Below are 71,200 nucleotides of genomic sequence, written 5' to 3'. Positions count from 1 at the left end.
TAGACCCTATCCCGTGGATAGGACCTAACTTGAATTTGTGGGAAAACCCTTTTAAGCACAGAAAACAGGAGCTGTAACTTTTTCCTTGTATTAATAGATGTCTCTTAACACTATATATATATATATATATATATATATATATATACATATATACATATATACATATATACATATATACATATATACATATATACATATATACATATATACATATATACATATATACATATATACATATATACATACATACATACATACATACATACATACATACGCCTGGGAGTTATACATTTATTAGTGAAAATTTCGTACTCCTCCTGGGTTAAAAATACTCCTCAAAAATTGTGAGAGGAGTATTATTACCCTTCTGGAAAAATGTTAGTGCGACCTCTGGGTATAGCCCATCTCACCTAGCCCCCGCAGCCATCTCTGCCCCCCCACTCACCTAGCCCCCGCAGCCATCTCTGCCCCCCCCTCACCTAGCCCCCGCAGCCATCTCTGCCCCCCCTCACCTAGCCAACATATATGCAGAATCCCATAAAATATTGGTGACGCAGGCAATTTTGGTGTTATATGTGGGATAGCAGAAATACTCACCTGTCCCAATCAAAGAATGCACTGACTGTATGCTGAGCGTGGTATCGCCAGAAGCTCCTTAAGAAAATTTGCATAAGTGTTATAAAATGTTTATCTAACAATCTGGAAGGGACAAAAGTTTTTAATAAAACAAGGATTGGGGTACACTTGAAGGAAACTGCCACCGATCAACCTTAGTTGGTAGATCCATGATGGTAGGTTTCCTTTAAAGGACAGCTAACACCAGAATGAAGGATTGTAAGCCAAGTACACCGACATACTGGTGTGTGCCCCCTCGTGCAGGATTTGCTCTTTTAGCTTCTTACTCCCTGCTTTTTTTTAAGGCATTTAAAATTATGCAAATGAGCCTCTGAGTGGCTCCTAGCTCCATAGGTGCTAATGGAGACTGGAGCCCCTGAGGCTCATCTGCATAATGTTTAAAGACTAAGAGCATAAGAAGCTTAAAGAACAGCAGATCCTGCCAGAGGGGGCACACCCCATCATGTTAGTGTGATTGGTTTACAACCTTTATCCTGGTGATAAATGTCCTTTATGGGATGCTTCTACTAGAAAAAAAAGCCATAACCGGATTACACCAATAGAGGGGTCTAAGTGCTGTAAATGCCTACTTTGCCATCAAGTCTAAATACAGCCATGGATACACTAAAACACCCCTTTCATTTTTCCCATCCTACAATCTACTTCTATGTTTTCTCTCCTTTAGATTCTATTCTGCATGGGATCCTGGAGGCAGCGCGTGACCGCAAAGGGAGAAAAAGTAGAAAAGAAGATCACAGCTACACGGACTGCAGTACAAAAAGTCCTTAAAGAGGACAATCACCATGGTAAACTTGTTTTATTGAACTTCCCACCATGTGGAGGCTTGCTTCATGGCACTTTTGCCTGCAGCAAGGGCGTGGTCATGCATTTATGCTAATCTTCTCTTACACTGTGCCATCAGCGGCAGACAGTGTCATTGAAGATACTGAAGCTGTGGTGTATGCAGAGTGTGATCTCGCTGTGCTACAGCCAACACGACCACACTGCCTCCTACATGACTGGAAGTTTAGTAAAGCATATTTAACATGGTGATAAGCCCTCTTTGAGGCCAAGGGTATAAGAAAGCACATAGCCCTTTTAGAGGCCACTAGAAGACTGCAGCAGGCCCGGAGCTTGTCCTGCTTTTGAGGGAATGTTCTATTGTGCCACATAAAAGTTGAATAAATTTATAGTAAAAATGTCCTTTTATTTTTTTTTCTCACTTCAGTTTTTGAACATTGTATTCCTCTCTGTACAGCCTAGAATAGTGACAGCTCCGCTCTATCCCTCTCTGTACAGCCTAGAATAGTGACAGCTCCGCTCTATTCCTCTCTGTACAGCCTAGAATAGTGACAGCTCCGCTCTATTCCTCTCTGTACAGCCTAGAATAGTGACAGCTCCGCTCTATCCCTCTCTGTACAGCCTAGAATAGTGACAGCTCCGCTCTATCCCTTTCTGTACAGCCTAGAATAGTGACAGCTCCGCTCTATCCCTCTCTGTACAGCCTAGAATAGTGACAGCTCCGCTCTATCCCTCTCTGTACAGCCTAGAATAGTGACAGCTCCGCTCTATCCCTCTCTGTACAGCCTAGAATACTGACAGCTCCGCTCTATCCCTCTCTGTACAGCCTAGAATAGTGACAGCTCCGCTCTATCCCTCTCTGTCCTGTACATTCAGCTCTGGTCTAGTCTTTTCTATAGTGAACAGACTGCCATACTGACTCATTTCTCTTCAATATACATCAGACTATAATAGTGATTTCAGGGAGCCTATTGTAGCCGGCTCTGTACTGAACAGACTAGGACTAGGTTATGAACTTACTTCTCAGAACTCCATTTTAGTCTTAATCTTAGAAAAACAGAGTAAGTTCCCAAGCAGATGAATGTATGTTATTCCGGGCAATCATACAGCCGCGCACAGGAGAGAGGAGGAGTGAGCGCTGCTCTCCTGGGCCATCATACAGCCGCGCACAGGAGAGAGGAGGAGTGAGCGCTGCTCTCCTGGGCCATCACACAGCCGCGCACAGGAGAGAGGAGGAGTGAGCGCTGCTCTCCTGGGCCATCATACAGCCGGGCACAGGAGAGAGGAGGAGTGAGCGCTGCTCTCCTGGGCCATCATACAACCGCGCACAGGAGAGAGGAGGAGTGAGCGCTGCTCTCCTGGGCCATCATACAACCGCGCACAGGAGAGAAGAGGAGTGAGCGCTGCTCTCCTGGGCCATCACACAGCCGCGCACAGGAGAGAGGAGGAGTGAGCGCTGCTCTCCTGGGCCATCATACAGCCGCGCACAGGAGAGAGGAGGAGTGAGCGCTGCTCTCCCGGGCCATCATACAGCTGCGCACAGGAGAGAGGAGGAGTGAGCGCTGCTCTCCTGGGCCATCACACAGCCGCGCACAGGAGAGAGGAGGAGTGAGCGCTGCTCTCCTGGGCCATCATACAACCGCGCACAGGAGAGAGGAGGAGTGAGCGCTGCTCTCCTGGGCCATCATACAGCTGCGCACAGGAGAAAGGAGGAGTGAGCGCTGCTCTCCCGGGCCATCATACAGCCGGGCACAGGAGAGAGGAGGAGTGAGCGCTGCTCTCCTGGGCCATCATACAGCCGGGCACAGGAGAGAGGAGGAGTGAGCGCTGCTCTCCCGGAGAAGCGAGCGGCTGTTGCTGTAGCAAAGCAAAATACAGGACATTTCTTTTGTTTTTCAGCTCACAGTGCCGTGAGACAACGTATTCTCACTGAAATCAAGACCGGGCGCCATTCGTGTGCATGGGGCCTAAGGCCTTGTGTACAGGAATGTGTGCGGGCTGGGGCGGGAGGTCCATCCATTCAGTATTAGGAGTGGGGCACAGGAGCATAGTGCATGACATCTAATCCAAAAATAGGAAATAGACCTTTCTAAATGAGGTGTCTATATCCCATCACTCAGAACGACCTTTCCTACATGGGACCTTCTGACTGTATAGTAGATAGAAAAGGTCCTTCTGGGTCATGGGAAATAGTCATTTCTATATGAGGCGGCTAATCCCCATTACTCAGAAGGACCTTCTCCTGCATAACCCAATCTCCCCCTATAGTAGATAGAAAAGGTCCTTCTGGATCATGGGAAATGGTCATTTCTATATGAGGTGTCTAAACCCCATTACTCAGAAGGACCTTCTCCTACATAACCCAATCTCCCCATATAGTAGATAGAAAAGGTCCTTCTGGGTCATGGGAAATAGTCATTTCTATATGAGGCGGCTAATCCCCATTACTCAGAAGGACCTTCTCCTACATAACCCAATCTCCCCCTATAGTAGATAGAAAAGGTCCTTCTGGGTCATGGGAAAAAGTCATTTCTATATAAGCGGCTAAACCCCATTACTCAGAAGGACCTTCTCCTACATAACCCAATCTCCCCATATAGTAGATAGAAAAGGTCCTTCTGGGTCATGGGAAATAGTCATTTCTATATGAGGCGGCTAAACCCCATTACTCAGAAGGACCTTCTCCTGCATAACCCAATCTCCTCCTATAGTAGATAGAAAAGGTCCTTCTGGATCATGGGAAATAGTCATTTCTATATGAGGCGGCTAATCCCCATTACTCAGAAGGACCTTCTCCTACATAACCCAATCTCCCCATATAGTAGATAGAAAAGGTCCTTCTGGGTCATGGGAAATAGTCATTTCTGTATGAGGCGGCTAAACCCCATTACTCAGAAGGACCTTCTCCTACATAACCCAATCTCCCCATATAGTAGATAGAAAAGGTCCTTCTGGGTCATGGGAAATAGTCATTTCTATATGAGGCGGCTAATCCCCATTACTCAGAAGGACCTTCTCCTACATAACCCAATCTCCCCCTATAGTAGATAGAAAAGGTCCTTCTGGGTCATGGGAAAAAGTCATTTCTATATAAGCGGCTAAACCCCATTACTCAGAAGGACCTTCTCCTACATAACCCAATCTCCCCCTATAGTAGATAGAAAAGGTCCTTCTGGGTCATGGGAAATAGTCATTTCTATATGAGGCGGCTAAACCCCATTACTCAGAAGGACCTTCTCCTACATAACCCAATCTCCCCATATAGTAGATAGAAAAGGTCCTTCTGGATCATGGGAAATGGTCATTTCTATATGAGGTGTCTAAACCCCATTACTCAGAAGGACCTTCTCCTACATAACCCAATCTCCCCATATAGTAGATAGAAAAGGTCCTTCTGGGTCATGGGAAATAGTCATTTCTATATGAGGCGGCTAATCCCCATTACTCAGAAGGACCTTCTCCTACATAACCCAATCTCCCCCTATAGTAGATAGAAAAGGTCCTTCTGGGTCATGGGAAATAGTCATTTCTATATGAGGCGGCTAATCCCCATTACTCAGAAGGACCTTCTCCTACATAACCCAATCTCCCCATATAGTAGATAGAAAAGGTCCTTCTGGACAATGGGAAATAGTCATTTCTATATGAGGCGGCTAATCCCCATTACTCAGAAGGACCTTCTCCTACATAACCCAATCTCCCCATATAGTAGATAGAAAAGGTCCTTCTGGGTCATGGGAAATAGTCCTTTCTATATGAGGATCCTATAACTCAGAAGGACCTTCTCCTACATAACCCAATCTCCCCATATAGTAGATAGAAAAGGTCCTTCTGGACAATGGGAAATAGTCATTTCTATATGAGGCGGCTAAACCCCATTACTCAGAAGGACCTTCTCCTACATAACCCAATCTCCCCATATAGTAGATAGAAAAGGTCCTTCTGGGTCATGGGAAATAGTCATTTCTATATGAGGCGGCTAAACCCCATTACTCAGAAAGAACCTTCTCCTACATAACCCAATCTCCCCCTATAGTAGATAGAAAAGGTCCTTCTGGATCATGGGAAATAGTCATTTCTATATGAGGCGGCTAATCCCCATTACTCAGAAGGACCTTCTCCTACATAACCCAATCTCCCCATATAGTAGATAGAAAAGGTCCTTCTGGGTCATGGGAAATAGTCATTTCTATATGAGGCGGCTAATCCCCATTACTCAGAAGGACCTTCTCCTACATAACCCAATCTCCCCATATAGTAGATAGAAAAGGTCCTTCTGGGTCATGGGAAATAGTCCTTTCTATATGAGGATCCTATAACTCAGAAGGACCTTCTCCTACATAACCCAATCTCCCCATATAGTAGATAGAAAAGGTCCTTCTGGACAATGGGAAATAGTCATTTCTATATGAGGCGGCTAAACCCCATTACTCAGAAGGACCTTCTCCTACATAACCCAATCTCCCCATATAGTAGATAGAAAAGGTCCTTCTGGGTCATGGGAAATAGTCATTTCTATATGAGGCGGCTAAACCCCATTACTCAGAAAGAACCTTCTCCTACATAACCCAATCTCCCCCTATAGTAGATAGAAAAGGTCCTTCTGGGTCATGGGAAATAGTCATTTCTATATGAGGCGGCTAAACCCCATTACTCAGAAGGACCTTCTCCTACATAACCCAATCTCCCCATATAGTAGATAGAAAAGGTCCTTCTGGGTCATGGGAAATAGTCATTTCTATATGAGGCGGCTAATCCCCATTACTCAGAAGGACCTTCTCCTACATAACCCAATCTCCCCCTATAGTAGATAGAAAAGGTCCTTCTGGGTCATGGGAAAAAGTCATTTCTATATAAGCGGCTAAACCCCATTACTCAGAAGGACCTTCTCCTACATAACCCAATCTCCCCCTATAGTAGATAGAAAAGGTCCTTCTGGGTCATGGGAAATAGTCATTTCTATATGAGGCGGCTAAACCCCATTACTCAGAAGGACCTTCTCCTACATAACCCAATCTCCCCATATAGTAGATAGAAAAGGTCCTTCTGGATCATGGGAAATGGTCATTTCTATATGAGGTGTCTAAACCCCATTACTCAGAAGGACCTTCTCCTACATAACCCAATCTCCCCATATAGTAGATAGAAAAGGTCCTTCTGGGTCATGGGAAATAGTCATTTCTATATGAGGCGGCTAATCCCCATTACTCAGAAGGACCTTCTCCTACATAACCCAATCTCCCCCTATAGTAGATAGAAAAGGTCCTTCTGGGTCATGGGAAATAGTCATTTCTATATGAGGCGGCTAATCCCCATTACTCAGAAGGACCTTCTCCTACATAACCCAATCTCCCCATATAGTAGATAGAAAAGGTCCTTCTGGACAATGGGAAATAGTCATTTCTATATGAGGCGGCTAATCCCCATTACTCAGAAGGACCTTCTCCTACATAACCCAATCTCCCCATATAGTAGATAGAAAAGGTCCTTCTGGGTCATGGGAAATAGTCCTTTCTATATGAGGATCCTATAACTCAGAAGGACCTTCTCCTACATAACCCAATCTCCCCATATAGTAGATAGAAAAGGTCCTTCTGGACAATGGGAAATAGTCATTTCTATATGAGGCGGCTAAACCCCATTACTCAGAAGGACCTTCTCCTACATAACCCAATCTCCCCATATAGTAGATAGAAAAGGTCCTTCTGGGTCATGGGAAATAGTCATTTCTATATGAGGCGGCTAAACCCCATTACTCAGAAAGAACCTTCTCCTACATAACCCAATCTCCCCCTATAGTAGATAGAAAAGGTCCTTCTGGGTCATGGGAAATAGTCATTTCTATATGAGGCGGCTAAACCCCATTACTCAGAAGGACCTTCTCCTACATAACCCAATCTCCCCATATAGTAGATAGAAAAGGTCCTTCTGGATCATGGGAAATGGTCATTTCTATATGAGGTGTCTAAACCCCATTACTCAGAAGGACCTTCTCCTACATAACCCAATCTCCCCATATAGTAGATAGAAAAGGTCCTTCTGGGTCATGGGAAATAGTCATTTCTATATGAGGCGGCTAATCCCCATTACTCAGAAGGACCTTCTCCTACATAACCCAATCTCCCCCTATAGTAGATAGAAAAGGTCCTTCTGGGTCATGGGAAATAGTCATTTCTATATGAGGCGGCTAATCCCCATTACTCAGAAGGACCTTCTCCTACATAACCCAATCTCCCCATATAGTAGATAGAAAAGGTCCTTCTGGACAATGGGAAATAGTCATTTCTATATGAGGCGGCTAATCCCCATTACTCAGAAGGACCTTCTCCTACATAACCCAATCTCCCCATATAGTAGATAGAAAAGGTCCTTCTGGGTCATGGGAAATAGTCCTTTCTATATGAGGATCCTATAACTCAGAAGGACCTTCTCCTACATAACCCAATCTCCCCATATAGTAGATAGAAAAGGTCCTTCTGGACAATGGGAAATAGTCATTTCTATATGAGGCGGCTAAACCCCATTACTCAGAAGGACCTTCTCCTACATAACCCAATCTCCCCATATAGTAGATAGAAAAGGTCCTTCTGGGTCATGGGAAATAGTCATTTCTATATGAGGCGGCTAAACCCCATTACTCAGAAAGAACCTTCTCCTACATAACCCAATCTCCCCCTATAGTAGATAGAAAAGGTCCTTCTGGGTCATGGGAAATAGTCATTTCTATATGAGGCGGCTAAACCCCATTACTCAGAAGGACCTTCTCCTACATAACCCAATCTCCCCATATAGTAGATAGAAAAGGTCCTTCTGGGTCATGGGAAATAGTCATTTCTATATGAGGCGGCTAATCCCCATTACTCAGAAGGACCTTCTCCTACATAACCCAATCTCCCCCTATAGTAGATAGAAAAGGTCCTTCTGGGTCATGGGAAAAAGTCATTTCTATATAAGCGGCTAAACCCCATTACTCAGAAGGACCTTCTCCTACATAACCCAATCTCCCCCTATAGTAGATAGAAAAGGTCCTTCTGGGTCATGGGAAATAGTCATTTCTATATGAGGCGGCTAAACCCCATTACTCAGAAGGACCTTCTCCTACATAACCCAATCTCCCCATATAGTAGATAGAAAAGGTCCTTCTGGATCATGGGAAATGGTCATTTCTATATGAGGTGTCTAAACCCCATTACTCAGAAGGACCTTCTCCTACATAACCCAATCTCCCCATATAGTAGATAGAAAAGGTCCTTCTGGGTCATGGGAAATAGTCATTTCTATATGAGGCGGCTAATCCCCATTACTCAGAAGGACCTTCTCCTACATAACCCAATCTCCCCCTATAGTAGATAGAAAAGGTCCTTCTGGGTCATGGGAAATAGTCATTTCTATATGAGGCGGCTAATCCCCATTACTCAGAAGGACCTTCTCCTACATAACCCAATCTCCCCATATAGTAGATAGAAAAGGTCCTTCTGGACAATGGGAAATAGTCATTTCTATATGAGGCGGCTAATCCCCATTACTCAGAAGGACCTTCTCCTACATAACCCAATCTCCCCATATAGTAGATAGAAAAGGTCCTTCTGGGTCATGGGAAATAGTCCTTTCTATATGAGGATCCTATAACTCAGAAGGACCTTCTCCTACATAACCCAATCTCCCCATATAGTAGATAGAAAAGGTCCTTCTGGACAATGGGAAATAGTCATTTCTATATGAGGCGGCTAAACCCCATTACTCAGAAGGACCTTCTCCTACATAACCCAATCTCCCCATATAGTAGATAGAAAAGGTCCTTCTGGGTCATGGGAAATAGTCATTTCTATATGAGGCGGCTAAACCCCATTACTCAGAAAGAACCTTCTCCTACATAACCCAATCTCCCCCTATAGTAGATAGAAAAGGTCCTTCTGGGTCATGGGAAATAGTCATTTCTATATGAGGCGGCTAAACCCCATTACTCAGAAGGACCTTCTCCTACATAACCCAATCTCCCCATATAGTAGATAGAAAAGGTCCTTCTGGGTCATGGGAAATAGTCATTTCTATATGAGGCGTCTAATCCCCATTACTCAGAAGGACCTTCTCCTACATAACCCAATCTCCCCCTATAGTAGATAGGAAAGGTCCTTCTGGACAATGGGAAATAGTCATTTCTATAAGAGGCGGCTAAACCCCATTATTCAGAAGGACCTTCTCCTACATAACCCAATCTCCCCCTATAGTAGATAGAAAAGGTCCTTCTGGACAATGGGAAATGGTACAGTTTGGTACTTAAGTCAAAGTTAAAAATTATACAAAATATAAAATAAGTGTGTATTTAGTGTGAAGAAGCCAAAAACTTTCATAGATCAAGTCCAAACCAATAAGAGAATAAAGAGTCCCTCCAGGTCATGGGAAATAGACAGTTCATACAGAGCAGACTAATTCCCATGACTGGGGAGGACCAGGTCCCTCTGAGTTATAGGAAATAGCCTCCTGCATGTGAGAAGGCTAAATCCTATAACTATCCAGCACCTCACCACTAGGGGGCGAATAGGTCCTTCCCAGTCATGGGAAATAGACAGCTCATACAGAGCCAGCTAAATCCCATGACTGGGGAGGACGGGTACCTCTGAGTCATGGGATTTAGTCACAACCAATATAACACACTGCGCGTGTATTCCTATAGACAAGTTCCGCCTTCTTCTCCCAACATCCACCACACATTCTACAAACTCCGCCGAACTGCCCCTCCCACTTATGAAACTTGTCACGTGATCGCAGACGCCAACCTATCACCTATTGGCTCGGCGTGGTTACGTCAGTTCCGCTGATTCGCTTCCTGCAGCTGAGGTGAAAGGTCGGGGGTGTCACAGTGTCCTCTTCTTACACACGTGGGTTGTGGCTGCCGCATCATGTTCTCCTCACTGTCCCGCTCCCTTCTCACAGCCGCAGCCAGAGTAGTGGTAGCCCGGCCACTGCCATTGCTTAGTAGTCAGGGTCCTGCCCGAGCCCTCACTAGATCACTATGGCTGCACGGCGGGGCCAGCATTACCCTCAGGCCAACCTTCCTGAACCCGTACAGGGGCTTCCCAGCGGTGTCGTGCGGTTGCGGGGGGCTGCACACTGAAGGTGAGAGTCTGAATATATTCATAGATCTACAGGTCACATGTACTGCTCCTCGTAATAGAGACTACATGAGTGTATAACAACATCCTCCGTGTGGATATCACTAGGGTGATCCTATGGATGTTCCTAGTGTGTTCCTATAGATGTCAGCATTAGATAAGGACTGCTGTAATGGTACAATATTTACTAGACTTTACTATAATGTGTCATGGCTACGGAGACAATTCTCCTTACACCCCAGCAAGGCTTCTAGTATGACATTCCAGTGTGACCTCTTGTAAATTTACATCACAGGATTATGCTGAAGTCTTAGTCAATGTGAAGTTCACACTGCATTTTCTTTACAGGTGACAAAGCATTTGCAGAGTTTCTGAATGATGAAATCAAGGAAGAGAAGAAAATTCAGAAACACAAGAACCTCCCCAAGATGTCTGGTGGTTGGGAATTAGAAGTGAACGGCACAGAAGCCAAACTGACTAGAAAGGTTTCCGGAGAGAAGTGAGTGTTTACTTGCCTTATGTAACTGTCTAGTGTTACAACTGAGATTTTAGTAGGGAATACCACTGATGTTTTCCTAGTGGTGAGTTCTCTCTGGAGTCAGAAGTAATGTATCTGAAGGGGGAAGATGAGAAGGTTGCTGTGGAGCTGGAGGCTTTAGGTGCTTGGCTAATGTCCCCTAAAACTTCTGAAGGCGCAGTTGGGGGCATTTTTGGCCATACCCTGTATGTAACATAGCAGTTAGTTTGGGGTAGGTAAATCATGATGAAATCCAAACACTTGTGGCCACCATTAGTCGCCCTGTTACGCATAAGCATTTAGTGCTTCCACTGTGCTAGTGTTTTCCCGTGAGAAGTCAATGACATCAACTATGTTGTTTTAAATGGAGGGTTTGAGAATCTGTAGGCCAACTATTTTATCTACTTGCCCAACACTTGTAGAAACCCATGTAACTGGATTACAATTGAAAATAAAATGTGTTGGGACCTATACGTGGAAATCACAGCAGACATAATATCAAATAGTATTTTCTGCAATGTTGCATGAACTTCGCTTGGCAATATGGACTTATTCACAAAACTGTTATATGGCTGAATTTTAAAGTGCATTGTGATATGTCTACATTATGTGGACCCCTCTGGTCATAGATTGTTTTGTACAACTGGTGGGGATCTGTTACTGAATGTAACAGAAGTACATAAAAATGGCTAAAAAAATTACACCTTTTTTGAGAGCAAAGCTTGAGGCGTTCTTCACAACGGAAGGTACTGACCTTGGGTTGAAGGTCTTTAGAATGCTATTAGTGATGCTAACACTAGGGGCAGATCATTGACAGTATTCACCATAGTAACTTCTCTAGAATTGACAGGAGAAATCTGTATTCTTAATGGACCTTTTGTATTTCATTTGGTATTTATAACTCTAAGTCATTGATACCATTTTATGTTTCACAAGGATTACAGTTACATTCAATACAAACAACAGCATTCCACCATCCTTCGATGAGGAACCACAAGAGGGACAGAAGGAAGGCGACGAGGAGGTAGAATACAATTCTGTTATTGGTAACTGTTATCATGGCAACTCTTATCATTTTAAGTATATGTAATGGATATTTTCTGTCCGTAACTCAATGATGGACATGTTTGTTGCTGCTTTTAAAATTCTCTTTTATGCTAAGTTTAGTAAAGACAGACAAGCTTGTTTTTAGTAATGTTTGTACTTGTACTTTTTTTTTTTCCCTCCTGCAGCCAGAACTTGTGTCCACTCCTAACTTTGTTGTAGAAATCACAAAACTTGAAGGCAATCAGACCTTGGTGATGGATTGTCATTATCCTGAAGATGAGGTAATAGAACATTTCTGCATTTTATATAAAAAATTCTAGGGGAAAGCTGTTAATTAAATATCCTATGCCTATATAAGGGAGGCATTAATACCACTAACTGGACACCCCAAACTGTGTGTATTTATGTAACGCACACTTCTCCACTCTAGGTACAGTATCAGCAAACATGTAAAGCTGCTACACACTGTACATATATGCATGCTGCATCTTTCAGGGGTCAAAAGAAAGGGAGGCTTTTATACCGCTAACTGTACATATTTATAATCTATCCCCTATCCTCCTATATCCACAGGATAGGGTGCATCAATCTGGTCAGTGAGGTTCAGTCTGCTGGAACCCCAACTGATAATGAGAACATGACCCCCAGCAATCTAGAGCACTGGGGACTGCATTCTTGCTAATGGATGGAGCTGCAGTTCATGCATGTGTCCAGCCACTCAATTCAATAGTATGGGGGGGGGACATAAATTGTGGAGCACAGTGCTCAGCTATCTCCAGCAATCCCATTCACTTTCTAAGTTAGTGCCAGCGTTACCTGAGCGCTGTGCTCAGCAATTTGCGATAATTCAATTTTATTAAATGTAGTGGCAGGACACCTTCGCCTCCCTTTCCCTAGAACTGATCTAAAACATAATACACAGTAAAAATCACACACATTGGGTATCGCCACGTTCCAAAGTGCCCGATATATCAAAATATAAAAACGGTAATTGCCGATGGTGACCTCCAAAAAGGGAAATGGCGCCAAGATGTCCGAAATCGACACTTACACATGACATAAAAAATGTAACAAAAGTGATCAAAATGTCGCACAGTCCTCAAAATGGTAGCAATGAATACCCCAAAGTATGAAAAAGTTATTAGCGTCATAAGATGGTAAAAAAAATTTCTTTTTCAAACACATTCATAACATTTTTGGAAATGTATTAAAACGCAATTAAAACTATAAATTTGGTATGACCACGATCGTACCGAACCAAAGAATAAAGTAGAGCTGTTATTTGGAGCTCAGAGTGAAAGTCGTAAAAACTGAGCCCACAAGAACGTGATGCACATTTTTTTTTCTGCTTCCTAGTACACCGCACAGAATAATAAATAACATCACGGGAAAGTAAAATTTGTTACGCACAAAATAAGCCCTCACACAGCTCTGTACACGTAAAAATGAAAAAGTTGTGGATTTTTGAAGGTGGAGAGCGAGAAATGAGTGAAAAAACCCTGCGTCCTTAAGGGGTTAACATTGCATTTCCATTGTGTTTAGTAATTGCAAACACAATGGGGCAGATTTATCAAGCAGTCTGAAAGCCAGAATATTTCCAGTTGCCCATGGCAACCAATCACAGCTCAGCTTTCATTTCACCAGTGCTCATGAATATTTTAAAGGGGAGCTGTGATTGGTTGCCATGGGCAATTGGAAATATTCTGACTTTCAGACTGCTTGATAAATCTGCCCCAATGTGTGAACACTGCCTTAGTGATGCAGCCAATTACTTGCCTAGTGAGTCAAGTGCTAAATGGAACTGACATGGGATATTGTTGATGCATGTTGATATTTTTTGTTTAATTTTTAAATTTGTTTACATTTTGGTTTTTGTTTTTCACATTAAAGGTTGGACATGGTGAAGAAGAGGAAGAAAGTGACATCTTTACCATTCGGGAAGTGAGCTTTCAGCCTACTGGTGATACAGACTGGAAAGAGAGCAGCTACACTCTGAACACAGATTCTCTTGACTGGGTCAGTACAGATACATCTTAAGGCAGTGGTGGCTAACCTATGGCACAGGTGCCAGAGGTGGCACTCAGAGCCCTTTCTGTAGCACTGTCAATTTAAAATAGCTCTGTGCACAACAACTCCTAGACTGTCTGGGACTGTAGGAAGATACCCGAGTTCTCTCTGGCGATGGCTTGGGTGCCCACAGAAAGGGCTCTATTTTAAATTGACAGTGCTGGGGAAGTGTGGACAGATCTGGATTATCATTATAGCTCCTGCTCTGACAATTCTTCCTGTTTATGGGACCCTGGAGGGAAGCTACAATGATCATCCAAATTTCTTCTATTTTCTGTTCTATTGGTGTCCTCAGGGTGCTGATATGAATGAAAGCTGTGACAGAGAAGGGAGTAAAAATCTCAAATTAAATTTCTGTGTTGGTACTTTGCGATAAATAAGTGAGTCTTGGTTGTAGTTTGGGCACTCTGTCTCTAAAAGGTTTGCTATCACTGTCTTAAGGGATCATTTTTATAGCTTCCATCATGCATTGTAGTTGCAATACAGTTTATCCTCCATGGCGGGGTTGCGTCTTTATCTTATGCCCTGGAGGAATCCTTCGTATGCAGGATCTGCTCTTCTTGTAGCCTCTTATGCCCATGTTTTTACAAAAGGATTTTAAAATTATGCAAATGAGCCTGGGAGTATGGGCTCCATAGCTGTTAATGTAGCCTAGAGCTCCTTGGGCTCACTTGCATATTTTTAAGCTTTTTTTTTTTTTTTTTTTTTTGAAGGGCATTAACTAAATGAGAAGTTCCTGTCAGGGGGCGTGTAAGTTTGCTTGGTTTACAATGCTTGAGCCTGGTAGATTTCCTTTAATCAATCTGATTTACAATAGAATAATGTGGATCCTACCAGCTCTTCGATCTGCTGCATGATGTAGAAGTTTTATGGCAGAGGGAGGGGATGCTATGAGTAACTGGAGAGAAGTCTCCTCACAGCAGCTTTCAGACAAAAGCAGACCCTGGAAATTGAAGATTACAAGTCATACTGACCAGAAACTTCATAATAAAAAAAAAAGTCCATTATGTGATTGCACATTTAAAAATTAAAGGAAAGTGCTATGGAAAATAATGGAACTATATAAAAAGCATGATAAACTAGTGACACTCACTCTCTGGGAAATGTTAATCCATGCTGTAGCTTCACAGGATGTTAGTCTTCCTTTGCCTGCTGTAATTTCACACAGAGGCAGCACAGTGTAATAGCCTTTGTAGACGTTACCAGAGCCCCTGCGTGTTGAAGCTTCCGGGGACTTACTGGCTAATTAGCATACATTTTTAAAGTAGATTTTAGAATGAAGGAGGGCATGGATAGCAAATGTAAGAAAATTACCACATGTGAGCTTCCTGGATAAATTAATAATTTATAATGATTTATAATGCTTGATTTTGATGATAGATTTATCGTACTTTCATTTGATTTATCTGAACATATCTTGACTAAAAAATTTGGGGCTTGCTAATTTCTATATATTTTTTTCCCCCAGGCTTTGTATGATCATCTGATGGATTTCCTTGCTGATCGTGGAATAGACAACACTTTTGCCGATGAGCTGGTAGAACTCAGCACTGCTTTGGAACATCAAGAATATATCCGTTTCCTTGAAAATCTCAATAAATTTGTTAAATGTTAGGATTTTCATTATTTTTATTACATGCAAACTAGTATAATCTCTATGCCATCCACTTAATAATAGCACTTAATTTTGTGTTTATGTGGATGTGATAAAAACCTGTATTGTGGCTTAAATATGGCTACATTCCCATTCATCTGAGGGAGGGAAGTAACTATTTGAATGCAGTTTTGTAAACCTTATTTAATTTTTGTAAATGGGCTATAGATGGGCCACTAGGACAAGGAGGGCAAGTATGAGCATTTTAGAATCATAAAGTATTGAAAGCAAGTAATATTTCTAAAATGCCTGAAAAGAAACATACCGATATATCCTTTCAGCTATGTCTCATTGTTTTCTACAAACTCCATTAAAAAAATGTATCATATTCCGTTTACTGTGTGATTTCTTCTAACTGCTTATTTTTGAAGGCTATAACCCTGCCCCTCGAACCCTCCCCCCCCCAAAAAAAAACGTCAGTGAAGAGACCTTTGCAGAGTCAGGCTCCAGTCTTATGGTAGTTTCATAAAGGCGTGTGTAAGGTGCTTCTGTTGGGTTTAGATTTGACAAAAGAAAAAAAAAAAAAACATTAAACTTTAACGTTGCTTTGAAAACATAACACCTGGTTTCCCAGCCTAAGTGGATGTGTTTTTACATTTTTTTTTCCACAGCTCAGTGAAAAAAAATAAGCCAATGTGAAGACCCCCATTGAAAACAATGGCTTTGTGAGGCATGTGCATGTATGTCTATGTATCTATATAAAATATGGTGGGCCAACAAATGATGGATAGCTGAATTACAGAATGCACCTCCAATGTGGATACTGGATGTATATAAGGAAGCATACAGTGCACAACCGTACACAACACATTTTATACGTTCCCTTGGACTCTTCTAGGGGGCATACGGAACAGAAATGCAGACAATAGCACATATTTTTATACAGATTTCTTACGGTACATTGGGCAATACAGTTGTGTAAATGGATGGCAATATTGCCCATTGAAATCAATAGGCCTGTATATATGGCCAGTTTCAGTTTGTGTGAATGCAGCCTATGGGTGAGCAAACATCAGCACGCTGGAGAGCTCACCTCTCCCCAAGGAGCAGGGCTAGCACCATAACACATCTCGGACATGTCCTGTGACCAGATGCCTTAGTCATCAATGGGCTTGAACCGAAAGCACCATGTTCCCAATTGTAGCAATAGGATGCCATCCCCACAATTTCTGGCCTACCCAAAAGGCGTCTATCCTACTATAAGTTTTTGGTGAGCTGGCGAGAAATAGGAGTAATCCCTATCTGATGGATGGAGAACTCGCCAAACATCTGTCAAGGGCAGAGCATGGAGGCGCATTAAGCTCACAGAGGTGGTAATATTGCCTGAGGAGGTATTCTGTGGATTCATTGTGAATTGGAGATCTCCCCCTATAATAATTGCACAATCCGCAAACTGGTGGCACTCAGAGCCCTTTCTGTGGGCACTCAGGCCATCACCAGAGATGACTCCAGGTATATACTTGCAGTCCCAGACAGCCCAGGACTTGCTGTGCACAGAGCTATATTAAAGTGACAGCTCAACCTGGGACTGTTTTCTGCTTTATTGGTGTCCTCAGGGTGATGGTATCAATGAAAACTGTGACAGAGAAGGGAGTATAAATCATAAATTAAATTTCTGTGTTGGCACTTTGCGATAAATAAGCGGGTCTTTGTTGTAGTTTGGGCACTCGGCCTCTAAAAGGTTTGCCATCACTGATGTAGTGTAATGGCGATATTGCATGTGTGGCTCGTACCCTGTTTTGAAGTGTGTTTCCTGAAGGAGAAGAATATGTACCTTCTGTTTATGCATCCCATAGGTCTGTGGTGGCACAGCACACCAGACAGGACTCAGAGTCTTCCTGCAGTTAAAAGCAACTTAAAAGATGCTGTTTTAAGTTGTATTTTAAAGCAATACTTACTTTGCTACATGGGACTGTAGGAAGAGGGAGAATGAGTAGATAGGGGCACTGGAAAGAAGCCAAAATGATGCAAATTTTTCATCTTTCTACTGTGTTGCTGTCCTCAGGAGACCAATATGATTGAAAGTTGTTGAAGAACAGGGAGCAATAAGTTACTGCTTTAATTTTTGGTTGGCACCATGCGATAAATCAGGGGGGTTTTGGGTTGCAGTTTGGGCACTTGGCCGCTAAAAGGTTCGCCATCAGTGCCATAGGTGATCTGTAATCTTTTATGTGGAGCGTTAAAGCCCCTTACAGTAAGGGATCCTAATTTAAGGGTTGTCATGACACTGGGCCCTGAGGAGCGGTAGATAGTACTGGGGATCCTAAGAGAACAAGGCAGGACAACAGACGGACACAAAACGAAAAACTATGAAGGGAAAGATGGAAGGGGAACGGCTACAAGTAAGAAAAGAAGGGTAGAGAGTAGTTCACTAAGATAAAGCAGTAGTTACACCTGAGCTACCGCTCAGAACAGTGGAGTATATAATTTTAACGCTACAAACAGACCAGCTGAGCGCAGAACCCCTGCTGAACATTCAACTGCCCCTGGGGCCCCGGAGCTGCCTGACCCAAACATAAGTAACTAAGATTAGGTAAATATTCTCTTAACCCGAAATCCCATTATTACAGGGAACAATCATAACATGTACAGGCGGTCCCCTACTTAAGGACACCCGACTTACAGACAACCCATAGTTACAGACGGACCCCTCTGCCCACTGTGACCTCTGGTGAAGCTCTCTGGATGCTTTACTATAGTCCCAGACTGCAATGATCAGCTGTAAGATGTCTGTAATGAAGCTTTATTGATAATTCTTGGTCCAATTACACCAAAAATTTTGAAACTCCAATTCTCACTGGGGCAAAAGAAAAAAAATTGTCTAGAACTTCCATTATAAAATATACAGTTTCGACTTACATACAAATTCAACTTAAGAACAAACCTCCAGACCCTATCTTGTATGTAACCCGGGGACTGCCTGTATTATATTGTTAAACTGACTTACAACGTCCATTAACAAAGTGATGGCGCTCAGACGACTAGCTTGTTAAGAAATAGGAAAGGCAGACAGGTTCTCACCCTGGGTGCTGTAGATCAGGAGCTGCACGCTGCAGGCGCTTGGGCCCATGCCTGGTCAGGGTCACGATGGTTGACGGAGTGTCTTCATTGTCTGCAAGGGGGACACCTTTGAGGCCTTGGGATGGCCTTCTGGCAGCCTCTGCTAGGAAAGCCGGCCATTCTGGTAGGGTAACTAGAGGGAGACTCAAGGATTCCATAAAAGCAGGTAGGGCACCGGAGCGTCCAGTAGAGGGCGCAACACTTCAGCAGGGTCAGTTTGGAGAGGTCTGGAAGGTGTTGCACCTGGTAGCCTTTAAAGCTTACTTCTCCCATATCTCTAGCGCGGTTTATGATTGCCTCTTTAAGCTGGAACCAATGTACTCTATATATTGGGGGTCATTTACTTAGGGTCCCCGACGCGTTACCCGAATATTTCCGATTTGCGCCGATTTTCCTTGCAATGCCCCGGGATTTTAGCGCACGCGACCGGATTGTGGCGCATCGGCACCGGCATGCACGCAACGGAAATGGGGGGGCGTGGCCTAACGAAAACCCGATGGATTCGGAAAAACCGCTGCATTTTTTAAAAAAAAGTGTCGCAGAACTTGCACTTACCTTCACCAGGAATAGGCCAGTGAACTTCAAGGCAATCCAGCGGGCCTTGGGGAACTTCAGCGCAGCAGCGCCACCTGGTGGACGTCGGAGGAACTACTTTAGTGAATCCCGTCTGGACCCGAATCCACCGCAGAGAACACGCCGCTGGATCGCGAATGGACCGGGTAAGTAAATCTGCCCCATTATGTCCCTTGACCTATTCGGGTCTGGAGGTTTAGAGCCTAGGGACCGGTGGGTCAAGTTCAAGAGGGGTATTAGCAGGAACATCCAGAACCATATTGCAGAGCTCCTGCAGTGTCAACTGAATGGCAGGGTTCTCCATGGATTCGGGGGTGCACCGGACCCTAATGTTGTTCCTCCTGCCCCTGTTTTCGAAATCGTCCAGATGGTCAGATTGGGCTCGAGAGGACTGAGAGGCCAATTGTGTGGAATGAATTGCTAGCTGTTCATGGACAATAGGTTGAGAAGTCTCTACTGTTGACACTCTTCCCTCTATTTGATGTACTTTGCCTCTGAGTGCAGACATTTCAGACCGATATGGAGATTTAGGACTCCATGTCTTCCCTGGTGGGGATGGTTCCAAGGAAGGTTTAGCACAATACATGTGTCTGGCGCAGTGCGTCTTCATTATACTCAGCCTGCATTGCCGTATCAGATATGGGGTGCAGCCTATGTGATGAAGGGCAAGGCCGGTCCTGCTGTGGGTGCCCAGGAGTGTTCTGCTGTACTTCCCACGCTGATGCATAAGGGTTCAACCCCTGGGGAGTTGGGGACCAGAGCGCCTGAGACAACTCATCCACTGGGGGAGATGTAAAGCCCTGAGAAGAGCTCTAGTGGGGGGGGGTGCAGCCAGTGAATGGCTAGGGGAACCCCGAGATTTTGTTGCCTGTGATGGATCTGGACCTGGCACACCCCAGGTAGGTGATGTGTGAGAGGTGGAAGTGGATGGCTGGAGATCCTCCATCTGGGGTGTCACAGCGTTCCTTACTGGCCATGGCTGTGGGTTACCTGCCAACCTGCTCTGTGAAGTTCTGTACACTTTTAGAATTGTATGTAATTTCTCACCTGACGAAGGCTCCGGCCCCGTAGTGTTTTCTATTAAAATATTTTATGAATACAAGAGTCCATCTACTCACTGAGTGTAGCGGCACCCACAAGAACGCGACAGTACCTCGAGTACCTTGTGGAACTTCACTACACCACCAAGTCCGTCACCGCTAGATGCTCGGACCAGGAGTCCCGTCGGCAGCAGCTCCTCTCCTTTAATTCACTTATGACATGCTCCATTCTCTACTGGATAAGGTGAGAGTCACTCTTTTATATATATCTCACTCCCAGTAGAATACACTTGAATGTCTCACGCTTTTATCTCCTTTCTCCTTCTGGCATTGTTGTCCACACCAACGCATCCAACGTTAGCTTTTTGTCTACGAGGAGCGGGTGTGGGGAGTATCAGTGGCCCTAGCTCCTTTCCTCTTTGCACCCGTGCAGCTGTGGCTTTCAGGTGAGATTAGGGTTAGGGTATTAGGGTATTTTTGGGCTAGTTCTCCTTGTCCAGCGTGGGAGCTCACGCTTCCATGGCCAAACCACGCCCCCTGACTTAAAGAAACTAGATGCAGGACAGACAGATATAAAAACTAATTTATGCTGATCACTATCCATTTGTTAAATATTAAAAACGTGGTATGATACAAGAGTTTAAAAAAATCTTGGTGGTCACAGATCTGGTTGTTGTATGTATGTGGTATTAGGTATAGGATGGGGTGACTAGCATTCTTATTGTATGTAAGTTTTATATTTTACAATTTTTAATGTATTGATATTTTATTGTATTTTATGTATTTGTTTGTGTCTGTCTAACCCGCTTGTGACATGTTCTTTTCCGCTTTTTTGGGACAATAAATAATTTATTATTATTTTATTAGAGGTATAGAATGTATAGTCCTTAGAACAATTAAAGGCATTTGCTTACAAACAAGCATTGCATATTACCCAGAGGAATAACAAAGGACAAGGGATTTAGTCATTTGACCATTGGTGGACTTTCTCTGTGTATATTGTCTTCTTAAATGGATTTGCTTTAATTGATTTAATGAAGTGTTATTTTATGCTTTCTATATTTTGGTGTTTACTTTCCTTTGTGGCACAAATAGAGAAGAGTGTAATAATGAAATATCCCATCCCTTCCCTCCCCTCCATCTATCTAATAAAACTGCAGCACAGCACATGGGACAGATTGAAGACTTGCATAGGCACAGTGTACTCTCTCTCATTTCTTGCTGCCATGAGGTAAGGGGAGACTGTGTATTTGTTTATATAGAAGTACAGGCGGTCACCTACTTTAACAGGGTTTTCCCACGTACTAAAGTTAGGCCTTATCCATGGGCCTAACTTTAGTTCATGGGAAAACCCCTTTAAGGTTGCCCGACTTACAGACAACCCCTAGTTAAAGACGGACCCCTCTGACCTTTGCTGATCAACAGTGGCCCTCCTGTCAGACGATTGCCTGATGATTGATAGATTTGAAAGACACATCCCAATTCTACAATCTCACCGAAGATTCCTATAGGTAGCCATTCAGAGTCAAGATTTCATTCTCCATTTACATGTCTTCCATTTGGCCTCAGTTCAGTGCCCAGAGTTTTTACCAAAGTTGCTGTAAGCAACCCTCAGACTCCAGGGAGTGAATGTGATTCCCTATCTAGACGATTGGTTATTGATTGCCAAAACAAAAGAACTAATGAAGAGGAATCTAGCGATCACTCTGACTACATTAAGAGACCAAGAGAAGTCTTCTCTCATACCAAGCAGAAATTCCTGGGGTTCATTATAAATTCCAGTGCCATGACGCTTTCTCTATCCTCCCACAGAATTACCAAACTGAAGAAAACGGTCAAACAACTGTTTCTTCGACCAAGAACAACGATCAGGGGACCTACGTTGGTTCGAAGTTTACTTACCTCAGCAATAGAAGCGGTACCTTGTGCAAAAGCAAGTATGAGGAAGTTAGTCTTTTATCCTGTGCCAATGGTGCATATGCCTATGGTCCCTGGACAATCCGATAGTTGTTCCTGTTCTGTCTTACAAGATCTCATTAGGTGGGTCAAGAACCCTACGAAAGAAAAATCCCTTTGTTGTGTTCCCCCGTTAATCATCATGACGGATACCTCTAACAGGGGCTGGGGTGCACACATAGAGGATCTATGGGTACAGAAGGAATGGTCCCACTGGGATAAAAGTCTACCGGCGAATCTCAAAGAATTTAAGGCAGTGCACCTGGCTCTCCGTTACATCCAAAATCATCTGCAGAACCAAGAAGTTTGATTCTAGTCAAACAACCTAGCAGTGGTTTATTATCTGAACAATCAGGGAGGCGATAGCTCTCCAGGAAATTTGCACTAATGATCTGTTGCAGTTCATCTAAAGAGCAACCAGAATCTGAAGGCAGAACAGCTAAGCCATAATCCTATCCACTCCTCAGAATGCACCTCTGAACAAGAAGTTGTTCAACCTTATATTCCAAAAGATGGGATGTCCTCAAATGGACTTGATGGCAACTTCTAGCCCTGTCGCAAGGCAAATTCTCTCAAAGAGGGATTAAGCGCTGATACAGCGCGAAACAGACCGTCGCCCGTGGTCAGCTCCCTGTTGTCTTGCTCCCTCCCGCAACAATGTTTTTTAAAGTGCCGGAATAAAGAATTGTATTTTATCTGGTGAGTGCCAGCTCTATTTTTTCTTTCTATTTTTTACTAAATTCTCTAAAAGACCCTCATTCTGCAAAACAATTGTCGTCACCCAAACCTGGAACATCTGCATCCAACAGCTTGGAAGCTGAAAGGAGAGAACTGAGAAGATTCAGTTTTTTTCAAAGAGGTGATAGGTTTTCTAGATGCCAACAGGGTTTTCTAAAACTTTAAAAGTTTGCAATCGAATTTGGAAGAGTTTTGAACAGTGATGTCACAAATGTCCCAAGTTCAGCTTCGGTTATTTTTCAGTTCTTGCAAGTTGGCCTAAAACTCAATACTTTAAAAGTCCAATTCACCACTGTCAATGCCACCTTGGGAGGAATTTTTTCAAATGACTTGCTGGTGCATAGATTCTTTAGAGGCCTCAAGAAATTGACGTAGAAAAGTAGAAAAGCACTAAATATTTCTTCTAATCTTAACAACTCCAGCTGAAGGTGATCAAGAGGACCTAAATACTCTAGATGTTGAGAACAATTTTGTGTTGTCAAAAGTGGAAAATTTCCGTCAGACAGAGGCCCTGTTTGTGCACTATAGGGGTGTTAACAAGAGGGGAAAAGCAGTAAGTAAACCAACCTTAGCCAGATGGATTAAGAGCGTTATTGCTATGTGGCATCAATAAGAAGGCCTTTCATAACCTCTCAACATCAAGGCTCATTCTACCAGATCAACAGCTACTTTCTGGGCAGAAGGAGCCCAATGAAATTTGTAAGGCTGTTTTATGGTCCACTCCATCAACCTTTATTAATCATTACAGACTAGATGTAGGCTCCAGAGTAGCTCCAAAGCAGAACAACTCTCCCCCTCCCAAGAATAAAAATGTTTGCTACTTAAAAACAATTATGCTCATTGGCCATGAGGGATCTTATAGACAGCCTTCCAATCACTATTGCTAATCATTGTTGTCTTCTGCTCAATAGGAGAAAGGTAGACTGAACACATTCAGTGCTGCCTTGGGACTACAGGAGCTTATCTATAGGGTTAGGATAGTGTTGTTTCCCCATATTAGGCACAATGTGTAACTGTGACCCCCTCCTATTAGAGAAAATTGTAGTTTCATGAGAGATTGGAGAAAAGTTGTTCATGATTTACCATATACAGTATGGTTAGTCTGTTGACCCACAGCACTTCCTATAAGTGAAATATAAGGTGGGAGAGGGCTCTTATGTATATAGCCGAGTCCAAATTCATAAGGAACATCTCAGCTTTGTATTAGAGGTTGACCTCTAAAAGCAAAGCTTCAAGGAGGGGTATATACTACAGGAGCCCCTCCCTGGTACACATCTGTACATTTTCATGGTTACATAGCTATAGGGTTGTATGTAGCATTTAGGATCCTGTGGTTAGAGAAAGCTGAAAATCTGGATACATTTTTAGCAGTCTCTTCAGGTTCTAGTTTCTCTTTCTTAGGACTTGTTTCTAGCTTTCCTCAATCTGTGATCAGTAAGCAGGGACAGAGTGTGACCCTTCCTATAAGGTGTCCATAGAGGTGAGCCATCTGTTATCAATGTAGAATTATATGTAAATAATCTGAACTCTTCCAGTATGGACATGCAGTGGCCGCTGTCCGGACTGTAAAGTGGAATGTATTTAGGAGGCTACAATCCTGCTAAAGAAGGAAATATCCGTAGCAGGATTGCAGTGCATGCCGGACCGCTCAACAGGACACAAGTGGTATGCAGTGTTCACAAGACAACTAACAAAGCTCCTTTCACGCCGCTGATATTAACCCCTTATCACCGACACTAGTTTTCAGCTCAATGACCAGACTTGATTTTTGAAATCTGCCCTGTCTCACAATAATTGGTTATAACTTCGGAACGCTTTAACATATCCCGGTGATTTTGAGAATGTTTTCTCGTGATACATTGTACTTCATGTTAGTTATAAAATTTAAGTGATAAGTTTTGCGATTCGTTCTGAAAAAAGTGAAAATTTGGCAAAAGTTTGTAAAAATTCTTGATTTTCCAAGTTTGAAATGTTCTGCTTTCCAGACAGGAAGTAAAACTACCCAAAAATCTTGATAACATTTACGGAATGTCTGCTTTAAGTTGGAATGATATTTTATGCGTCCTCTCACTTTTCTAGTATGTTATGAGATGCAGAACTTTAGGTGCGATTTTTCTCATTTTCATGAAAATTGGCAAAACTCACATTTTGAGGGAAAACTCAGCTTCCAAGTGACTTTGAAAGGCCTAAATAATAGTAACACCCCATAAATTACCCAACTATAGAAACTTCACCCCTCAATGTATGTAAAACAACTTCTATTAAGTCCATTAACCCCTTTAAGTGTTTCACATGGGTTAAAACAATAGGGACCTGCGATTTAGAAACTATGGAATGAAATACATTCATTTAGGCCAAACTGACAGTTTCAGAATAAATTAAATGATGAAACGCACTGCAACGTTTGATGCCCAATTCCTCCCGAGTGTACTGATACCCCATATGTGGTGGTAAACTTCTGTACGGGCGCACGGCCAAGTATAGAATGAATGGAGGCGCCATTCACAGCAGATTTGTATTGTCACATTGTACTACCTATACATTTGTATTTTTTTTGGTAATGCAAACATATGAGGGCTTATTATGTACGGGATGAGATACAATGTATAGATAATTCATTTTGGGAGTCTATAGCTTATTCATGAGATTTTATTAACTATGGGGGGCACAAACAAAATCATCAATTTTTATTTTGGATTTTTAGCATTTTTCCCCCCCCCCCGCTCAATGTAAAATAAAAATAATATTTTATCTTTATTCTCTGGTTCACTACGATTGCGATGATACCTCATTTATATAGTTTTTCTTATCTTTGCTCAATTTTCCTGAGCAAAACCAATATTGGAGAATATTGCATTGTTTTTACTATTGACAACTCTTTAGAGCCATAACTTCTGTATTTTTCTGTTGTCAGACCTGGTTGCGGGCTTATTTTTTGCAAAAAGAGTTGTTCTATTCAGTTGTATCATATTAGGGAACGTAGCTTTTTTGATCACTTTTTAGAAAAAATTTTTGTGATGTGTTTGATGAAAAAATTGTTTTTCGTAGTTTTTTTCTTTGTTGTTTACCGAGCGGGTTCAATATTGATTTAGATTTATTGTACAGATTAATACGGACGCGGTGATACCAAATATGTACATTTTTCGTGTGTTTTATATACTGTAGTTGCATTATATGTGTAACTGGGGAGATTATGGGACTTTATTTAATTATTATTATAAAATGATTTAAATTTTTTTTTTTTTTTTTTTTAACTTTCACATATTTTCCACCTTTTGGCTTGAACAAGCGATCATCCGATCACTTATTCAAGCCTCTACACTGCAATACACTTGTATTGCAGTGTATAGTGTAAGTAACTGAGCATGCTGTGCATGCTCAGTTACATACAGCCGGGTCCTGCCAGGAAGGCAGAACCCAGCGAAAAGAGGAGCCGCAAGCCTCGGGTCACTCGCCGGACCCGGGGGCAGCAGCAGGAGGGATTGGATCCCCCGGTAAGCTCACCAGGGGGGTCCGATCCATGTGGGACACACTTGCACGTAAGGGGTTAAACACCCGGGATCTGAGTTTTTCTGATCCCGGGTGTTAGTGCTGGGTCTGGGCTGTGATATCACAGCCCAACACCGGCACTATACTGACCTGATGTCCCGAAATCTTTTTCTGACGCGGCGCCGTAGAAGGGCGTCGCGTCAGAAGAAGTACCCTTAATGACCGACGTAGATTCCCAATAGGGCGGTCATTAAGGGGTTAAGCAGGGTAAAAAGGGCTTTGTTATTGGCTTTCCCTCTACCATGTGTTATTACCCCAGACACATCTGTCTCCAGGTTAGGGGGTGCAGCTCCCCAGGTAAGTGCCCCAAGCCCTCCATACAGGCAGTGTATTCCCATAATGTGTGTCATGGCTGCCAGCACTGCTGATCGTTGCCATCGGCAGGATTCGGACTGTCACACAGACAGGGTGATCCTTTAACTGTGACAGGGGTTTGATATCATCATTCCCCTGTCCCAGTGCACCCCCCCCCCAAACACCACGCTCATACTGAGCTCTGTGACTTGATCTTATGAAGTCACTTTAATTCCCCAAAAGTGGTTTGATGCATGCAGAGAATATGCAGAATCCCCTCTGCATGTCTGTATACAATAATAAGAGATGTCACAATAGGATCATTGTTATATTTGATCTGTATAAAAATCAGTCCCTAAAAACACAAAACTTACAAACACACAAATGGGAGGGATATTTTCGCTTGTTGGCATTGCCAGCACAGTCTGGTCTGGGGTTTAATGGTATCAGCCACAAGGGAGATGGGGGAACCTGAGCAGACAAAGAAAAAGGCTGAGTAGTTCTTGTTTACTGCATGATGCAATATTGCTTTTACTGCCACAATTTACCATTTCAGCACAGAAGATACTGACTGAGAATATTTTCTTGTATTAAGTGTCTTAGCATTGTATACGGATATGAGCCAAATATTAAATATTTGTATTGCTGAAAATTTCAACCTCCTTGGCTAAAAATAGTCTAAGAGGAGTTATTATTCCCTTCTGGAAAAACTGTTAGTACGACCTCTGGGCGCAATAATATGATACCGGCTCATCTATTACAATGTGCCACTGGTACATTGTAACAAATGTCTATTAATTATACCTCGAGTATTACAAAGACACTTGTAAGGTGTCAAATACCGTATATACTCGAGTACAAGCCAAGTTTTTCAGCACAAAAAAAATGTGCTGAAAAACACAAACTCACCTTTCCGGCGGCCCCCTCTGGTCTTCTGTAGGGGCTGGCAGGCTACTGGACGGGGCACAAGGGGCTGTGACCACTGCATTTCCCACCCTCGGCTTATTCTCAAGTCAATAGGTTTTACCAGGTTTTTGTGGTAAAATTAGGGGTCTCGGCTTATACTCTGATCAGCTTGTACTCGAGTATATACGGTAACTATCCCTTGTAAATTAAATCCAAGGATGTTACACCAGTCATAGGTGATTGTAATAATGCTAAACATCCTTGCATGTTCGATCAATATATGTAAACCTGCACATATAGATACAATATTCCCTACTTAAAACAATGGAGGATGGGTAAAAGTCAACAACTTATCAGAAGTGTTACCATCAGAAAGTGGGACTAGAACATGAATGAACAAGCAAGAGGCATACCTCCTATAGTAATGGTCACTAAGACAAAAGACAAGAAAAGTTACTTTATTTATAAATATACAAAAAAAAAAAAAAACACATACAAAGAGTGAGACTCAGAATAAACTACTTTCAAATTATTATTGCCACAGCATCACACACCTAGATGGAAAAAAAAATAATAATGATTACTTGTAGTAAAATTGGTTATATTGACAACTTATGCTTGCTGTTCAATATCTAACCACAAGGGAAGAAAAACATTTTTTAAAAGTTGTTGATCTATCATGGGCAAGGCTATAATTTCTACACTGTTTGTTAGCAATAAATGTACACAAGAAAGGAGTGCACATTTTTAATTACATGCAGCGTATGCTTAAATGTTTTACAACCAATATGCAGAAGTGTCATCAGGAAAGTCATTTTTTAGGTGGTGACAGGCATTTTTTATAATTCGCATGGTATAGGCTATTAGAACCTGTCAGCATGCTGAACCACTAACATTACCTGGCTCCCTTCCAGTAGCATGTGGTGAGCCTCAGTCTCCTCTTCCACTCATCCAGCTCCCACCTGGTCATGTGTATTGAGCAGGCAGGGAGAGGGATGTGTGGAGTAGTTGAATGCATGAGGAGACAGGGGATTCTGTAGCTGCCCCACTCTCCCTCTTCCCCTCCACCAGGTGGCAGAAAGGTAGGTAGGTGGGTAATGTAAAATAAAGTCTTATAAAATACTGAAATACTTCATAACACTGACAATGGTCATTGCATCCCATCACCAGCTAAAAATTACATTCTAGGTGACAGATTTGCTTTAAAGTGTGGATTATATAACATGATATAAAATTATAAAAAAAAACTTTATAATCCTAGTGATACTTACAGAACAGCTCATGAACATACTGGACATTCCTTCTGACCCCAAGCCAACAGAAAACACTGGTAGTTCATTGCAGCAGCTGGCATGTGCTGATATGTTTGCTTCCAGTAATGCCTGTAACTTCTCCATGTTCATGCCGTGAGACTGCAGTCATAGTAAAAAGTCAGAAGATAAAAGCAGTTAAGGAATCCACCCCCCACCCAAGGCAACTCTGGCATAACCACTGATGTCAGTTATAACTGTTATAGTTGCCCATAGCAACCAAACTTTTATTTTCCACTCACTAGAAATAGACAATTCTGATACATCCCCCATTCTTTGTAGCATAAACTTTCTTTGTACATAAAGTTTAAATATAGACTTGCCTTACAATTGATGTAAACTCCACACTGACATAAGACAAAGCAGCTTGTTACTGTTAGATAATTCCTGCAAAATGGATAATTGTTAAACTATGAACTTTGGGAATGCTACAACATGTATACCTGTAAAGGCTTACCTATTACAGACCGGGCACACAACTTCATTTCCATTTAACCCAACGACAGAATCCAGGCAGTCATTTTCAAACTGAATGATACTTTCAATTTCTTGAACCATTGCTTGCTCTGTAAGGAGAAAAAAATAAATAAATAAATCTGTAGACTCCAGTCCTGCACCAGAAGAGGTCTTCAGTAGACTACATGGCGTTAAACCCACCCAAGTTTATGGAGGCTTTAAATCTGGGGATCCAGAACAGTAGAAGCTCCTTATAACCACTTCTGTCTTGTCTACCATGTACTGTAAACAGATTCACTTCAGAGAGCACCAGTTGATTGTGTGAAGAGGAAGCCAAGTCTTGATAAACCAAGATCACTGCTTCCTGTGATGGGTACCTCACAGGGTGGGCACCAAAGCCATAGCTACTTGATCTACTTATGGCACCCACATTTTCTGTGCAGTATATCCACAGGATACCTTTAGTATAATACAGTGGTTCTCAACCTTTCTAATGCTGTGACCCTGCAATACAGTTCCTCATGCTGTGGTGACCCCAAACCATGCAACTCGCAGTAAAAACACAGTAAAATTGCGGCTCCGATTGCTTTAGGCGCCCCCCGGTTTTTGTTGTTCGACCCCCACTGGGGTCCCGACCCACAGGTTGAGAACCACTGGTATAATACAAGGCAGTCCCTAGGTTACACACAAGATAGGTTCCATAGGTTTGACTTGAATTTGTATGCAAGTCAAAACTGTATATTTTAGAATTGTAGACCCAGACAAATTTTTTAATGCCCCTGTGACAATTTTATTTTTTTTTTTTTTTGCTGTAATGGGACCACGGATTATCAATAAAGCTTCATTACAGACACTTTACAGCTGATTGCAGCCTGAGACTGGTGAAGGTCTCTGGATGCTTCACTTTAGAGGTCACAGTGGGCAGAGGGGTATGTCTGTATATGGTTATTCAAATTTCATACAAAAAAAACCCTATGTGGAATTCTCAAATTTTGCCATTAATACTAATTTAGCCCTAAAGTGTACATACTAAAACCCTGAGAAAAATCTCCTAGAATTGCTCTGCAAAAATATTCCACAGAGCAAAAAAAAAAAAAAAAAAAAAAAGCTTGGGCACACTGCAAGGCACAAAAGGGAAGCAGCACCAATTCTCATTCCGAAAGCCGATTGATAGTTTTTTGGTGCCATAATACATTTGCAGAGCCCGTGAGGTAAGAGGCTAGTAGGAACTCCCAAATAAGGGCCTTATTTATAAAATCACAAACCTTTAATTGATTTATCAAGGGGAACCATGAGCATTTCAAGCAGTGTTATTAGGCCATGGTCACACGTACCGCTAGGCGTCCGTCATAACGCGACGCTAGCGCACAGGGGGAGGTCCTCGGCCCGAACGCACATGCGTTTCTAGGGGAACGCATGCGATTGTTAAGCCGATCACACGCGGTTCTCTGGAAAGGCATGTGCGTTCGGGCCGAGAACCTTCACCCTGTGCGCTAGTGTCGCGTTATGAACGGACGCCTAGCGGTATGTGTGACCATGGCCTTAGGCAGGAAGATTTTGCTGGACTACATTTCAGGTCTAAAGTTGCATTTGCAGACACCCAGAGAGACAATGTGTGTGTGTGTGTGTGTGTGTGTGTGTGTGTGTGTGTGTGTGTGTGTGTGTGTGTGTGTGTGTGTGTGTGTGTGTGTGTGTGTGTGTGTGTGTGTGTGTGTGTGTGTGTGTGTGTGTGTGTGTTATTGGCAGAGTTGAAAATGCAATTTTTTGACATTTTGAAAAATAAACAATTCTATAGTTGTAAAATCCAAGCCCACAAGAATACTGTGCAAAATGTAATTCACTGAATTATTCCCCCCCCCCCACCCCCCCTTGTCGTTCCAGTACATGCAGATTAAATACTGTCACTATGAAGTGCAATTTGTTACGCAGAAAATAAGCCCTCACAGAGCCCACTACATGGAGAAATAAAAAGCTATGGATCTTTGAAGGCGGGGAGTGACAAAAATGAATAAATGAAAAAGGGTCTTGTAGGAAGGGGTTAAAATGCTGGGGGAGGTGGACAGCCTATGAGCCTTTATTAGTCTCCTCCAAACTCATCCAGCTCCCTCCCTACTCTGTCATATCCATTGAGCAGTCAGGGGAGGAAGGGGGTGCTGTGGAGGATGGGAAGAATGCATGAGGAGATCATGCTATACAACCCAGTCCCCTTCTCCAGGACTCAACACATGCTGCAGACAGGCAGCCAGGTAATTAAAAAAAAACTATTTCACAACTACTGAAATGATTCAGATTGGTGAAAAATGCATTATTAAAAATCAGCAAAGCACAAGCCATTGGAACAGTCACCAGCTAAAATTAACATTCCTGGTTACAGGTTCTCTAACAGCTTTGAATTGTAGGAGCCTGGAATAAACAAATCTCAAGGATTCAAAAAATTAGGAGGGTGTTTAAAATATAATCGGGTACTCACCTCAGACGCTCCTGATCCATGTCCGCTTGTTTACAAGGGCACAAAGCTGGGCTCAGGGAGCTTCCGGCCACCTCGCCCAGAAGCTTCCCAAGCACAGCTTCCGTTGTAAATAAAGGGCACGGATTAGACGGACTGTGGTGAAGAACATTAGGAGCATAGTACACGTTTATTTATTTTTTTATTATTTTTATTTAAAAAGCCCCTGCCCCAGTCTGACTCCTAATTCTTTGCACCTCTCGGGACAACTCCTTTAAGGGATTTGACACTCAAAACACTCAAGGGAACAAACCAGAAGAAGAAACTAGGAATTCATATTTACCTTCTAAGAGAAGCTCTTGCTTGATATCTTCTAGAGTAACCAGCTCTTCAGTGTCCTGTAGAACCCCAAAAGCCTAAAAGAAGCAGTAACTTATGGTTACATAGGAGTTCAAGTTAATTAGATGTGTAAAAGCTAGAGAATCTCCTCTAGTAAAAGTTCCTTGGTATTCCACTGTTTTGCATTTTAACCAGCACTCACTGTCATTAGATGGCAGTCAATGCAAGCACCAAGTCTGCATCTGAGCGTTGCTAATGGATTGGCTACTAATAAGAAAGTTTAGCACCTTAACATGTGACTTAACAAACGTGAAATGTACAGATAAGGATGTATGGCGAAGGATCACTGGTTGAGCCTGCTCCATAGACAGCAGGTGTTAGCTGCATTATGCCAGCACCAACTGCCAATTTTACCGCATTACATTGCAGAGTTTTTTAGTTTATTTTTAAATTTCCATCTTCAAAAATCTATAACTTTCCTTTTCCATGTACAGAGCTGTGTGAGAGATCATTTTCTGGGTAACAAATTTTACTTTTAATTAAATAATGCCGTCTACTGGGGAAAAAACAAAACAAAACCACACACTTGCGTCACTTTCGTATGGGCTCGTGGTGATACCAAATTTATATAGGCTCCATTGTGCTTTAGTACATCTGCAAGACACTTTTTTTCCCCTCTATGAGATGCCATTTTCATTGCTACGATTCATTGAGGACTGTGCAACCTTTTCACTTTATTAAACAATTTTGGTGAAGTAAAATGGTGTAAAAAGTGGAGTTTCAGGCATTTGGGGGCTATTTTCCATTATGGGGTTCATCGCCAGTTTGATTTTGATAGATTGTGCATTTTGGGACATAGCGATACCTAACAAATTTGTGATTTTTACTGTTTATATCAGATCTAGTATAAAGGGGGGGGGGAGAATAGATTAGAATTTAGTTTTTTTTTTTTTTTTTTAATAAATATTTTTTAGACCCTCTAGGGTACTTTAACCCTAGATCAGTGGTGGCAAACCTTGGAGACGGTGCCCAAACTACAAGCAAAATCCACTTTTTTGCCATGAAGTGCCAATATGGCTTTTTAGGCAGCAACTTCTTGCTACCAGTTCTTCCAATCGTATCAGCCCCCTGAGGCCACCAATACAGTTGAAATAAGGAGGACAAATTCAGACTATCATTGTAGCTTCTCTCCAGGCTCTCTGTAGAGGATGAATGGTGGTTCCAGCAGGAAAATCTCCAAAGATATTGCAGTTCTGTCAACACCTAACATTTCCCGCAGTTCCTAACAGCCAATGAAGAGTCACTTTAAAATAGCGCTGAGAGAAGCATCTCTTGAGTTGTCTGGGACTGCAGGAAGATTTGGTCATACTTTGAACTTTGCCCTGGGGCAATGGTCTGAGTGCCCACAGAAAAGGCTGTGAGTGCCACTTCTGGCACCCGTGCCATAGGTTCGCCACCACTGCCCTCGATGGTCTGATTGTTCCCACCATATACTGCAATACTACTGTATTGCAGTATATGGCATTTCTACATAGCATTCATTACAATAGGCACATTGTAATGAATCTGCTGAAGCCATACAGCCTTGGTTCTTATGAAGATCGCCACATCAATTACCCATTGTGCCGCCATCTTTACTGCTGCCGGGAATCAAAGGGTTAATATTCGTAATCAGCGCTAGCTAGCAATATGCAGAAAAATAACAAAAAAGTCCAAGAAATGGTGTAAACACCATCTAAAGAAGACGTCGGCACTACCAGACTCACATTGGAGGATCACGGACAGCCTTGAAGGGTTGTGGCATTCAGGTCGGGTACACTCTTAGTACATGGGTGGTGCTCAACCAATGATTAAAGTGTTCACTTGAGTTAAAAAAACAAAGGATCTTGGCACTCACCCAAATAAGAGAATCTTCTTTTATTCAAAGCAGTGCATAGGACAGGGAGGTGCTACACGCTGCATACTCTGGCAATGGACCATTTCGCGCACTCCTGCGCTTCGTCTGGCCGTGTGGGAAACGTGAGCGGGTATGAGCGTATATACACCCCCCGCTGACATAACCCGTCATGGAGTGTCATGTGATAGGGGAAACAAGGAGGCTACTCCACGCCAGATAATTCGGCCGAAGATTTCCTGGTAGGCGGAATAACGCGGCTACTGGGGCGTGGAGTAGCCGCGACTAGTAGCCTCAAAAAAAATTTGCATATAGATGTAATAAAGTTTTGTTAAAGACACCCGGGACGTGAGGATTAGCCCCAAAAAGGGCTATCCTCACGTCCCACCCATCTACCTACCACCCCTTCTACCTTTATAGGTAGAATCGGGGTGGTAGGTTCCCTTTAAGTACACAGAACGAAATATGATACGCTGCCACTAGGAAGTACAATTGATGGGCAGAAAAAAAATATCCCTCATACAGCTTTGTACATGGGAAAATTAAGAAGTTACATAGAAGAGTTTCCCTACTAATAACTGACCACAAACAGGTGATCTGCAGAGTTACGGACCCCCATTACCTGCGAGATAGAATCCTTCTGCCAGAGGGACGGTAGGCTGCTGCTTTGTAGCTGCATGGCTTTCCATTCCTCCTCCATAACCTCTTGTACAAGGAACGAGCCTCCGGCACCGGCATTGACCCGCTCTCCAACCTGGCGGAACTTATCCAGGAGCCGGGAGCGGTTACTCTTCAGCCTCTCCACACATCTCTAGAAGGAGCAGGCATGTGGTAAGAGCCCGTGCACAGCCGCTGTAGCCGTCCTCGGCCATAGCACCCTTACCTTCCTATAGGTCTCTTTCCATGGAGGAGTCGTCCCCTTGTACATGGCACGGTGCCGCATAGCCGCCTCCATTCTTTCTCTTCCCTGCACGGGCAGCAGCAGTTCAGTGACGTGCCCAGGAGCGATATTTAAATACCCGCCCCATGTGATGACAGCGCCGCTCATCGCGCAATGCATGCCGGGACTTGTAGTTCTGAGCGATAGCTAGCTTCCTATTGGAAAAAGAAAAGCTGTACAATATTGGTGTTTATTACTAATGCTAAGTCTTACAATGTACTTGTAATACTGTACATACCTTATAGGGAAACCTGTTTAGTCACTATGAGAAATACCTCATCTGTCCTCCCAGGGGAGGCTGTTCTGATGTATGGAGATACAAAGGGCTAACATATTCATCTCTATTATAAGGGATGAATAATAAGGGTGCGTTCACATGAGGCGTTTGCAAATGCAATCACCTATTGAAGTAGGATTGCCTTTGCATCACGTTTAGTAAACTACAGTGAACGTGGATATTTATACTATCCGTTATTTTAGTCATTGTCTATTACGCCTCTATTTTTTAAGTGTGCATTTTCACACGTTGCATTTTGACTGCATCACAAACTGCAACAGGAGGAGCTTTTCCAGAATGCAAATGTGTTTTCACTTTTTTGCAAATTTTTTTTCAGTAATTGTGCCAAAATTTGTGAATTTTGCCCTCGTTTTGGACATTTTGCCACAATGTTTTACGCTTGTGCACCTGATTCATTTTAAACATCTAAATATGGTCGTCTGAAAAAGTCCCAATTTTTTGTGCAAATAAACTACAGTCCAGAGCAGGCTTAGACAAGGTGTTGCTTAAAGAGGACCTGTCACACATAAAAAAAGGCACTAGGAGCTGCTTACTATATGAACGCCGGACTACGCTCAAAGCGGTCCGGCGTATTTATGAGGGGGATTAGGAGGTGGTGACTGCCGCCTGAAGCCTGTCAGTCACCACCAGCCTATGGAGTGGGAGGGGCGGCCCGGGGAAGAAGCAGCGCCTCGGACCACCCCGTCATGAACTCACAGCAGTCCTACTGTACTGCGCAGCAGGGTTCAGATAAAGCTAGCCGTTTATCACTACTAAAAATGGGGTAGCGCTAGGAGTTGCTTACTTTAGTAAGTAACTCCTATTGCCTTTCTCATGTATAACAGGTCCTCTTTAACTCACACCTGACCGTCCACTGAAGAAAGACCTCAGCGAGCGATGGTCCTGATTCTGCAGTGATGTCTTTTGAGGTTGCTGCGGCTTTCTTCTGCTCCTGCTCTTATTCCGGGAGCAGGGCCAGGTCCCCGGTTAGCAGCGATAGCTGGAGACCCTAGGGTGAAGGGTTTTGTTACTGCTTTCTCCTTCTCCACTCCTCACTACATCGTGCTATAGTAGTACAATGCAGAGAGGTGGAGAGGCGGCTCTACACACGTGACTGCCGGGTCTGTAGGGGTTAATCAGAGCTGCTGGGTCTGATCATTCCGAGTCCAGCTCTGATCAAACATCTACACCTACAAGGGGTTGTTTCCTCCTGTAATTGTTTTTTTTTTTTAGATGTTAACAAATCCGCTGTATGACCATTGTGTTAACTCCTTAGCGCTCCACCTCAAAGATCATGTCATGACATATGTAAGTCAGGACAGAACCCGTGCTCTCCAACGCCACCATTCTGCATTTGGTGGTGTTGGAGAGATACGTGTGATCTGTCTTGTAGGTACTATTGTATAAACACCATTACATCGCCCCCCCCCCCCCCCATCGTCCGTTTTAACTTGCGTTATTCCCAGCACCATCCATTTTTCCTTGCGTTATGCCCACCATTGCCCCTTTTCCCTTCCACCCAACCGCATTTGTAAGTGTGTTGTGATAGTAGAAAGAGGAGTTGTGCACATGGTGTGTGGAGGAGGTAGTAGTCCACACTGTGCAGGATCTAGTAGTGCATGAGTGTTTGGAGGAGGTAGTGGTGCACGCAATTTGAAAACTTGCTAATAAAACAATAAACCTTCTAAAATTCGAAAAAAAATGAGCAAACATTAAAAATTAAAGGAATAGAAAGAAGACAAATGGCAGATGTTTTCTACAAAAATAAATTTGTGCTATGAATTTTTGTAAAAAAAAAAAAGAACATTTTTATTTTTTTCACATTTTTCTTAAATTGTTAAATTACCCCCAAAAAACCTGACCAATCAGCAAAATTATCCTACTAATATAAACTACAATGTGTCACGAGAAAACACTCTCAAAATCAGTTTGATACGTTAAAGTGTTAAAAAGTTTTTACAACACAAAGACACTGGTCACGGGCTGAGCCTTGATGTACAAACTGGCTGCGTCCTTAACCAACTTAATGACCGCCCTGGCGACTTTCTACTGCCATCATTAAGAGTACTTCTTCTGACGCGACAGCTTTCTACAGCAGCAGGACATTGGGTACCGCAAGTGCCGGTGTCGGGCTGTGACATCAGAAAAACTAACGGCACGTCTGTGGTGTGAAAGTGTGTACCCCATGGCTTGGACCCCCCAGAGAGTTTACCGGGGGATCCGATCCATCCTGTAGCAGCCCCAGAGTGCGGGGTATGCCCCGAAGCTACCAGCTCCTCTTCATGCTGGGTTCTGCCTCCTGGCAGGACAAAGCTGTAAGCAGGGCCAGATTATAAGGGGGGGCACAGGGCGCGAGCCCCGGGGCCTCCACCAAATGTGGTGCTTTCGGGCGGTCACATGTCCGCCTAAATCGCCAACAGTCACAGCAGCTCAACGTCTCGGCGCCGCCTGTAGCATGGTGCCGCCATCTTTGTTGACATCAGATATCCATGCTGGCACCGCGAGGGACGGCACGTATTTGGGGAATGCTGGAAGGTGAGTACAATGTTATTATTGTCCTATGACTGTGTATATTTAATATGGGGGGTGTATGTTTAGATAGAAGAGGTAGGGGGAGCAGCACAATGACAAACTAATTGAAATTCGTGGTGGGTGCAGGCCTCACAAGGATCCGACTCCAAATCCCAGCAATAACCGAAATTCAAGAAAGGGAAGCAGCACTCCGTGAAATATTCAATGTTTTATTTCGCCAGTGGGCAGATGCAACGTTTCAGCTGTCTCTATGCAGCCATTTCTATTGCATCTGCCCACTAGAGAAATAAAACATTGAATATTTCACGGAGTGCTGCTTCCCTGTCTTGAATTTGGGGGGTGTATGTAGTTATTATAGGGAGTCTGTATATTGTTATTATAGGGGGTGTATATTGTTATTATAGGGGGACTGTATATTGTTATTATAAGGGGTGTATATTGTTATTATAGGGGGACTATATGTAGTTATTATAGGGGGTGTATATTGTTATAGGGGGACTGTATGTAGTTATAGGGGGCTGTATATAGTTATAGGGCTGTATATAGTTATTATAGGGGGCTGTATACAGTTACTATAGGGAGACTGTATACAGTTATTATAAGGCAGTGGTGGCGAACCTATGGCACGGGTGCCAGAGGTGGCACTCTGAACCCTTTTTGCGGGCAATCAGGCCATTGTCCAAGGACAGAGTTCACCAAACACTGAATCTTCATGCAGTACCAGGCAACTTAAGAGATTCTGTCCTCAGCGCTATTTTAAAGTGACACTTTATTGGCTGTTTGGAACTGCGTGGAAAGTAAGAAGGTGTTGACAGAAGTGCATTATCTTTGTGGGTCATCTTGCTGGACTCACCATTTCATCCTGTACAGAGAGACCCTGGAAAGAAGCTACAATTATAGTTTGAATTTGCCTTCCTTCTGTCAACTATATTGGTGGCCTCAGACTGCCGATACAATTGAAAGATGTGGAAGAACAGGTAGCAGTAAGTTACTGTATAAAATTCCATGCTGGCACTTCACGGTAAATAAGTGGATTTTGGATGTAGTTTGGGCACTCTGTCTGTAAAAGGTTCGCCATCACTGTTATAGGGGGACTGTATATAGTTATTATAGGGGGCCTGTGTATAGTTATTGTAGGGGGAAGCATATAGTAATTGTAGGGGGCTGTATATAGGTAATGTTGGGGGGCTATACATAGTGATTACTGGGAGGCTGCATATAGTGATTACTGGGGAGCTGTATATAGTGGTTGCTTGGGGAGCTTAAATCGGCCCTGGCTGTAAGTAACTGAGTAACTATTTTTTTTTATATATATATATCTTTTAAATTATCGACACAAACGGATGCTAGTATATGTAAATCCGTTTGGAACTTTTTAGCTTATTTATGAATTCATGAAATTTTCACTGTTTGTTCCCCAGAGATATCCTTCCCTGTATTTATTTATTTTGTTAGAATACTGTCCCCATTTATTTGGACCTGAAGAAGGGAGCGGTACACCCCGAAACGAGTTGTCCACCCTGTATTGTCCTCTGAAATAAGTGAGAAGTGCAATCAGAATCCTGTCTATTTTTTCCGTATACTGATCTACCTAAAAGAAGGGGGAACGTGGTTTGCCCACGAAAACTCACAAATTTCATTTTCACATTGCCTTCAGGCACTATCCAAGATGGCAATGGCGCCACAACCTCCTCCAACGTTCCTATGTAACCGGAGCGCCTTTTAGCTCTGAAGACTAATTCAATATCCACACCCCATTCTCTGTAGTTGAGTCAGACAAATGCCAGACATTTTGCAAACAGAAAACATCTTTTTATTATGGCCCTTGGCAATATGTACACTTAAACCCCTATAGGACGCAGCCATTTTATAGCTTAAGGCTCAGCCCCATTTTTTGTATTCTGACTTGCGTCACTTTATATGGTTATAACGTTTGAACACTGTTACTTATCAAAATAATTCTGAGATTGTTTTTATCCTCACATGTTGTACTTCATTTTAGTGGTAAATTTTGGCTGAGGAGTTTACAAAAAAAAAAAAGAAGTTATGAAATTTTTTTAAAAATTTAACATTTTCTAAATTCGAAATCATCGTGTTTTCAGGCAGATAGTTTTACCAACTAAATAAGTTGCTGAATAACATTTCCTATATGTCTACTTTACATTTTCATAATTTTTGAAATGTCTGGATAATTTATTTTGATGTTGTGTGGCTTACAAATCGAATAACGCTTTTCCATATTTTCAGAATTTACTATTTTGGGGATACAGTTTTGAATTAAATTTTAAATATTTAGCATTAAAACCACCCAAATCTGAACCCCTCAAACTATCAGAAACAGCTTTTAGGAAGATCGTTAACCCCTTGAGATCTTCATAGTAATTGAATCAAAATGGAGGTGAAATTTAGAATGGTCAAATTTTGTCGGTTATAAGTTTATTTAGCCCTAATATGTACACATTTCCAAAAGATAAAACTCACCATACAATTTGTTCTGCAATTTCTCCCGAGTACAGAGACCCCCCACATGTGACCGTTACTTGATTTATGGGCGCACAGCGAGGCGCAGAAGGAAAGGAGCGCCCCGCAGCTGCCAGGATTTCAGTTTTCTGATGGGCCCCTTTTGTAGGCTATAAAATTTTAGCTTTTTTCGTTATTTGAAAAAAAGTTTTGACAATATAAATATATTTTTAAACGTAAAAATTCTAATCACCTCCCTCTTTCCCAAGAACTGCTATAAAAACGTAATAAACAGTAAAAATCCCAAACGTTGGGTATCAACGCGTCTCAAAATGCCCGCTCTATTAAAATATAAAATACTGAAATGTCTGAAATGCTACTTATACACCATTTTACAAAACATAAAAAATATAACAAAAAGTGATCAAAAGGTTGCAGTCCTCAAAATGATAGCAATGAAAACGTCAGCTCATTTCGCGAAAGAAAAAAAAAGACAGGTCACACAGCTCCATACACCAAAATATGAAAGTTATTAGCGGCAGAAGATGGCAAAAATGTATTTATTTTTAGTACATATTCATTTCATTTGTGAAAATGGATTCAAACACAATAAAACCAGTATAAATGTGGTATCACCGTGATCACGCGAACCAAACCAAAGAATAATGCAGAACCAAAGAATAATGCAGAGGTGTTATTTGGAGCGCAGTCAGTTAGAAAAATGTATGTGTTTTTGAAAATGCATGCGTTTTTGACCAGTTTTACCAATTATCTTTTTTAAAATGAGTCAAAAACTGAGGAGTTTTCAAAAAACGCATGTGTTTTTCAAAAACAGATACATTTTTTTTAATGGACTGCTTAAAAACAGTCCAAAACGCCACATGTGCTGCAGGCCAAAGTCTTAAAAACTGGGCCTACAAGAAATTGACACAAATGCAGGTTTTTTTTGCAAATTTCCCCACATTTGATTTTTTTTTTCCAGCTTCCCCTTACAGGGCATGGAATAATAAATAACGTTACTGAGAAGTAAAATAACTTATGCAGAAAATAAGCCCTCACACAGCTCTGTGCATGGAAAAATTAAAAAGCTATGGATTTTTGAAGGTGGAGAGCAAGAAATAATAATAAAAAAAATCCTGCGTCCTTTAAGGAATTAAACTTCCCCTTTCATGTACTGTAATATTGTAAATGAAGCCTGGGTTGTAAAGTACAGCAAGTTCTCACTGGGCGGGAAGAGCTGTGGCGCCTCTCTCTGCTCTGAGGAGAGAGCACTGGTGACTGCTGAGCGCGGCAAACGTTTAGGCGCGGGATTTAGATCTACAGGTCACTAACGAATCGTTTGCCCTCTGTATGAAAAACTAAAAAATAACCGACTCGTTATCGGACTGTGGCGAATATTACACAGGCACGGTACGCTACACGAGGTACACCCCCACACACTTTTGAGCAATGCTAAGGACTGGAGGGGAAGGTGCAGCCATACATTGCCCTCCTCTCCAATTACACTGTGCTTCAGCGACACAACAGGACGTGGTCGTTGAAAATTGACATCACAGCCGTGGGCGGGCAGCCGGTGCCTGAACATGGCGGCGGTAGAGAACCCAGATGGGTGGCAAACCGCCTTGAGTGAACACCCGCTCTTCCCGCAGCTGAGGGCACAGGCCGCTAGCAGGAGTGCGGTACAGCTGAAGAACCTGGTGTGCTGTGTGGACGGGGATCTACTGGTGTGGGACCAGGGAGACTGCGCCTTCCACACTATCAGACTCCGTAGCTCGTGCAGCGGCCAGGTGAGACCCCCTTCCCCCGGACCACACCGTGCTAATTGGACCCCCAGACTGCCCTGACATAATGTAGTCTGCGGGCACAGGCAGGGCATGGTATTGCCCCGTGCCCAGGGAGCAGGCAGCTGGATTAATGAGCAGCCCGGTTGATGGGGTTTCCTATATGGGAATCTCACTGTATATCAAAAAGTTACACACTCTTTCCATCTGGGACAATTGCTTATTATTTTCCAGATCTCTGCTTGTTGTCAATGCACGGAACTCTCCTTATTTTATGTCCTGGTAATGTGGATCCCGAGGTTATTTTCTAATGTGGGTTTTACCGCTGTATATTCACTGCAGATCTGTGGCGAAATCTGAATTTTTGCATGGCGATTTTTCTGTTGCTTTCATTCTGTAATTATCGACTTGCAACGGTTTTCTGATTTGCATATATTGAATGTCCCAAAAAATCCCGGAGGAATTCTGCAGGGGTACCGTTAACAGACAGTATTTTTTCATTCAAGAGTTGATGAGGTTTTAATAGAAGATTCACTTTCTATAATATTTCACATCCGGTGAAAGTGAGGTGTATTTCATATCTTGTACTTATTCCTCAGACTGATTTTTTTTATTTTTTATTTTTTTTCCCTTTACGAGGAGACCTCAAGTCCCATGCAGTGTGGACATTGATATGTTTCATTCATATTTCAGAAGCTGCTGTGCATCAACGCTCCGCTCTTTGAAGTTACTGAAGTTCTGCTGAACCCCACTCAACAACACATTGCTTTGATTGGAAGTAAAGGATTAATGGTCCTGGATGTCCCTAAACGCTGGGGAAAAAACTCTGAATTTGAAGGAGGTGAAAAGACTGTAAATTGCAGGTACTAATCTATATTGATAAACATCTGATTGGAATTATTAGTTGCTTAAAATGGTTTTCCCACAAATTCAAGTTCGGCCCTATCCTGTGCATAGGGCCCAACTTGCTGATCAGTTGGCGTCTCCATTCAGCAGCATAATACAATATTATTACACTGTATTAGGTGAAGAATAGCTTGAACAAGCGATCAGAGGATCGCTTGTTCAAGCCAACCTGTAAAAGTAAAGTAAAAAACGCTAATTAAACACACTTTTTAATAAAAAGAATTAAATAAAGTTAAAGTCCCCTAAACATAAACATTCCCTATACACATCTACTATAGTAAAAAAAAACCTGAAAATCACCAAAACCCCCCACATATTTGGTATTGCTGCGTCCGTAACAATCCGTACAATAAGTCAGAAACATTACCGTATGGTGAACGCCATAAAAACAAAACCCGAAAAACTCGCCAAAAATGTAAATTTGTCATAAAATCCCTTTACAAAAGTGTTCCAAAAAGTGATGAAAAAAGTTATGTGCGCCAAAATGGTACGACTGAAAAGGACAACTCAACGCGTAAAAAAATAAGCCCTAAACCAGCTCAGTCAACCAAAAAATATTAAAGTTATATCTCCGAAAAGATGGCGATGCAAAAAACAAATGAGATTTTCTTTACATTGGTTTTTTTTTTTTTCCAGTAAAATTGTAAAAATATATAAGACCCTATATAAATGAAGTATCACCGTAATCGTAGTGATCTATAGAATAAAGATAATGTAGTATATTTAGTGTACGGTGTACAACCCCAAAAAGATACAAAAAAAGTGACCCAATATTGCCAATTTTCTTTAAAGAGTTAATAAAATCTCATCAATAAGCTAATGACCCACTAAAATGAAGTATTTGTAAAGTGCATCTCATGTCGCAAAAAATAAGCCCTTATATGTCCAAATTGCCAAAAAAAATAAAGCTTGTATAGCCAATAAAAAGTGACAATGCATAATCTGTTCTGAATGGCGCAGCTTCCCTTCGATGCTCTGGCGTGTGCCCATACAGCAGGTTAACACCACATATGGGGTATTGTTATACACGGGAGAGATTGACTATCAAACTTTGTGGAGCGTTTTGGTATTTTATCCACTGAGAATTTGTACATTTTTTTTAAAACCACATTCATTTAGCCAAAAAAAATTTCATTTTGAAATTGCATCCAATTTTGTTTTAACCCTTGTAAAACAATTAAAGGGTTAACAAACTTCATAAAAGTTGTTTCGCGTACGTTGAGGGGTGTAGTTTCTATAATGGAGTAATTTATGGGGTTTTACTTTTATTTGGGCCTCTCAAAGTGACTTCAAACCTGAGCAGGTCCCTCAGTAGCAGGATTTTGCGTTTTTTATGAAAATGTGAGAAATTGCACCTGATGTTGAAAGCCCCATAACATCCTACAAAAATGAGAGTATGTATAAAAAATCACGCAGGTATAAAGTAGACATACGGTGAATGTTAGTTATTACGTTTTTTGCTGTTATGACTCGTGTGGAAAAAGTAGAACATTTTGAATTTTGAAAATTGAGAATTTTTCCAAATTTTGACCAAATATCTGATTTTCTCATAAATAAATGTAAAACATACCACCAAAATTTTTTTAACTAACATGAAGTACAAAGTGTCACGAGAAAACGATTTCAAAATCACTTGGATATGTTAAAGCGTTCCAAAGTTATAACCATTTATAGTGACACAGGCAGATTTGAACAAAATGGGCCGTGTCAGGAAGGTGAAAAGTGGCTTCAGCGTTAAGGGGTTAATTTGAGCTGAAAATTGGATGGGAGCTACAGTGCAATTTTCTTAATCTGAAGAAACATAAGCCTAACAGAAGTGCTGCAAACTGACACCAACAGAAGCAATTGAAATTAATAAACATTTTAATGGATCCATTATCCTATTATTGACTGAGGATAATAACAGTGTCTGTGATCTCAACTTTCAGATTGTCAGATGAATGATATCAACTTGCGCTATAAGCAGTAAAAGAAATGATTTAGGAATTCAAGCTGCACACAATGGTTAAATTCCCTTCTGTTTCTTTTATACCATATCGAACAAAAGTCCAAGATTTCAAAGATGAAATTTGCATCCTTTATATGCTTTTAAAATCTGTGTTCTATCTACTACAAAGCCCAAGATAGAGGAGTCTAAAGTGATGCATCCTCTCCAGACTCTGAAAGTGGCTCAGTTCATTTGCATATGTCTTTCAAGGGTGCAGCTTTAACCTAAAAGGGAATCCTAAACCCTTTGATGTCATACTTGAGGGTTCTGGTAGTCCATTTGTGTAAAATCTGGAGACAGGTTTGCTATTTGCAGTGTTTAAACCTATAATCTGAACAGAACTTTTAAATATTGTATTTTCTTTTCCATTCAGAACTATCCCCATTGCTGAGAGAATTCTCACCAGCTCCACTTCTCTGGTTCTGAAGCAAGCAGCATGGTACCCTAGTGAAAATCAAGAGCCCTGTCTGGTTTTACTAACTTCTGATAATACAATAAGGTAAAACAATGCATCCTACATCTTGCTTTTGTTGTGCCCATTTAACATATTCATCAATTTGTACCAGTATATTGCCATATTGCTAACTTTTATCCAGTATAAGATGGCGACAGGTAATTGCACAGACTTTTTGTTTTTTGTCTATAACCACAAAGACACAGATTGTTGTAGATACACAACAGAAGTGTTTAACCCCTTAACGCTCTGCGCCGTAGCTCTACGGCGCAGAGGTATAAGGGATGTATGAAGAGGGCTCACGGGCTGAGTCCTCTTCATACAAAGGTGGGGGTTTTTGCAAAATGCATAAAACCCCCACCGCTAATAACCGCGGTCGGTGCTAGCACCGATCGCGGCTATTAACCCCCCCCGTTGCCGCCGGCAAAGTCGCCGGCGGCGTTTAAAAGACGGCGGCGCGCGGGCGCCGCCATCTTTTTTTCGATCGCCACGCCCCCGAACGTCATCGGGGGGCGGCGATCGGTTGCCATGGTAGCCTCGTGTCTTCTTTTGACACGAGGCTATCTGGCAGCTGCAGATTCGTTACAATGAGCCAGTGGCTCATTGTAATGAATGTGCTGCAAAAATGCCATATATTGCAATACAGAAGTATTGCAGTATATGGTAGCAGCGATCTGACCATCTAGGGTTAATGTACCCTAGATGTTCTAAAAGATAGTGAAAAAAAAAAGAAAAAAAAAAGTTTAAAAAATAAAAAAAATTAATAAAATATTAAAAGTTCAAATCACCCCCCTTTCCCTAGAACGGATATAAAACATAATAAACAGTAAAAATCACAAACATATTAGGTATCGCCGCGTCCCAAAATGCCCGATCTATCAAAATATAAAAACGGTTACGGCCGGCGGTGACCTCCGAGACGGGAAATGGCGCCCAAATGTCCGAAATGCGACTTTTACACCTTTTTACATAACATAAAAAATGAAATAAAAAATGATCAAAATATCGCACAGACCTCAAAACGGAAGCAATGAAAACGTCGCCTCATTTCGCAAAAAATGACACCTCACACATCTCCGTGCGCCAAAGTATGAAAAAGTTATTAGCGTCAGAAGATGGCAAAAATTTTTTTTTCTTTTTTGTACACATTCGTTTAATTTTTGAAAATGTATTAAAACACAATAAAACCTATATAAATTTGGTATCACCGCGATCGCACCGAACCAAAGAATAAAGTAGGCATGTTATTTGGGGCGAAGAGTGAAAGTCGTAAAAACTGAGCCCACAAGAACGTGATGCACGTGACGTTTTTTTTCAATTTTTCCACATTTGGAATTTTTTTTCAGCTACGCAGTACACGGCATGTTAAAATAAATAACATCACGGGAAAGTAAAATTTGTTACGCACAAAATAAGCCCTCACACAGGTCTGTACACGGAAAAATGAAAAAGTTATGGATTTTTGAAGTTGGAGAGCGAGAAATCGGCCGAAAAACCCTGCGTCCTTAAGGGGTTAAATAAAATGTAATATTGTACTTTTCCATGACAACTCTTATGTATCGAGAACAAATGTGCATGGGTTACAGTCGCTGAACATTGAGGCTACAGCATTGCTAGTTACAGCGTGTGTGTGTGTATTTGTGTTTTTTTTTTTTTTTTAGGAGAGAATGAGTGAGACTTTTCCAAATGATGCAAATCTAGGCATAGATAGGAATAACATAGGTTGTCAGGTCGCGTCAGTCACGTGACATGGGCCGCGCGGTGCAGGAGCTACAGAAGATGGGCGGATCGCCGACGCGGGGCTTGGAGGTAAGTATGGGGGCAGGAACACAGGGGCGCGGCGGCACAGCTACACAGGGGCTCCCTGCGGCAAACTCAACCACGGCACACAGGTTGAAAATCACTGCTTTAGTGTACGGAGCTATGTCATTTTTTGCGAAATGATCGCCCATTTTGAGGTCTGTGCGACCTTTTGGTCACTTTTTATTCCATTACTTATGTGACGTAAAATGGTATAAAAGTCGCGTTTTGGACATTTAGGTGCTGTTTTCCATTATGGGGTCACCACCCGCAATAACAGTTTTTATATTTTGATCGGGCATTTTGTGATGCTGCGATACCTATTGTGTCTGTGATTTTTACTGTTTGTTATGTTTTATATCCGTTCTAGGGAAGGGGGGTGATATGAACTTTTTGGTTTTTTAACATTTTCTTTAAATTATTTTTAAAACTTTTTAAAAACTTTTTACTGTTAAATATTTATATTTTTTCAGATTATACAAGTTGCATGATCATTTATCTCCAGAAAAAGTCATCCCACTTTCCAATGCAGACGAGGAAACTTCACTTCCTCAGAATAGGTATGTACCAATGTCTTTAAGTGGACAGACTTTTTTTTTTTTTTTTTTTTTTGTTAATCAGTGGTTCTATTTTCTCATATAAATAGAAACGTAGAACAAAACAGTTAAAATAAGAGGCAGTGATGGAAGTGACTTGTGGGAGGCGAAGAAAAGTTTCCTTTTTTAAACATTTAGTAATACTGGTCTGTTTGTTTGTTTGTCTTGTTTTTATTCTGGTTACAGGCGCTCTTATAAGGCCTCCCTTGGTGAGATTGCTGTTGCCTTTGATTTTGGTCCGCTAACTGCCATTTCAAGGGGAGTTGGTCTGCACAGTAAAGAAAATGCTGCATATCCCCTCTATATACTATATGAGAATGGAGAGACCTTCCTTGTATACATTGATGTACAGCACAGGTGATGCATAGTTCTGTTTTTATCTACAGAATAGATCCTTATTAAGGGTACAATGTGTAATTAGAATAGATCCTGGGTATATGGAACTAGATCAGATTTAATCCAGACTGATTCAGACAGTATGTCTTTCTACCTGCAGTAGCAGCAGTGTGGGCCGGCTGCTGGGTCCCCTCCCTATGCACCCTGCTGCTGAGGATAACTACGGGTACGATGCTTGCTCAGTGCTTTGCTTGCCCTGTGTCCCAAACATCCTTGTGATTGCAACTGAATCTGGACTTTTATATCACTGTGTGGTGTTGGAAGGAGAAGATGATGAAGAACAGAATGTAAGTAACATATGTGCTTCAGGAGTTATTGCATTACATTGCTCTATGGCTCCCCTCTAATCTCTGTATTGGTATTTTATTTCTCTAGTCTGACAAGTCTTGGATCTCCTCCAGCTCTGATCTAATCCCATCACTGTATGTGTTTGAGTGTGTTGAGCTTGAACTAGCCTTAAAACTGACACCTGAGGAGGAGGAATCCATTGAGACTGATTTCTCCTGTCCAATTAAGCTGCATAGAGGTAATTTATTGGTATAATTGTGCATTCCGTGGTCTTGACAATAAAAAGAAAACAGGTTGATTGGCAATATTCTTTACCATTTACTTATTATTATTTTTTTTTTGCTGGGTCTATGTATTTTTTTCCACACCATGGAGCTTATTCAAATAAAAATGTCAGATTTTATGGCAAGAACAGATGCTTAGTAATAATTGCGTTTCTACTAACTGATTTAAACTGGCCCAGTGATAAATTTGTAAGACTGGTTTACCCGACCCATTTTGTTTCGGCTTATTATTCTGCTACAGTTCTACGCAAACAATGGCCAATCACTTGCCTTAGTTGTGACTTCTACAAAAGTTTTATAAGGTTTATATGTATAATTGGGTAAAACTGAATTTGTTACAGATAATCTGGTCTTAAAGAGATGGTTTGTGAGAGGGTTTGGTTTATGTATTTAGTTGTGGGTGGTGAATACTCCTCACCCCTCTTCGCTCAATAGGAAAGGCGGGACAAAAATAGGACATAATCTATCTTCTATGGCGCAACTGCATGTCTGGTGAGACACTGTGTGGAGGCTGAAAGCTGGTTGCATTTTGTGGGGGACAGTTCATGGCCTCTGCACAATGTTGTGTGCATTTTTGAGCAAACCACTCAAATGAATTCCTTATAGCCAGTGTGAACATCCAGTGTACAGGGTTACCGTAACAAGCACATGTGTATTAAACACAACAGTTTAAAATGTTTTTTTCAAAGGTGACAATGAGTAAGAACTGAGTAACAGAGTACTCTGTTTTTTTTAACTATTATGCAAGAATCAGAATGTTTTAACAGTCAAGATACGATGCCATCCAAATGATGTCATTTCAACATATCCAGTCCAGACATATGAGACCACACTTTTAGGTTGTTACATTAACAATCTCTTTTTAATTGTAGACCCAGTCTGTTCATCAAGATATCATTGCACTCATGTGGCTGGCATACACAGTGTAGGCCTGGCTTGGTTCAGCAGACTTGAGAAGTTTCTCAGTGCAGGTATAAATATATATATACATATCAAAAAATGTTTTTATTTTGAATCTGCTTCTGCTGTTAAAATTCTTCTGCCTGTATTTGTAGGTGAAGAGGATAAAGACAGTTTACAAGAATTGGCTGCAGAGCAGAAGTGTCTTGTGGAACATATTCTTTGTACTAAACCTTTACCGTGCACGTAAGTGTATTCACAGTACTCATTTAGGTTTTATTTTTTTTATATTCTTTCACTACTTTGTCATTCTGCAATTGACTATAGCAGTTAAGAGAAGTCTGTCCAGGCATCTACCCCTACTATAATGTCTAACATAAATGGCTGGTCTTCAGTTAAAACACTCGGCACCTACATCGAGCATCGCTTGATTCCAGCTGTGTGTTTTTCTGCAGTTCAATGTTGGACCTCCATGATCCTATTTGGATAGTCTATTGAAGAACTATGCTCAGGATAGGCCATCACTGAAGACCCCTTGAAGTAACACACAAGCAAAATTGATGTAAGAATGTCAGTGTCAGAAATGGCACTGACAGATCCTGCTCTCCCTAACAGGCAAGGGAACAGCCCAGCTAGTAATAGGATAGATGCACCACAGATAATGGTTGTAGGGGAATCTATAATCGGGAAGAATGATAGAATAATTTGTCGCTTAACCGCCTCAACCGAATGGTTTGTGGACTCCCTGGTGCCAGGGTTCGTCATGTCGTGGAAACGGTGGATAAATTACTGGGAGGAGCTGGGTATGACCCAGCTGTCGTGGTCCATGTTGGAACCAATGACAGAGTAGATGGTAGTTGGAGGAGCCTGAAGAATATTTTTAAAGAATTGAGTTTAAAACTTAAGGGACGGACCTCCAAGTTAGTATTCTCCAGAATTCTACCTGTACCATGCGATACACAGAGCAGACAGCGGGAGCTCAGGGAGTTAAATGCATGGCTCAGATCCTGGTGTAGAGCAGAGGGATTTGGGTTCCTAGAGCACTGGGCTGACTTTTCATTGGGGTACAAGCTGTTTTCCGCAGATAACTTGCAACTAAATGGAAGGGTGGCCGTTGTGCTGGGAGAGAATGTGCCAGCAGGGGTGGCAGAGTATTTAAACTAGGATTGAGGGAGGAGGAAAAGGAAGTCCCTAAAGGGCTAGACGGGTCAGCCTATGTTGCTGCGTGGTGAAGTGGGCAGTGAATGGGTGAGTAAGGCAGTGGAGAATGAGATCCACAAGTTACAAAACAATGGTGCAGAAATATGTGCCAGTAAAATTACTATAAATCAGATAAATAACTGTGGAAAAATAACCCCTTAATGACACAGCTATTTTGTAGCTTAAGGCTCAGTCCCATTTTTTGGATTCTGACTTGCGTCGCTTTATATGGTTATAACTTTTGAACACTGTTACTTAGCAAAGCGATTCTGAGATTATTTTTTTCCCCCCATGTTGTACTTCATTTTAGTGGTAAATTTTGGCTGATGAGTTTTGCGTTTATTTGCAAAGAAAAAAAATATGAAAAATTATGAATTTTTGGAAAAATTTGCCATTTTTGAAATTCAAAATCATCGCGTTTTCAGGCAGATCTATTTACCACCTAAATAAGTCGAATAAAATTTCCCATATGTCTACATTACATTTTCATAATTTTTTAAATGTCTGGATAATTTATTTTGATGTCACGCGGCTTACAAATCGAATATCGGTTTTCCGGATTTTCAGAATTGACTACTTTGGGGATAAATACAGTTTTGAATGAAATTTTACATATTTAACATCAAAACCCCCTCTATAACCAACCCATTAGTAATTACATCAAAATGGAAGTGAAATTTAGAATGGTCAAATTGTGTCGGTTATATGTTCATTTAGCCCTAAAATTTTAAATTTCCAAAAGATAAAAAGAGAAAACCCACCATACAACTTGTTGTGAAATTTCTCCTGAGTACAGAGACCCCCCACATGTGACCGTGACACTTGTTTTATGGGCGCACAGCGAGGCGCAGTAGGGAAGGAGCGCCCTGCAGCTGTCAGGATTTTAGTTTCCTCATTGGCCCCTTCTGTAGGCTATACAATTTTCGGTTTTTCGTTATTGGGGCCATGTGACGGCACTTTTTTTCAGGATGAGATGCTTTTTCCAGTGTTACCATTTTGGGGTTGGTATCACCTATTGTTGAAAATTTAGGAACTCGTTTTTGAGGGCAGAAGTAGAAAAGCATCAATTCTGTACTGTATTTATTTTTTTACTTTTAATTTTTCCCCGTGTTCGCCGTATAGCCCAATAATCATGTTATATTTATTCTATGGGTTGATATAATTACGGGGATACCAGACTTGAATATTTTTTCTTATGTTTTACTAAATTTGCCAAATAAAACACTAATGTGGGGGAAAATCTATCATTTTTGCATTGCTGTCTTCCAAGTGGCATAATATTGTTACGTTTTTGGCTATGGAGCTGGTTGATGGCTTGTTTTGTGTGGGACATGTTGTACTTTGCACCAGTATCATTCTGGAGTACATATGTTTTGTTGATCACTTTTTCTTGCATTTTTTGTGGGATTCAATAGGTAAAAATCATATTTTTTGGCAAGTTTTTAAAGTTTTTATTTTTTTTTACGGTGTTCATCGTATGGGTTCAATTATTTAGTTTTATTCTACAGATTGTTACGGACGCATTGATACTATTCATGTGGGGTTTGTGTTATGATTTGGACTTTTTTTGAGCGTTCTATGTCTCTCTATTTTGGGGCTTATGGGCATTTTTAGTGATTTTATAAACTTATTTTTTATTGAAAAACTTTGTTTTTTTTTTTACTTTTTTAAATGCGCTGAATTGTTTCCCCTAAATCCACCCTTCATTGGTTATACAGTTGAAAAAAGACTCATGTCCATGAATATATATACTTGTATTTAATTTTCTTAAAAATATTTATATGCTTTATTTCTAGGCTTCCTGCACCCATTCAAGGATTTTGGATTATTTCAGACCTGTCACTTGGGACAACTATGATATGCCTTACTAGCGGCTATGAATGCTTTACAAGACCTTTATTGTATGTATATTATACCAATTGTAACATTTGTCTTATGTCATTTTGATTACCATGATACCATCTAAAAATTACAAAGCATACATTTACGGGGGAAACGTGTTGTCATTTTGAATTTTTTAATTTTACCGTTTGTTCAGAACAACTATCCGCCCGCCGTCTCCACCCCTGCTCTGCTCCCAGGTTGACAGCCACATCACAGAGTCTGTACCACATGTCTTGGAGGATGTGAAAGGCCCATTTGAAAATCACATTAGAAACATTCTTAGTAGGACTGCTACAAATCCTTTGCTGATAAAGTAAGCAATTAATATGTTGATTTTGTTTTAAAGCTATTATGAACAGAACTACATAGAACATGGCAAATTAACTTTTGAACATTTTTTTTTTTTAAATATTCTTGGTTTTCCTAAATTTTATTTATTATGGAAATGTAAGTCATCAATGCACGGGTATGTAGGGGATATTATTAGGATGTCCTATATCATTGTAATCACTACACCTCCTTGCTAAAGATTTGAAGATTCCTTGAACCGCTTGGTTTTCTGTAGTACAATTTGAGATGCAATGTTTTTTTTTTTTTCTTCTAGTTCATCTAGCAAAGACTCTGCACCACCACCAGAGGAATGTCTCCAGCTGTTAAGTCGAGCAACTCAAGTTTTCAGAGAAGAATATGTCCTTAAACAGGATATGGCTAGAGAGGAGATTCAGAGAAGGTAATATGTTTGTAGTTAATATGTGTGTTCTTACATTTTTTTTATATCTGGTTATATGGTTGCACTTTCACTGGTCTTTCTTTCCATAGGGTGAAATTGCTGATTGCTCAAAAAGAGAAGCAGCTAAAAGATTTGCGGTACTGTAAAGAAGAAAGGTTAGCATATGTCCAACAGGGGCATGGTACGCACTTGCATCTGTCACCCATAGTGCCTTATATTAAAAAAACAAACACATATTCCACACTGGGTTGCAATCCTAAGCTTGGACTGTATTCTTTATTGGATCTTCTAAATGCAAAACTCATACCTACAAATACTAGTGATGGGCAAGAACCTTAAATAGACATCTATAGATAAACATTTTTTCATTCACTTGCCTTTATCTACTTTTTAAAAAAAATGTTTATTAATATTGTCCTATAGAAAAAGCCTCCATGAAATGGCTGAACGTCTTGCTGAAAAGTATGAGGAGGCCAAAGAGAAACAAGATGATATCATGAACAGGTTGGTTTTCTTTTAATCTCTGTTCGTTTTGGGTCATCATATTTCACATGGACATTCAAGATTATTTTATTTATGTTTTAATTGTACCCCCTAATCTCCCTAGGATAGTTTCAAGGTTCTACATTGACTTATAGGGTAGCAACTTATGGATGGCGGTAGGGACGTGTGTCTTCTGTGAGAAGGTTAATATGTATGTTTGCCAAGGAGACTCCATACACTAGCAGGATCATTGGAGTACCAGTACCGTCAATGATGTACTCGCATGAACTAATGCTTTCACTTTAAAAAGCAATCTGCTCCAGCAATTGGTTTTGCTGTTGTCCCTGGCACTTACTGGTTGCACTAATGTAACTTAACAGTGTGATGGGTAAAGTGAAAGCTTTCTGTACAAGTCCCCATTGTATAGCTTGCATGTAGTACCCTATATAATTGCACTATAGCCCTAGAATTCTGGTGTAGGCATTTGTTTATGATCAGTTGTGTAAGCATCATTCTCATTTAATATTTTGTGAAGGCTAAAAGCAGTTCTGCACAACTTCAACACTCGACACCCAGTTTTGACAGACAGTGAGCGAGATATGAAGAAAGAGCTAAATACAACACATGAACAACTGCATCATCTGGATAATGCTATAAAACAGGTAAAGAAGTTGTAATATGAATGGATGATTGTGGATGATTACAATAAACCTCACAGCTGGAGGGTTTATACTTTTATTTTATTCTTGTACACAGGTTAAATTAAAAATGGACTATCAAGAACGAAAGATGGAAAAAGTAAAAAGCCCAAGAAAGTCTAACCTAACTCTCAGTGACTACCAGCGGAAGAATATCCAAGCTGTGTTAAAAGAACAGTGAGTATTGGCAAAGTAGACGTATCTGTATGATCAGCATTTTTTTTCCTTCTTTCCATCCTTGCCTTCAAAATGTATTTTTCTTATTGATGAAGTATAGTTAGTGTCAGGACAACCCAGCTATATTTGTTACAGCACTGAATGCGGTGTCTTGTCTCCTTGTAGCATGGTGCCTTTACTAGCACAAGGAAAAATTTGCTACTAGGTTCATTTTAAGCAAAAGAACAATGCCCTAGTACTTTTTTTCTTTAATAGATGAAGATTGGCTATGAAAATGTTTTTCGCTGACACAGGAATATACCGGACTAATTTATGGCTGTTTTATATAGTGAAAATCTATACAGTTTTGTGTTCATATAATCCTGTTCTTTGATCACTGCTGTACTTACGGTTAAATGTTTTTTCTACTATAGGTATGAACATATTCAGCAAATGGTGAAACAAATTAATGATATCCGAAACCACGTGAATTTTTAATACCAGCGGAATTCCATATACAATATTTGAGCCTGAAGCTTTTTTTATTAGAAAGTGTCATTTGAAAAAATATATGGACTGCAATGAAAGTTTGTGGATCTTTTGGATCTCATTAATGTACATATACGTAAATTTATTGAATGATCTTCATTTTAACACGTCTGTTTCTGGTGTCAGGATTTTGTACAAAAAACAGCAACTTGAAATGTTTTTTTTTTTTTTTTTTCAAGCTTTTCTAATACAGAACTTTAAACCATGCTTGGCTAATGTGATAGTGTTCTGTCTACTTTAATATATGTGTATTACTACATGAACATTGACAGTGCATAGAATAGACACCTTCAGCGTTGGCCCAGAACAAGTGATTCTTATTAAAGGGCATTCCCACAAAGACAAGATTCTTAAATATATTATATTGCTGTTGTACTGAAATTTAAAATGCTATATAAATCCCATGTGTGAATACAGCCTTGTTTTCTAGGGACACTTTGTACTTCATGTTAGTTGACAAATTTTGGTGGTATTTTTTGCATTTATTTATGAAAAAACTCAGATATTTGGGTTACATTTGAAAAAATTCTCGATTTTAGAAATTCAAAATGCTCTACTTTTTCAACAGTCATAACAGAAAAAAGACATTTATCAAATGTCTGATTTAGATAAATGGGTCCTTAAAAAAATAGAAAGGCACATGGAGAAAATCCGCTACCTAGTGCAGGATTATCCTTGACGGTGGAGTGATAGTTCAACAATGAGGCGATTATACTAATCTTGAGTAGTTGTGCAACTCTCCAGGCACAACTCTGATATAGGTGTATGGAAACTAAAAGTTTTGTTGTAACAATGGTGCTCCATGTGTGTTCTAGGAGCCATTTCCCGGTGATTACCGCATATACACTCACCGGCCACTTTACTTGGTACACCTGTCCAACTGCTCGTTAACACTTAATTTCTAATCAGCCAATCACATGGCGGCAACTCAGTGCATTTAGGCATGTAGACATGGTCAAGACAATGTCCTGCAGTTCAAACCGAGCATCAGTATGGGGAAGAAAGGTGATTTGAGTGCCTTTGAACATGGCATGGTTGTTGGTGCCAGAAGGGCTGGTCTGAGTATTTCAGAAACTGCTGATCTACTGGGATTTTCACGCACAACCATCTCTAGGGTTTTCAGAGAATTGTCCGAAAAAGAAAAAACATCCAGTGAGCGGCAGTTCTGTGGGCGGAAATGCCTTGTTGATGCCAGAGGTCAGAGGAGAATGGGCAGACTGGTTCGAGCTGATAGAAAGGCAATGGTGACTCAAATCGCCACCCGTTACAACCAAGGTAGGCAGAAGAGCATCTCTGAATGCACAGTACGTCGAACCTTGAGGCAGATGGGCTACAGCAGCAGAAGACCACACCAGGTGCCACTCCTTTCAGCTAAGAACAGGAAACTGAGGCTACAATTTGCACAAGCTCATGGAAATTGGACAGTAGAAGATTGGAAAAACGTTGCCTGGTCTGATGAGTCTCGATTTCTGCTGCGACATTCGGATGGTAGGGTCAGAATTTGGCGTCAACAACATGAAAGCATGGATCCATCCTGCCTTGTATCAACGGTTCAGGCTGGTGGTGGTGGTGTCATGGTGTGGGGAATATTTTCTTGGCACTCTTTGGGCCCCTTGGTACCAATTGAGCATCTTTGCAATGCCACAGCCTACCTGAGTATTGTTGCTGACCATGTCCATCCCTTTATGACCACAATGTACCCAACATCTGATGGCTACTTTCAGCAGGATAATGCGCCATGTCATAAAGCTGGAATCATCTGACTGGTTTCTTGAACATGACAATGAGTTCACTGTACTCAAATGGCCTCCACAGTCACCAGATCTCAATCCAATAGAGCATCTTTGGGATGTGGTGGAACGGGAGATTCGCATCATAGATGTGCAACCGACAAATCTGCGGCAACTGTGTGATGACATCATGTCTATATGGACCAAAATCTCTGAGGAATGCTTCCAGCACCTTGTTGAATCTATGCCACAAAGAATTGAGGCAGTTCTGAAGGCAAAAGGGGGTCCAACCCGTTACTAGCATGGTGTACCTAATAAAGTGGCCAGTGAGTGTATATATGGCACCACAACAGAGAACTCCATTCACTTTCTCTAGAACACACCAGTGCACACTGAGCTACAATCCTGATGAACCATCTATGGCAAAGGTGCGAATCTTGTTGTCACGCTGTTTTATCTTCAAATAAATGGAATTCAACCCACCATAAGAGTTTTAACTTGCGCCTTTGGAACGTCTCTTTTCCGCTTCGTCCCCCATGACGGCTCCACCTGGAGGATGCCCCTTGACCTCTGCAGGTACAGGAAGAAGAGGTTAAATGCTCCCCCCTGCATCCTCCCGCCAGTGTTCTTCCTGTCCCTGCTGAGGCAGATCAAGAGAGGTGCCCTCTCTCCTCCAGGGGGGGGGGGGTCCGGGGACGAAGATTTTACTTACGGGTAGACCATCTGGCTAATCCCCGGCGGGTTGGGGCACTCGGTCAGCTCCGGCCCTCCCTGTCGCTGCTGTCCGGTCCGTTTCCCCTGGCCGCGATCTTAGGTTGTACGTGTGGCGACTGAAGAGACTACATTTCCCGGCGTCCCTCGAGGTCGGATGACGACTTCCGGCCGCGGCTGAAAGTAGCGGATCACAGGACCGCAATGCACTCCTGGGAACGGGAGCACGGGCGTGTGGCCTCTAGAAGGGGGATGGGCTCCCCATTAAGGTATTTAAGGCAGCTGGAGCGGGCTGGTCACGCTGATCTCAGGTCTAGGATCTTTGTGTGACGCTGTGTATTTGTTTCTGTGGAAACCTTTCCTGTGCTGTGCTTCCCCGGCTCTGTGATTGAAAAACCTGAAAAAAGTAGATTTAAGAAATGTAACGTGCTCTCACTCTATGTCTGACTCATACAAAAAAAACGATTTGCAAGTCATGCATTGACAATTTTATGATAGAGGTAGAAAAACGTCCTTCTTAGATGAATTGAAGGGGTTTATTGAGGAGAAAATAAGTTCATCAGTGGCTGCTGCTACATCCAGGCCACAACCGAGTAAGAAGCCTAGAATAGAACCGGATTCTTCTCTGTCTGGGGAGGGGAACGATTCTGAAACTCCTTCATGTTCGATTTATAGAAGGTGATGATCCAACGGACTCACAAAAAGCAGAAGATACGCGTCATCTGTTTCAGTTTGAGGAACTTGATGGTCTTCTGAGGGCAATAAGACAGACCCTAGAGATTGAGGAGGTCCTTCCTCCCAGGTCTAAGGAGGAGGAATTATTTGGCGGTCTGAAGGCAAAGCGTCAGAGGGTATTTCCTTTGAATGACACCTTAAAGGAGCTGGTTTCGGAGGAATGGCGTGAACCAGAGAAGAGAATCATTGTATCCAAAAACTTCAAGAAGAGGCTTATGTTTGAACCTGAGGAGTCCAAAGTGTGGGACACTTGCCCAAAAATGGATTTGCAGATCCTGAAAATTGTTAAAAAAAACTGACCTACCTTTCGAGGATGCGGCACAACCAAAGGACCCAATGGATAGGAAGTCGGACTCTCTATTAAGGAAGGCCTGGGAAACATCCATGCTTAACTTGAAGACAAATCTGGCTTCCATATCGGTGGCAAGGAACCTGCTGTGTTGGTTAAACGAACTGGAAATCCACATCAAGGAAGGAACACCAAGGTCAACGATCCTGGAAAATTTTCCACTGCTGAAATCAGCAACAGCTTTCCTGGCAGATTCTGCGGCTGAGGGAATCCGATTCTCCCCCAAAGAGGGGGCACTAACTAATTCCACAAGAAGGGCACTGTGGCTGAAACAGTGGAATGGGGACATCTGTTCGAAAGCGAAATTGTGCAGCCTTCCTTTCTCAGGGGAGTTCGTATTTGGGCCAGAACTGGATGCTATACTTGAGAGAGCATCAGATAAAAAGAAGGGCTTTCCCGAAAGGTCAACGCCCAAGAAACAGCCCTTTCGGGACTTCAAAAGTCAGAAGGACTCGTACAAGGACAAAGGGAAACGTGGACGCTGGAGCTACCCAAAAGGAGGTAAAGGAAGAGGGTTTCTCTTCTCCGCCCCAACAGACCCAAATAGAAGCAAAAAACAATGATGCCATGGTAGGGGGAAGATTGCTAAGGTTCAGAGAAAAATGGACAGAGATCACTTCAAATCCCTGGGTCTTAGATATATTACTACACGGTTACAATATCGAGTTCTGCAAACTTCCCCCTACAAAATACATGCCACCTTCTTTATGTCACTTACATCCCACAGCCTAATATGGCAAGAAGTATCTTTCCTATTGTCTTCTGGTGTTATTGTACCTGTTCCACAAGATCAGGAAAAATCTGGATTCTACTCTTCTCTTTTTTTTTGGTGAAGAAGCCGAACGGCACAAATCGGCTGATTATCAACCTGAGAGGTCTCAACGAGTTTATCATCTACCGAAAATTCAGGATGGAGTCTGTAAGATCAGCCACACACATTATTCACAAAAACGCATTAATGTGCACTATAGACTTAAGAGATGCGTACTATCACATCCCTATACACCCTTTCTCCCAGAGATTTCTAAGGTTTTCTGTCCTGTCTCCAGAGGGTTCTACACTACACTTCCAGTTTTGTGCACTTCCCTTCGTAATATCCTCAGCAACAAGAACCTTTACAAAGGTGATGGCAGAGGTGGTGGCGTCTCTCAGGCTACAGGATGTACTGATCGTCCCGTACCTAGACGACTTGCTTATCATTGGCCAAGACAGAGAGCATTTACTCTTTTCAAGAGATCTCACCCTAAAAACCTTAGAGAAATTGGGATGGATAGTTAAAGGGGTATTCTCGTCTCGGCATTCACATTCAGTTTCATTAATCTGCCATATATAAACATTTCTTCAATTGGATGTTATTAAAAAAAATGTTCCTGTGTGAAGATAATTTCCCATAAACATAGCCATTTTGTCCCTTAGAAACCAGATAGCTTCCTCGGATACGACCACGTAGCACTCTGGCAGCGGTGGCCAGACTTGCGCTATAGGGTCCTGCCGGACCTCCTGGATTGAGCAATCATTACCATAGGGTGGCTGTGCGACATGTAGTAACTCCAGGACATTTTATATACAATAACCTTTTGTTTATTTGTGCAATCACTCCAGCAGAGGTGGCCGTATCCGGGGAAGCTATCTCGTTTCTAAGGGACCATATGACTACATTTATGAGAAATTATCTCCACACAGGAACATTATTTTTAATAACATCTAATTGAAGAAATGTTTATTAATGGCAGATTAATCAAACTGAATGTTAATGCCCAGACGAGAATACCCCTTTAATTATCAGAAATCAGAACTCTCACCAGCTACAGTGAGAAATTTCCTTGCCGTAAACTTAAACTCAAGTTACCAAATGTCGTTCCTTCCACAGGATAAGGGAGACCACATCAAAGATCAAGTAACGAAGTTCAGGAAAAGATCGGTGATCTCCATCAGAGAAGCCATGAAGATCTTGGGATCTCTGACAGCCTGCATCTCCTCAGTGGCCTGGTGTCAGGCTCACTCCAGAGTTCTCCAGGGGTGGATCCTAAGATCCTGGAACCGAAAGCACCATACCCTGTCAATATCAGCCACTCATCTAAAGGGCACGGAGAACTCAAGGGCAGATTTTCTAAGCAGAAGAAAAATTTTCCAGAACGAGTGGAGTCTCAAGGAAGAGGTCTTCCAAGAACTGACAACCTTGTGGGGTCATCCTCAAGTAGATTTGTTCGCAACAAGGGAAAACACCAAGTGCCATCATTATTTTTCTCTAGAAAAAGGGGAGAACAGGGAACAGCTGGATGCGTTCTCTCACTCCTGGGACATTCCACTAGCCTACGCCTTCCACCCTATTCCCCTGATCGCCAGGGTCCTGGGAAAGATATTCCAGGAGAACACCAGGACTATTTTCATTTGCCCAAACTGGCCGAAGAAAAGCTGGTATCCACTCCTGAGAAGGATGTCACCACGAGGCCCAGTCATTCTTCCGTTGTCAAGGGACTTACTGCATCAGGGTCCAATCCATCATCCGAATCCGGGAAGGTTACAGCTGTATATCTAAGATCTCAAGGACTTTCGTCTGAGGTTATTAAGACCCTGAAGGCAAGTAGGAAACCTGTCACGTTTGCAATCTACCATAAAATATGGAAGAAGTTCTGTTCCTTCTGTAAGGACAGTCCACCTTCCCAGTCTAACCCTAATGTTTTACAGGTACTCGAGTTTCTCCAGAGGGGTTTGGAGCTGGGGTTGTCTACCAGCACCCTGAAGGTCCAGGTGTTGGCGCTTAGTGCTTTCTTCGACCAACCCCTTATAGAACACAGGTGGGTCAAAAGGTTTATTAAAGCGACTTCTAGATTGAAGTCCCAGACTGTTAAGAAATAGTCAGCATGGGACTTAACATTAGTTTTGAATGCCTTAGTGAAAGAACCATTCGAACCCATTGACTCCTCCAGTATAAGAAACCTAACGTTTAAGACGTATTCCTGATAGCCATCACTTCTGCCGGAAGGTTAGGTGAACTTCAGGCTATATCGATTAGGGAACCCTACATGAAAATTCTAGACAATCCAAATTTTGTTCCCAAGGTGGTTTCTGACTTTCACAGGAATCAGGAGATTATCCTGCCCTCCTTCTGTGAAAATCCTTCTTTGGGGAGAGAACAAGAATGGAATTCTTTGGATGTAAGACGTTCAGTCATAAAGTACTTACAAACCACTGAGCCCCGGCGTATTGACTCTAGCCTTTTTATCCAATTTCAGGGGGAAAACAAGGGGAGGAAGGTGTCTAAAGCAACTATTGCAAGATGGCTGAAACGGGCGATTGCTTCATGCTACGACCTACATAAAATACCAATACTGCCAGGAATCCGAGCACACTCGACCAGGGCTATGTCCACATCCTGGGCGGAGAGAAGAGGAGCATCGCTGGACCAGATTTGCAGGGCCCCAACCTAGTTTTCATCTACTACATTCTCTAAACATTACAGACTGGACTTGCACTTATCAAAAGACTTATCATTTGGGCGCAAGGTGTTACACCATGACGGCCTATATATTCCCACCCAGTTGGAAATTTCATTTCTGTGATTTTGCTTTTCAGATAAGAATTGTATGTGGTGCAAACATACTAATAAATCTGGTTGTATCTTCCTCAGCATGGTTATTTTGTAATCACTGGCGGGAGGATGTGGGGGGGAGCATTTAACCTCTCTTCTTCCTGTCCCTGCAGAGGTCAAGGGGCATCCTCCAGGTGGGGCCGTCATGGTGGACTGACGGAAATAGAATTACCGGTAAGTAATCTAATTCATAATTTTTTTCCCCTGCGTCTGGCTAAACCAGCCATATGATTCACCCATAGCGTCCTTCAAAAGTCTGCTTTATGTTGACATGGCTTTTTACGCATTCTCTCATTTTTGTCGGTGGTTATGGGGCTTTGTACTTTAGTTGCGGTCTTTCACATTTTCATAAATGCAAAATCGTGCTATTGAGGGACTTGCTTTTATGAAGTTTAACCCTTTAATTGATTTACAGGGGTTAAAACTAAATTGTGTGAAATTTTGAAATTTCTATTTTTTATTTATATATTTTTTTTGGCTAAATGAATGTTTTCCAAAAAATGAACACATTCTCGGTGGATAAAATGCCAAAACGCTCCACAAAGTTTTATGCCCTATTTCTCGGTGTATAACAATCCCCCATATGTGTTGGTAAACTGCTGCATGGGCACACGCCAGGGCATTGAAGGGAAGCTGCGCATTCAGAGCATATTAAGCACTGTCACTTTTTAATGGCTATACAATCTTTATTTTCAATATCGTTCCCCATGATGGCCCGCTGGAGGTTGCTTCCCCTTCCTCTGTAGGGACAGGAAATTGAGTATTAATAGGCCCCACCCTCAACCTCCCTCCAGTGTTTTTCCTGTCCCTACATGGATCGGGTTGAGAGTAAACCTCTCTCCTCCAGGGTGGAGGGCAAAGGGGGAGTCCCGTACCTGCCGGGGTGCTTGCTCCACCGGGGCTACCCTTGTCCTGCCTCCTCGTAAGTCCTACTTGAGGACTCCAGGGTTGCCCGGGAGGGTTGATGTTTCTTACAAAAAGAGCTTGTGCAGGGATTGTTTGGAAAAATATTGAAAGAAGAGATTTTGTATGAATTACGGCTGGTTATGCGAGAAGAGATCAAAGCTTCAAGGAGTCCTCTGCATAAGAGAGTTAAGGAGAACCCTATATGTATACTTTATTATATATAATATATATATATATATATATATATATATATATATACATATGTGTGTGTGTGTGTTAGGGTAGGATTTAAGATATCCTCTTTTAGTGTGCGTTGGCAGTGTTTCAAATAATTAAATTATTGCATGTGTGCACGGTCGCAAGGAAATGAATCAGACCACCGCTGATACAAGACATGCTATTGCCCGGGTCAGATCAGCACTGCACAAACTTTATTTGGTTTCACAAGTCTATATAGAAGAATAAAAAAGAAGCAGAAGAGGAGGAGAATACTAATCATAACATCAGAGTTCCCAGCTCTCTTGATTGGAGAACTTTCTGCTATCTCAGATTGACGTCACGTTCATATTCCTTCGCCTCAAAACTTTGAGGTGCGGTCTAAGATCTCGGTGCCATTGAAGCCATTGAAAGGGACCTTGTTGAACTAAAAAATAGTGTTGCTAAACAGAATAAAGGTTTCTTTAATTTGTCCAAGGAAGAAAGATGCGCTCTCAAACAAATAAAGGAGAATACTGATATTACGGTGAGGCAAGCAGATAAAGGGGGGTCAGTGGTCATTCTCAGTTCTACCCTTTATGAAAGGGAAAATATGGCTATGTTAAGTAGCACAGACACTTACAGAAGAGTGCACAGTGACCCCACTACGGCATGCCAGCTCAAATTGAAAAAGTTACTCCAGGAAAGTTTAAGCATGGGAGTTCTGGATAGTAAAATTATGGAATACTTATATGTAAAAAATCCCACCACTCCCATTTTCCATTCTCTACCCAAAACCCACAAGGGCAGATTTCCACCTCCACTACGCCCTATTGTAGCAGGCATAGGTAGCCTTGGAGAAAGGCTGGGCTCCTGGGTAGATCGTTTTCTTCAACCCCTCACGAGAGTCTCCCCCACATTCCTCAGAGACACTAAACATGTTCTACAAATAGTAGACAACTTGGAATGGCGCAACTCCTATAGTTGGGCGACTACAGACGTACCAGCATTATATTCGTCTATTCCCCATAACTTAGGTTTGACTTACTTGGGTAAACATCTGGATGCTTACAGCAACTATACTGATGAATTAAAAGAGTTCTTGCTTATGGCTACACGGTTTTTACTTGAAAACAATTTTTTTCTGTTTAATGGACAATTCTTCTTTCAGGTAGAGGGCGCTCCTATGGGGGCTAAGTTTTCCCCATCATTTGCCAACATCTACATGATACAGTGGGAGGAGAGATTCATTTTCTCGGCCGACAACCCACACAGGGCGTCTATTAGGTGGTTGGGCAGATATATAGATGACCTGGTGTGGGTGTGGGCCGACACTCAATCTCTCTTCCAGGAGTTTGCCCTCTACCTGAACCAGAATGACATGAATTTGATTTTTACATATTACTTTGGGGGGGACTAGTGTCCCGTTTCAGGATATTGAACTTAGAGGAGTTCAAGAACGTGTCCATATTACTATCGAAAAGACACTGCAGGGAATTCCATACTTTTGGCTTCCTCATGCCATCCCTTACACGTTAAACATAATATCCCTTTTGGGGAGTTAGTCAGAACGAAAAGGAATTGTTCAAATGATCATACATTTGAACTGGAGACTCAATCTTTGTCACTCAGACTTCAGAGTAGGGGGTATCGAATGGATGTTATTTAGAAAGCAGAGAAACACATTAAAGAGATCAATAGGTCTGACCTACCCCGGAACTCAATAAAAATGACAATAAAAAGGGTAGTGAGGGCAGCACTCATCTTACCTTTAGCACAACGTTTAGCAGACAATTTAATGCAATTAAAGGTATAATTAGGAAGAATCTCTCCATTCTCGCACAAGATCCAGAACTATATAACTTAATAAAGGATGGAGTCAGATTCATTCCTAGAAGAGCCCCAACCCTGGGTAACCAACTCTCCCCTAGTTTGTACCAAAGCAAGAATGTAAAGATTTCCCCCTGGCTTGCATACCCTGGTAACCACAAATGTGGTCACAGGGTATGTAAGATGTGCTCCTATGTTACACCAGGAAATAGTATTTTATCATACTCCACAGGACAACAACATACTGTCAAATCATACATCAACTGTAACACCACCTATGTGGTTTATGTTATTTCCTGTTCTTTATGTAGGGTGCAATATGTTGGTTGCACCATGTGTCCGTTGAAGATTAGGTTACGTAGGCATCTATCCGATGTCTCTAACAATGCATTCAATATATCGGCAGTCTCACTACATTTTAGAGACGTACACGATAAAAACTGCTCAGGATTCACATGGCAAGCAATTGAAAGGGTTAATCGCCCACCTAGGGGGGGGGGGGGGGACCACCAGAGAAAATTACTCAATAGGGAATCCTTTTGGATTTTTTCTTTGGAAACAAGGATACCCAAAGGTCTAAACGCTAGACAAGATATCATCCTTTCTTATTAATATCTCTCGTTCCTTCCTCCTTCAGGAAAGCCTACATTGGGATGCGCTTTAGCTATATGTATAATAATTCACATGGATTCAAGATAGCTATTTTTAGCTATTTTAGCTATTTTTCTATGCCTTTTTCCTTCATAACTGCATAATGTTATCATGTGTAATTAATACTAATTTTAACAACCTGTATTTTGCATTTCGGACGAGCATATATTATACATCAATGTTGGTACCGTCTATGATAACAATTTTCCTTTTCCATATCATTACCTTGTTCAATGTTGTATATTCCATCTTGTTTCTCCATGAATTGATAACATTTTAGCCTTAATGGGGCGTGACCCACGATTGTGCCACGGACCTCTCCGATCACGTGACGGGTGTTCTCCGTCAGTAGGGGGAGGTCCTTCTATGCATGGTTACTACAAATAGTTTGTCCGCTCACATTTTATGTAGACCTTGATAAAGACACTATCATGTCGAAACGCTTCAGTCTGTGATGCAAGCTGTATACTTTCATATGTGGTTTTACCCCTGGATCAATAAAGCAAGTATAATATTTTTTACTCAACAATGTGTGCTGGATTTCAAGCTATATGTTTCACCAAGTTTAAGATCTCGGTGCCATCTTGAGTTCATTGTTTCTATTACTGTACTTTCCCCCATGACGGCCCACCTGGAGGATGCCCCTTGACCACTGCAGGGACAGGAAGAAGAGAGGTTAAAGGTTCCCTCCCTGCATCCTCCCGCCAGTGTTCTTCCTGTCCTTGCTGAGGTCAGGAAAAGAGAGCTGCCCTCTCTCCTCCGGGGTAAGGAGAGGGGTGGCGAATTTACTCACGGGTATGCAGTCTTCGCTACATCCCGGCAGGCTTGGGCTCTCGGTCGGCTTCGGCTCTCCCTCAAGCTTTAACTGGTCTGTTTCAGTTAGCCGCCGCGATCTGGACTTTGTATGTGCAGTGGCCGAATAAACTACAATTCCCGGCATCCCTCGAGGTCGAATGACGACTTCCGTCTGCGACCGGAAATGGTGCCAAAAAGTGGCGCAATGCATCTCTGGGAACCGGAACATGCGAGGTAGCCTCTTCAATGGGGGATGGGCACCCCATTAAGGTATTTAAGCGGGCTAGTCACATTGATCTTATGTCTAAGATGTATGGTGATATATGCTGTGTTCCTGCACTGTGTTTCCGTGGTCTTGTGATGACTGATGAAGCAGACCCGACTTTCCTGCACCCTCCAGTCTTTGTAAGTGGGGTTATTGTGCAGCAATTGGTTTTACTGTGTGCAAAAGTATCGGGTCACTTATTATCCTCCGCTTGCCTTTCTAGGAAAAAGACCAGGGGTCTAGGGGAAAAGGCAAGGAGGATAAGGGGGATAAGGCAAGCAGGCCTGAAAGACCCGAAAAATCTGAAAAAAGTAGAGTTAAAAAATGCAACGTGTTTCCATTCTATGCCTGAATCGTATAAAAAAAACGATATGCAAGTCATTTATTGATAACTACATGAGAGAAGAAAAATAGTAATTTCTGGAGGAACTGAAAGGTTTTATTGAGGAAAAAGTCATGTCATCTATGGCAGCAGCTACGTCTAGGGCTCCCCCAAGTATAAAACCTAGAATAGAACCTGATTCTTCTCCATCTGATGATGATAATGACTCAGAAACTCCGTCATGTTCGGTGTTCGAGGATGATCAAGTGGATTCCCAGGAGTCTGTTAAAACCACCGATACAAGACACCTGTTTCAGCTAAATGAATTAGAAAACCTTCTGAAAGCTATCTGACAGACCCTGGAGATAGATGTTCTTCCTACCAAATCCAGGGAAGAGAAATTATTTTTTTGGTTTAAAGGCGAAACGTCAGAGGGTATTCCCTTTTTACGACATCTTAAAAGAGCTGATTTCTGAACAATGGTGTGAACCAGCAAAAAGGATAATTGTATCTAAAAATTTCAGGAAAAGATTAATGTTTGAACCAGAAGAGTCAAAACTGTGGGACACCTGCCCAAAAGTGGACAGTTTACAAAAATTGTGAAGAAAACGAATCTTCCTTTTGAGTATGCAACACAATTTAAAGATCCAATGGACATAAAATCGGATTCTCTATTAAGGAAGGCCTGGGAGACATCCATGTTGAGTCTAAAATCCAATTTAGCTGCTACATCTGTTGAAAGAAATTTGCTTTATTGGTTGAACTAATTAGAATCCCATATTAGGGAAGGAACACCAAGATTCTTGGCAGATTCGTTTTTCTTCAAAGGAAGGAGCGCTCACTAATTCAACAATGAGAGCACTGTGGTTAAAACAGTGGATAAGAAGAAAGGGTTTCCAGAAAAACCAACACCTAACAAAATGCTCTTTCGTGACTTCACGAGTCAAAAAGACACGTATAAAGACAAAGGGAAAAGGGGTCGCTGGAGCTACCCGAAAGGTAGTAAAGAAAGAAGGTTTCTTTTCTCCGCCCCAAATTATCCAAATATAAGCAATGAAGCCATGGTAGGAGGTAGATGGTTGAAATTCTGGGAAAGGTGGACAGAGAACTTCAAATCCCTGTTGCTTCACGGGTACAAAATCAAGTTTATCAAACTTCCTCCTACGAAATACATGTCACCTTCTACTTCTATGTCCTTTATGTCTCACAGTCTAATCTGAAGAGAAGCATTGTCTTTATTGTCATCAGGTGTAATTATACCTGTCCCACAAGATCAGGAAAAATCTGGATTCTATTCTCTTTTTTTGGTGAAGAAACCAAATGGTGAAGAAACCATTGTCTACAGAAAATTCCTAGGTGTAAATTTAAACGCAAGTTGCCAAATGTCGTTCCTTCCACAAGACAAGGGAATCCTCATCAGGGAGCATATAAGGAAGTTCAGGAGAAGATCTGTGATCTCAATCAGAGAAGCTTGGGGTCCCTAACAGCATGCATATCTTCACTAGCCTGGTGCCAGATTCATTCCCGAATACTTCAGAGGTTGATTCTGAAATCCTGGAACAGGAATCAAGAGGATCTGGACAGAAAGATTTTGATTCCTCCTGCTGTCAAGAAAGATCTGATGTGGTGGTTATAAGAAGAAAACCTGAGGAGAGGAATATTCTGGACAAACAGTCCTTACATCTTGATTCAGACAAACACAAGTCGGAGAGGATGGAGCATTTTTGCCTCACCATTTTTACCAGGGCACTTGGACGGAAGAAACTGCAAGAAGATCCTCCAATTATTGGGAATTGCGGGCAGTATGGGAAGCTCTCAATTCAAACACTTCTCTCCTAGCTCATCACCACCTCCTGATTCTGTCAGACAACACGACAACAGTATCTTATATAAAAAGATAAGGGGGTACCAGATCTCCACTTCTGAATTCTCTGACTCAACGTATATTTTCGTGGGCGGAAGATCATGTAATTTCAATATCAGTCACTCCCTTAAAGGGAACAGAAAATATAAAAGCAGATTTTCTCAGCCTGAAGAAAATTCTCCCGAACGACTGGTGTCTAAAAGAAGAGATTTTTCAAAATCTAATATCTCTCTGGGGCAACCCTCAAATAGATCTGTTCGCAACAAAATAGAACATCGCTACTTTTCGCTAGTAAAAGGAGAGAAGGAACATCTAGACACGTTCTCTCACTCTTGGGACATTCCTCTAGCTTACGCCTTCCCCCCTATTCCCCTGATCGCCTGGGAAAGATATATCGAGAGAACACAAGGACCATATTTATTTACCCAAACTGGCCAAAAAAAAGCTGGTACCCACTTCTGAGGAAAATGTCACTGCAGGACCCTGTGATACTTCCATTGTCAAGGGACCTGCTATCTCAAGGTCCAATCCATCATCCAAATCCGGAAAAATTAAAGCTGTCAGCCTGGATCCTGAATTCAACTATCTAAGATCCCAGGGACTTTCTTCTGATGTCATCAAAACTCGGAAGGCAAGTAGGAAACCGGTCACGTTTGCAATATACCACAAAATATGGAAAAAAATGTCTTCCTTTTGTAAGGATAATCCACCTTCCCAATCTAATCCAAATGTTTTACAAGGTTCTCGAATTTCTTCAGAAAGGTCTGAAGTTTGGTCCAGGGGCGCTCCTGCCATGAGGCGAGTTGAGAATCTCGCCTCAGGCGGCGCGCCACCTGCTGGACGAGGGGGCGGCATTGTGTGCCCGGCCGTCCATGCTGCCACCCGCCAGTCTGCCTATGCTGCTGCTGGAACCCCCACCCGTGCTGCCGCCAACCGGACCTTGCTGCCGCCCGCCGACCTGTCCTGCCGTCCACCTGACTGCCCTCCCAGGCTGACACACACCCCTGCATGTCGGCTGGCACATCCTCTTTCCCGCAAGCCGGCACATCCTTTTTCCCGCTGGCCACCACATCTTCCTGAGCACCTGTCTGCTCCGCTCCCTCTGTCCCTTTCATCTCCGCCCTCCCCCTCCTCTGCTCTGCTCCGCCCCCCCTCTCCTCCACTCCGCTCCCTCTGTCCCTTTCATCTCCGCTCTACCCCTCCTCTGCTCTGCTCCGCTCCGCCCCCCTCTCCTCCACTCCACTCCCTCTGTCCCGTTCATGTCCGCTCTTCCCCCTCCTCTGCTCCGCTCCCTCTGTCCCTTTCATCTCCGCTTCTTCTGCTATGCTCCGCTCCGCTCCCCCCCTCCTCCGCTCCCACCTCCTCCTCTCCTCCACTCTGCTTCACTCCAAGCCTCCTCCGCTGCACTCCCCTCCTCCCTTGTCCGCCCCCCCCCCCTTCCTGGAGAACCTTCCTGGAAAATAAAAGAAAATAAAGTAAGTTTATCTGTTTATATGTATGTGATGTGTGTATGTAATGTATATATATGTGTATATGTATGTGATGTGTGTATGTAATGTATATATGTATGTGTATATGT

General features: G+C 42.0%; 4 protein-coding genes across 5 annotated transcripts; 3 read left to right on the top strand and 1 right to left on the bottom strand.

Moving 5' to 3' along the window:
* The first annotated feature begins 10,225 nt into the window (after positions 1-10,225).
* Positions 10,226-16,136, top strand: C1QBP (complement C1q binding protein). The gene is made up of 6 exons (XM_072136123.1): positions 10,226-10,533; positions 10,878-11,028; positions 11,983-12,070; positions 12,279-12,374; positions 13,984-14,109; positions 15,629-16,136. The coding sequence occupies exons 1-6, from the start codon at positions 10,317-10,319 to the stop codon at positions 15,773-15,775; spliced, it is 825 nt and encodes a 274-aa protein (XP_071992224.1). The 5' UTR covers positions 10,226-10,316; the 3' UTR covers positions 15,776-16,136.
* A 12,236-nt stretch (positions 16,137-28,372) lies between these two features.
* RPAIN (RPA interacting protein) lies at positions 28,373-35,416 on the bottom strand. Its single transcript, XM_072136122.1, has 7 exons — positions 35,259-35,416; positions 34,998-35,186; positions 32,486-32,558; positions 29,698-29,806; positions 29,564-29,627; positions 29,202-29,342; positions 28,373-28,484 (listed from the first exon to the last, which is right to left on the bottom strand). The coding sequence occupies exons 1-7, from the start codon at positions 35,328-35,330 to the stop codon at positions 28,455-28,457; spliced, it is 678 nt and encodes a 225-aa protein (XP_071992223.1). The 5' UTR covers positions 35,331-35,416; the 3' UTR covers positions 28,373-28,454.
* Positions 35,417-41,842: 6,426 nt separating this feature from the next.
* NUP88 (nucleoporin 88) lies at positions 41,843-55,882 on the top strand. Of its 2 annotated transcripts, none has more exons than XM_072136120.1 (17): positions 41,843-42,371; positions 43,059-43,228; positions 45,632-45,757; positions 47,986-48,072; positions 48,295-48,465; positions 48,605-48,791; positions 48,880-49,030; positions 49,949-50,047; positions 50,132-50,222; positions 52,973-53,077; positions 53,215-53,373; positions 53,665-53,790; positions 53,880-53,945; positions 54,214-54,294; positions 54,809-54,935; positions 55,030-55,148; positions 55,562-55,882. In XM_072136120.1, the coding sequence occupies exons 1-17, from the start codon at positions 42,168-42,170 to the stop codon at positions 55,623-55,625; spliced, it is 2,133 nt and encodes a 710-aa protein (XP_071992221.1). In that variant the 5' UTR covers positions 41,843-42,167; the 3' UTR covers positions 55,626-55,882. The 2 variants fall into 2 exon arrangements, with proteins under 2 accessions (XP_071992221.1, XP_071992222.1); XM_072136121.1 differs by having other exon boundaries at positions 41,844-41,994.
* A 3,306-nt stretch (positions 55,883-59,188) lies between these two features.
* On the top strand, positions 59,189-62,810 carry LOC140117049 (uncharacterized). Its single transcript, XM_072133481.1, has 4 exons — positions 59,189-59,702; positions 60,037-60,120; positions 61,078-61,999; positions 62,438-62,810. Exons 1-4 carry the CDS (start codon positions 59,189-59,191, stop codon positions 62,487-62,489), a joined length of 1,572 nt encoding a protein of 523 aa, XP_071989582.1. The 3' UTR covers positions 62,490-62,810.
* Positions 62,811-71,200: the final 8,390 nt, after the last annotated feature.

This window comes from Engystomops pustulosus, chromosome 2, assembly GCF_040894005.1.
Source record: "Engystomops pustulosus chromosome 2, aEngPut4.maternal, whole genome shotgun sequence".
In the NCBI taxonomy this organism is placed as follows: domain Eukaryota; kingdom Metazoa; phylum Chordata; class Amphibia; order Anura; family Leptodactylidae; genus Engystomops; species Engystomops pustulosus.
This window is presented reverse-complemented; position numbering and strand designations above follow the sequence as displayed.

What these genes read in the sequence shown, in the direction of transcription:
- RPAIN (XM_072136122.1), bottom strand. Translation starts at nt 35,330, where the DNA reads ATGGAGGCGGCTATGCGGCACCGTGCCATGTACAAGGGGACGACTCCT. An exon ending in GGAAAGAGACCTATAGGAAG is followed by an intron (nt 35,187 to 35,258) that starts GTAAGGGTGCTA and finishes TGCTCCTTCTAG; the next exon opens with AGATGTGTGGAGAGGCTGAA. An exon ending in GTATGTTCATGAGCTGTTCT is followed by an intron (nt 28,485 to 29,201) that starts GTAAGTATCACT and finishes TTTTCCATCTAG; the next exon opens with GTGTGTGATGCTGTGGCAAT.
- LOC140117049 (XM_072133481.1), top strand. Translation starts at nt 59,189, where the DNA reads ATGGATAGGAAGTCGGACTCTCTATTAAGGAAGGCCTGGGAAACATCC. An exon ending in CTGGAGCTACCCAAAAGGAG is followed by an intron (nt 59,703 to 60,036) that starts GTAAAGGAAGAG and finishes TTTTTGGTGAAG; the next exon opens with AAGCCGAACGGCACAAATCG. An exon ending in GAAAATTCAGGATGGAGTCT is followed by an intron (nt 60,121 to 61,077) that starts GTAAGATCAGCC and finishes CCACAGGATAAG; the next exon opens with GGAGACCACATCAAAGATCA.
- C1QBP (XM_072136123.1), top strand. Translation starts at nt 10,317, where the DNA reads ATGTTCTCCTCACTGTCCCGCTCCCTTCTCACAGCCGCAGCCAGAGTA. An exon ending in CGGGGGGCTGCACACTGAAG is followed by an intron (nt 10,534 to 10,877) that starts GTGAGAGTCTGA and finishes TTTTCTTTACAG; the next exon opens with GTGACAAAGCATTTGCAGAG. An exon ending in AGAAAGGTTTCCGGAGAGAA is followed by an intron (nt 11,029 to 11,982) that starts GTGAGTGTTTAC and finishes ATGTTTCACAAG; the next exon opens with GATTACAGTTACATTCAATA.
- NUP88 (XM_072136120.1), top strand. Translation starts at nt 42,168, where the DNA reads ATGGCGGCGGTAGAGAACCCAGATGGGTGGCAAACCGCCTTGAGTGAA. An exon ending in TCCAATTAAGCTGCATAGAG is followed by an intron (nt 49,031 to 49,948) that starts GTAATTTATTGG and finishes TTTTAATTGTAG; the next exon opens with ACCCAGTCTGTTCATCAAGA. An exon ending in TGGATAATGCTATAAAACAG is followed by an intron (nt 54,936 to 55,029) that starts GTAAAGAAGTTG and finishes TCTTGTACACAG; the next exon opens with GTTAAATTAAAAATGGACTA.